The sequence below is a fragment of the Arachis stenosperma genome, chromosome 2 (assembly GCF_014773155.1).
Source record: "Arachis stenosperma cultivar V10309 chromosome 2, arast.V10309.gnm1.PFL2, whole genome shotgun sequence".
NCBI lineage: Eukaryota > Viridiplantae > Streptophyta > Magnoliopsida > Fabales > Fabaceae > Arachis > Arachis stenosperma.
This window is the reverse complement of record NC_080378.1, coordinates 116,065,194-116,137,282: the sequence shown is the minus strand read 5'-3', so window position 1 is coordinate 116,137,282 and position 72,089 is coordinate 116,065,194. Positions and strand designations below refer to the sequence as shown.

Sequence of the window (72,089 nt, the reverse complement as noted above, 5' to 3'; positions counted from 1 at the left end):
TAAATTTTGTTATTTTTAAAATAAAATACCATGGTTCTGAAAACCGAACCGGTCATCGAACCGCTCTAAGTACTGGTTCACTGGTTCATAGGTTCAACCGGTTTGACCGTGGTTGAACCGTAAAAACCATTTTATAATAAAATAATAATTAAAATGTAAATAAGCACATAAAAATATAATTATAGTCTAATCTAAACTTTAAAATATCATTCAAATTAAAAGTACTACATAAACCAAATGTTATAATCTCATTCAAATACAAATTCAAAGTTCAAAAGTCCTCAAACAACCAACCAAACCCAACATAGCATCATCAAAATGATCCAAGTTTGTCATCAATCATCAAAATCCTCCATAATTTGCTGCAGATTTCCCTCATTGATTTCATCACCTTCATTTCCACTACTTGGACCAGAAAAAGCAAGCGGTGCAGCATAAAATGTACTAGTACTACCACCACTACCACCTTGATCTAAATCAGCATCAATCTCATCTAAGAAAATATAACACATTATCAATAAATTAAAGATCAAATGTATTGTAATTTATTGTCTGATCAATAAACTATAATACTCACCAAGCAAGTCTTCAATATTACTTGGAAGATCAAGCTCTTTTTCAACAACCTCTTCCGTCACCCAAAAATCAACCTTATCAACAGTTCTTGGTTGATACTTTCATCCATACCTAAACATTACCAGCAATCTAACCCAATAATCTCAACTCTCAACTATCTCAAGTTCACAACAAACAAAATCCAAAATTCAAAGTCTAGCAGTTCACAGTGTCACAAAATCAGAACTCACAAAACTATGTCACAAAATCAGAGTTTACAAGATCAGACTTCACTAAATCATGTCACAAATTCAGAGTTAAGAAAATCAGATTTCACGAAATCATGTCACAAAATCAAAATTCAGTTCACAAAATGAGTTCAGAAAACCAGAGTTCACAGTTTCAGAATTCAGAGTTCATCATGTCACAAAATCAAAGAGCTACTCAATGAACAGAGTTCACAATATCAGATTTCATCACAGCATCAGAGACTCAAAGTTCATCACAGTATTTACAGTATTCAGAGTTCATCACAGTTTTCAGAGTTCATCAAAAAATCACAGTATCACAATATTCAGACTTCAGAGTTCATCACAGCTACTCAATGAATCATAACTAAAATTTCAATTACCTGGAACTCGAAGGCTTTCTCTCGGAGCTCGAAAGGAACCTTCAGGCTTCACCGCCGAGTCGAGTGGTGACGGAGAGTAGGAGAGTGGGAGACAGACAGCGACGCCGACTCCAGTGGTGACGAAGCTCACTGCGCGACGGAGCTCACTGCGCGACGGAGCTCACTGCGCGACGGAGCTCACTGTCGTGTGGCCGTGTGCGCCGGTGAGATCCTGATGGGTGATGGCGTTCTCTACTTCTCTCTGAAGTCTGAACCTTGATGAACGATGAGAATGGTGATTGGTGAAGCTGAATTGTGAAATGGGAAGGGCGAAGGCATTACCGATTTAGGGTTGCCGAAGAGAGAAGGGTCGAAGAGACGAAGACAACAACACTCAGGGTCAGGGAGTCAGGGTTGCCGTTCATCACAATGATTTAGGGTTCAATTCATCAATTGTTCCTGAGCTCCAAAACGGCAGCGTTTGCTGCTAAGCTCAAATACCGGCCGGGTCACGGTTCGGTTCAACCGACCGGTTACCGGCCGGTTCACCGGTTCAATTCCGGTTCTCTGATTTCACGGTTTTTCTTATTGCCCGATTCGTTTTACCTTTCGATTCACGGTTCGACCGGTTCGACCTGCCGGTTCGAACCGGTTTTCAGAACCTTGTAAAATACAATTAAGTTATTGTGAAATCTATGTTTTTCTTCTTAACGTCTTTCTTTTTTTTAATTGAAATTTTTTCAAAAAAAAAAATGTCATGATAAACAAGAAGAAAACAAGCACATTTGGAGAGGGCAGTATAACAAATAGTTGTATGTTGCGTTTGGAAAGGATTAATAGCTCCTGAAAAGGAATCTACTCAATCTAGTGATTTTTTTTCAATTGGTTGAATTAGACTGTAGATGCAATGATTTATATCATCGGATGAGATTTTTGGTTCAAAGTCCAAGATGACCCAGGTTCGCCAAAAAAAAGAATAAAAGACTGAGTCTTTTATGCATGTTTCACTTGGTTGGAGAAGATATAGCTTAGTTTGTAGAACTCCGCTCTTACAATTAGGTTATTGTGATTATGAGTTAGATGTCTAATTGTCTTGGTGGTAATGATAGTTTCTTGTACCTGAATCGGTGGCTTACTTTTTCTAAGTAATAGAAAAGAGAACCAAAACATGCATACTGAAAGATTCTACTGAGACAAAAATGGACCCTTAAGAACATACATGAGGTAGAATAGGTAGTTGATGACAATAGTTGGAGTCGGCGACTCTTCTAAGGTTTCCTCATTTGGGATCCTAGGGAAGAGGATCAAGTTGGCCCTTGCAAATAATTTGATTCACTATCTTCCTTCAACCTTTGAATGAAAAAGGTATGGATCATATGCTTCAATAACAATCAAATTGATCCACATGTACTTCAGGGCAGAAAATCTTAAGCGCGCAAACCAAATATTTGAAATATTGAAGGCTCAATGCTTCCAACCAAATGTAAAATAACGTGTGTTTTTCATAAGACTGAGATCAATAAAAAGATATAATCAAATCGAACCATCTATGTAATAAGTAAATGCACATGGAATCATATATATATATATATATATATATATATATATATATATATATATATATATATATATATATATATATATATATATTTGTAAAAAATAAAATGGTAGACTAATGATAGAAATATCAGTTAATAAAAAAGTCAAATACAAAAAAAACATGTTGAGTTTTTTAAATAATCAAAATTATTTTTTTTTAATAAGCAATTTGATTTGTTTTAATACTATTTTTATTTCTTCTTTGGGAGGTTAACAAATTAAAAAAAATATTTTTCTTAATCCTATGAATAAAGAGAAACTTAGAATGAATAAGTTTTTTTATTATTTTTGTGGGTAGAATGAAAGAAAAAAACTTTCGCATAGTATTTCATGAGATTGTTAAGGTCATTTTATTAATAAGATTTTGTTAATAATTATAAAATATTTTCCTTTTAAATTTTTAGATTTGAAGAATGACATTTAATTACTTTCAATCTTAATTATTAAAATTTATTGTTAATTAAATAAAATACAATTAAGTTATTGTTAAATATATATGTATTTCTCTTAATGTCTTCTTTTTTTTTCTCATCGAATTTTTTTCAAAGATTTGTCATCATAAGAAAAATGGAAGAACAAGCACATTTGGAGAGCGCAGTATAGCAAATAGTTGTATGCTACGTTTCAAAAGGATGAATAGCTCCCAAAAAAGAATCTATTGATTCTCTCCCAATTGATTGGATTGGATCGCAGGTGCGATGATTTATTTCACGAACGAGGTCTCTGGTTCAAGTCCATGATGGCCGAGCTGCACCAAGGGAAACAACAGAAGAGTGACTCCTTCATGCATGCTCCACTTGGTCCGCGAGGATATAGCTCTGTTGGTAGAATATCGCTCTTGCAATTGGGTCGTTGCTATTACGAGTTGGATGTCTAATTGTCCAGGCAGTAATGATAGTTTCGTGTACATGAATGTGACTCACTTTTTTCTAAGTAATGAAAAAAAGGACCGAAAAATGCCATTAAAAAACTCTACTCGGACAAAGATGGACTGTCAATAACATAGAAGAGGTAGGATAGATAGTTGGTCAAATCTAGTAGATATCGTACATGAACAATAGTTGGAGTCGGCGGCTCTTCTTGGGTTTTCTAATCTGGGATCCTGGGGAAGAGGATCAAGTTGGCCCTTGCGAATAGTTTAATTCACTATCTCCCTTCAACCGTTTGAATGAAAAAGGAATGGAAGCATATGCTTCAGCAGCAACCAAATTGCTCCACATGTACTGCAAGGCGGGAAATTTTGAACGCGCAAACCAAACATTTGAAATTTTGAAGGCCCAATGCTTTCAACCAAACGTAAAATAATGTGTCTTTTTCATGAAATTGAAATTGGTAAAAAAATATAATCAAATCGTATCATTTCTGTAAAAAGTAAAAGCACAGGAAATCATCCTCTTATTCTTTTTGCCAAGAAAAAATATGATAGACAAACTTATCGAAATATTATTTATTGAAAAAGTCCAATGCAATGAAAAATTGCATATTGAGTTTTAAACAGTTCAAAATATTATTTTCATTTCTTCTTTGGGTGTTTAAAAACTAAAAATAAAATATTTTTCTTAATCCAACATGAAAGAGAACCTTAGAATGAATGATTTTTTATTTTTATTTTTTCAGTAGAATGAAACAAAGAACATTTGGAAAAGTATTTCATGAGATTGTTAAGGCTCACTACCACATATTTGACTTTTATTAACATTTAAAAAATGTTACTAAATCATCGTATTAAAATGTTACTTATGTATATTAGTAACATTTTTACAAATGTTAAATACACTCTATGTTATTAAAGAATTTTACTAACATTTTTCTAAAGATTAAATAACATTTATAAAAATGTTACAAAAGATATTCTATAGCAATATTACAAGAAATGTTACAATAGATCATTCATAGTAACACTTAAAAAAATGTTACCATAGATATTTTTGGTAACACTTAAAAAAATGTTACTATAAGTATTCTTTGTAACACTTAAAAAATATTACAATAAATCTTTTATAACAACACTCTAATAAGCAGTTTGATATTTTTTAATATTATTTTCATTTCTTCTTTGGAAATTTAAAAAATAAAAATAAAATATTTTTCTTTATCCCACAAGGAAAGAGAACCTTAGAATGAATGATTTTTTATTTTTATTTTTTTCAGTAGAATAAAACAAAGAACATTTGGCAAAGCATTTCATGAGATTGTTAAGGCTATTTTATGATAAGGTTGTGTTAATAATCATAAAATACTTTTCTTTTAAATTTTAATATTTGAAAAATGACATTTAGTTACTTTCAATTTTAATTATTAAATTTTGTTGTTAATTAAATAAAATACATTTAAGTTATTATTAAATACATGTTTTTCTATTAACATCTTCATTTTTCTTCACATCAAAATAATTTTACAAAAATCTGTCATGGAAAAAAAATTGGCAGAACAAGCACATTTGGACAGTGCAGTACAACAGATGATTGTATGCTGCGTTCGGAAAGGATTAATAGCTCCTAAAAAGAAATTTATTGATTCTCTCCCAATTGATTAGATTGGACCGTAGTTGCACTGATTTACTTCATCAGCGAGGTCTCTAGTTCAAGTCTAGGATGGCCCAGCTGCGCCAAGAAAAAGAACAAAAGACTGACTCTTTCATGCATGCTCCACGTGGCTCGGGAGGATATAACTCATTTGGTAGAGTTTTGCTCTTGCAATTGGATCGTTGTGATTAAGAGTTAGATGTCTAATTGTCCCAGCGATAATCATAGTTTCTTGTATATGAAATTGTGGCTCACTTTGTCTGAGTGATAGAAAAAAGCACCGAAAGATGCCACTAAAAGACTAGAAGTTAGTCAAATCTAGTAGTGATCGTTCATGGATGATAGTTGGAGTCGGCAGCTCGTCTAGGGTTTCCTCATCTATGATACTGGAAAAGAGGATCAAATTGGCCCTTGGGAATAATTTGATTCACTATCTTCCTTCAACCCTTTAAACGAAAAAGGTATGGAACCAGATGCTTCAACAACACCCGAATTGTTCCACATGTACTGCAAGGTGGAAAAAATTTAGCATACAAACCAAACATTTGAAATCTTGAAATCCCAATGCTTCCAACCAAACATAAAATAATGTTTCTTTTACATAAAATTGAGATTGATAAAGAGATATAATCAAATCGCACCTTTTTTGTAATAAGTAAATGCACAGGAAATCATCTTTTTGTTATCAGTTAATGGAAAAGTCTAATGCAAAAAAAAAATGTATGTTGAATTTTTTAAACTATTCAAATTATTTTTTAAATAAGTAGTTTGATTTATTTTAATACTATTTGCATTTCTTCTTTGGCAGACTAAACAATAAAAATGAAATGTTTTTCTTAATCCCATGTGGAGAGAGAAACTTAGAATGACTCAGTTTTTTTATTATTGTTATTTTTTTCGATAGAATGAAACAAAGAAAGTTTGGTAAAATATTTCATAAGATTATTAAGACTATTTTATCGATAAGGTTGTATTAATAATTATAAAAAAAATTTCCTTTTAAACTTTTATATTTGAAGAATGACATTTAAATTACTTTAAATTTTAATTATTAAATTTTGTTGTTAATTAAAAAAAACACAATTAAATTATTGTTAAATCTATGTTTTTCTCTTAACGACTTCTTTTTTCTTTTTATTAAAATTTTTTTACAAAGATTTGTCATAGTAAGGAAAAAGGAAAACAAGTACACTTGGAGAGAGCAGTACAGCTAATAGTTGTATGCTGCGTTCGAAAAGGATGAATAGCTCTCGAAAAGGAATCTATTGATTCTCTCTCAATTGGTTGGATTGGATCGTAGGTGCGATAATTTACTTCACTAGCGAGGTCTCTGGTTCAAGTCCAAGATAGCCCAGCTGCTCTATGAAAAAGACCAGAAGACTGACTCCTTCATGCATACTCCACTTAGCTCGGGAGGATATAGCTCAGTTGGTAGAGCTCCGCTCTTGCAATTGGGTCGTTCTTATTACGAATCAGATGTCAGCCTCACGTTTTCTAAGTAATAGAAAAGAAGACCAAAACATACCACCTAAAGGCTCTACTGAGACAAAGATGGGCTGTCAAGAACGTAGAGGTGGTAGGATATGTAGTTGGTTAGATCTAACAAAGATCGTACATAGACGATAGTTGAAGTTGGCGGCTCTTCTAGGGTTTCCTCATCTAGGATCCTAGGGAAAAGGATCAAGTTGGTCCTTGCGAATAGTTTAATTCACTATCTCCCTTCAACCTTTTAAGCGAAAAAGGTATGGTATCAAATGCTTCAGCAGCAACCGAATCGCTCTGCATGTATTGCAAGGTGGGAAATCTTGAGCATGCAAACCAAGCATTTAATGATAAGGTTGTGTTAAAAATTATAAAATATATTTTTTAAATATTTATATTTGAAGAATAATATTTAATTATTTTAATTATTATTATTAAATTGTGTTAGTTTTAAAATAAAATACAATTAAGTTATTGTGAAATCTATGTTTTTCTTCTTAACATATTTCTTTTTTTTTAATTGAAATTTTTTCAAAAAAAATTTATCATTATAAAAAAGAAGAAAACAAGCACATTTGGAGAGTGCAGTATAACAAATAGTTGTATGTTACGTTTGGAAAGGATTACTAGCTCCTGAAAAGGAATCTACTCAATCTAGTGATTTTTTTTCAATTGGTTGAATTAGACTGTAGATGCAATGATTTATATCATCAGATGAGATTTTTGGTTCAAAGTCCAAGATGACCCAGGTTCACCAAAAAAAAGAATAAAAGACTGACTCTTTTATGCATGTTTCACTTGGTTGGAGAAGATATAGCTTAGTTGGTAGAACTCCGCTCTTACAATTAGGTCATTGCGATTACGAGTTAGATGTCTAATTGTCTTGGTGGTAATGATAGTTTCTTGTACCTGAATCGGTGGCTTACTTTTTCTAAGTAATAGAAAAGAGAACCAAAACATGCATACTGAAAGATTCTACTGAGACAAAAATGGACTCTTAAGAACGTACATGAGGTAGAATAGGTAGTTGATGACAATAGTTGGAGTCGGCGACTCTTCTAAGGCTTTCTCATTTGGAATCCTGGGGAAGAGGATCAAGTTGGCCCTTACAAATAATTTGATTCACTATCTTCTTTCAACCTTTGAATGAAAAAGGTATGGATCATATGCTTCAATAGCAATCAAATTGCTCCACATGTACTTCAGGGCAGAAAATCTTAAGCGCGCAAACCAAATATTTGAAATATTGAAGGCTCAATGCTTCCAACCAAATGTAAAATAACGTGTGTTTTTTATAAGACTGAGATCAATAAAAAGATATAATCAAATCGAACCATCTATGTAATAAGTAAATGCACATGGAATCATCTTTTTTTTTAAAAATAAAATGGTAGACTAATGATAGAAATATCAGTTAATAAAAAAGTCAAATACAAAAAAAACATGTTGAGTTTTTTAAATAATCAAAATTATTTTTTTTTAATAAGCAATTTGATTTGTTTTAATACTATTTTCATTTCTTCTTTGGGAGGTTAACAAATAAAAAAAATATTTTTCTTAATCCTATGAATAAAGAGAAACTTAGAATGAATGAGTTTTTTTTATTATTTTTGTGGGTAGAATGAAAGAAAAAAACTTTTGCATAGTATTTCATGAGATTGTTAAGGTCATTTTATTAATAAGATTATGTTAATAATTATAAAATATTTTCCTTTTAAATTTTTAGATTTGAAGAATGACATTTAATTACTTTCAATCTTAATTATAAAATTTTATTGTTAATTAAATAAAATACAATTAAGTTATTGTTAAATATATATGTATTTCTCTTAATGTCTTCTTTTTTTTCTCATCGAATTTTTTTTACAAAGATTTGTCATGGTAAAAAAAATGGAAGAACAAGCACATTTGGAGAGCGCATTATAGCAAATAGTTGTATGCTACGTTTCAAAAGGATGAATAGCTCCCAAAAAAGAATATATTGATTCTCTCCCAATTTATTGGGTTGGATCGTAGGTGCGATGATTTATTTCACGAGTGAGGTCTCTGGTTCAAGTCTATGATGGCTGAGCTGCACCAAGAAAAACAACAGAAGAGTGACTCCTTCATGCATGCTCCACTTGGTCCGGGAGGATATAGTTCTGTTGGTAGAATATCGCTCTTGCAATTGGGTCGTTGCTATTACGAGTTGGATCTCTAGTTGTCCAGGCGGTAATGATAGTTTCGTGTACATAAACGTGACTCACTTTTTCTAAGTAATGGAAAAAAGGACCAAAAAATGCCATTAAAAAACTCTACTCAGACAAAGATGGACTGTGAATAACATAGAAGATGTAGGATAGATAGCTGGTCAAATCTAGAAGATATCATACATGAACAATAATTGGAGTCAGCGGCTCTTCTAGGATTTTCTTATCTGGGATCCTGGGGAAGAGAATCAAGCTGGCCCTTGCAAATAGTTTGATTCACTATCTCCCTTCGATCGTTTGAATGATAAAGGAATGGAAGCATATGCTTCAGCAGCAACCAAATTGCTCCACATGTACTGTAAGGCGAGAAATTTTGAACATGCAAACCAAACATTTGAAATTTCGAAGGTCCAATGCTTTCAACCAAACGTAAAATAATGTGACTTTTTCAAAAAATTGAAATTGGTAAAAAAAATATAATCAAATTGAATCATTTCTGTAAAAAGTAAAAGTACAGGAAATCATCCTCTTATTCTTTTTGTCAAGAAAAAAATGATATACTAACTTATCGAAATATTATTTATTGAAAAAGTCCAATGCAATGAAAAATTGCATTTTGAGTTTTAAACAATTCAAATTATTTATCTAATAAGCAGTTTTGTAACACCCTACCTCATAGGGCCTTACGCTTAAGTCGTAAAGTAGAGGTGGCAAGGTATTACGACTTCTAAAAGAAAAGGATATGTACATAGATATAGTTAAATGAAGTCATATCTAGGAGCCTTGAAGAACAAGCTAAAAAAATCGATAAACAGAAAATCGTGACACACTCGCATGGATATTCGTAAAACGGACAGGTAAAATCGAAAGATAACTGAACACATATATATACATATCAGAGTTCCAAAACTCAGATAGCAAGCTCCAGACTCGACCTGCGAAGCTAAGGCCGACCAGAGTATATAATTATGTATATATACAACCCAAAATAAAACTCAAACCACAAAATAAACCCCTGTATCTCCAAGTCGACCTCTAGGAGGGACAAAACACAAAATATACATGCGGAGATTCTATAAACATATATACATAGCCTAAAACAAAATATGACAGTCCAAAAGACAGTTCTTCGCTCGTAAGGAGGATACCCAAATGCTCAACGAGGTGTCTCTCGACCTGCATCTGAAAAACAACAACATAGTATGGGATGAGAACCGGAGGTTCTCAGTATGGTAAAGGTGCCCGCATAGTTAATATAAAAGGTCTCAGGAAAGCCAGAGGCATTCCTAGAACTTCGACACTCAGATTTCAGCTTAAGAATTCAACTAAACCAGAAATTTGGTAAGTTGTCTAAGGTATTCTAATTCGGAATCTAACTTTAACCTAATAATTCACGTTCTGTCTCCTCTACTCCTCCGAATCATTGGTGGAACAATCCTCTCTCCTCACACCTTCGCCAAGAAGGATTTCTCAGAAAACATACACATATAGTTCAAGCAAGAAAAGCACAGGTAGAGAAGCATTTACAGCAAGTTGAAAAAGTAGCGGATAAGCAGAATTAAACAGTTAAGCAAACCAAAACAATGCACACTCAAGCAAACAAACAAATGCATATGATGTATGCCTGTCCTATGGCTGATGAGTCTCATCTGCCGGTTATATAGCCAACCCGACAAGTCCTGGTAGTTAACCATTGGACAGTCCCTCTGTGCGCGCATCCCCAAGCTCAATAATATTCCATGGAGTCAAACTCCAAGCTCAAATATAATATTCCATGGAGTCACACTCCAAGCTCAATAGTATAGTATTCCATGGAGTTAAACTCCAAGCTCAATAATATAGTATTCCATGGAGTTAAACTCCAAGCTCAATAATATTCAATATTCATATTTATATGCATGCCCATGGGGGAATCCAGGGAGTTAAAGTGCCCGGTCACATCTTGCGACAGAGGGTCAATAAATAGTCTCAAATACACAAGCCACATAATAATCTCTTTCTTTTTAAAATACCACCTCAAATCAAACTCCAATTCTTAAAGAAATTTTGGCATTATCTCCTCTAAGACTCAAATTTCTGCCACCCTTAAAGGGTCCCAACTATCAAACCAAACACCTCTTAGTCACTCAAATTATTTCCAGTAACAAATTATTTCATAATCAAACAAATACCAATATTAAATCTTTTTTCAAACTGACCAACTTCAACAGCAAATTATTGACAACAGCTAAACCTCACATTTTATACCATATACACAAACCATCAATTATTCACTCAGTTCATTCCTATCTTAAGGTCTTCTAGCCTAAGTTTTCACGTGACATTAAATATTAACTACGAGAAGCCAAAACCATACCTTCGTACGAAATCAAAATATTCAAAGCTCTGGAGAAACTTTCTGACCGAGCTATCGAAGAAGAAAACGTCCAGAATCGTCTTTGCCTCCTAAAACTCTCGTTGGCCAAATCCAAAGGAAAGAGGAACTACGTCATTGTCAACTTCCACTAATCAAAAATAGTGTCAACGTGTAGAGGAAGAGGTTACGAATACTCTTACCGGATTAGATTTTTTATTGGAGTTACGAATTTCAAGAAATTGAAGCCGGAAGTTCCGAAGGATTTACGTTCTCTCTCGGTCTTCTCTCTCCGTGTTCTTTCTTTTTTTCCTCTCGCATACGTTAATGATATATATATGATTAATACAAATACGCCGCCTTAGCTTTATTTATATTTTATATACACTTTATGAAAGGAAATTATAATAATAGGTTATACTTATATAGAAGGAAGCTAAGAACGAATTATAATAATATAATATTATATTACAAAACTTATATCTATGAAAGTGACCGAGTACTCTTTCTTTATATATATTAACGTAACTTGTAATGTTACAATATCTAATTGTGTAACTTATAATATTATAAAGTTTCCTTAGTAGAACTAGCAATGAATAACGCTAGCTATAATAATAATAATAATAATAATAATAATAATAATAATTTATATATAAGTTAATAATATATGCGTTATTAATCTAAATGACATTAGTAACTTAAGAGTGAAAGATATTTAGTGAAACATTAACAAAGCTAAGTTCGATAATAATATTATTAACTAAACTCTATTTTTAAATTAAAATATCAATTACTCAAATTAAAATATAGATATAAGTTTTATTTCTTATAAATAACTAGAATTATAGTTTTAATTATGTAAAATATTTCATCATAAAATATTTATATATATAAGAATATGAATTTGATTGAATTCAAATAGTTATAAAATTAGTTCAATTACTGATGATAAAATAATTTCTAAAGGTAAAAAAAACTCCAATTTATGAAATAAATTATAACTTATTTATATTTTATATTTTTAAAACTGAAGGTCGCTACAAGTTTGATATTTTTTAATATTATTTTCATTTTTTTTGGAGTTTAAAAAATAAAAATAAAATATTTTCTTAATCCCACGAGGAAAGAAAACCTTAGAATGAATGATTTTTTATTTTTATTTTTTCAGTAGAATGAAACAAAGAACACTTGAAAAAGTATTTGATGAGATTGTTAAGGCTCACTACTACATATTTGAATTTTACTAACATTTAAAAAATGTTACTAAATCATGTTAAAATGTTACCTATGTATATTAGTAACATTTTTACAAATGTTAAATATACTCTATATTACTAAAGAATTTCACTAACATTTTTCTAAAGATATAATAACATTTAATAAAAATGTTACAAAAGATATTCTATAGCAATATTACAAGAAATATTACAATAGATCATTCATAGTAACACTTAAAAAAATGTTACCATAATAGATATTCTTTATAACACTTAAAAAATATTACAATAAATCTTCTATAACAACACTCTAATAAGCAGTTTGATATTTTCTAATATTATTTTCATTTCTTCTTTGGATATTTAAAAAATAAAAATAAAATACTTTTCTTTATCCCACGAGAAAAGAGAACCTTAGAATGAATGTTTCTTTATTTTTATTTTTTTCAGTAGAATAAAACAATTTGGCAAAGTATTTCATGAGATTGTTAAGGCTATTTTATGATAAGGTTGTGTTAATAATTATAAAATACTTTTCTTTTAAATTTTAATATTTGAAAAATGACATTTAGTTACTTTCAGTTTTAATTATTAAATTTTGTTGTTAATTAAATAAAATACATGTAAGTTATTATTAAATACATGTTTTTCTATTAACATCTTCATTTTTCTTCACATTAGAAAATTTATACAAAAATCTGTCATGGAAAAAAAATTGGCAGAACAAGCACATTTGGACATTGCAGTACAACGAATGATTGTATGCTGCATTCGGAAAGGATTAATATCTCCTAAAAAGAAATTTATTGATTCTCTTCCAATTGGTTAGATTGGACCGTATTTGCAATGATTTACTTCACCAGCGAGGTATCTAGTTCAAGTCTAGAATGGCCTAGCTGCGCCAAGAAATAGAACAGAAGATTGACTCCTTCATGCATGCTCCACTTGGCTCGGGAGGATATAACTCAGTTGGTAGAGTTTCGCTCTTGGAATTGGATCGTTGTGATTAAGAGTTAGATGTCTAATTGTCCCAGTGATAATGATAGTTTCTTATATATGAACTGGTGGCTCACTTTGTCTTAGTGATAGAAAAAAGCACCAAAAGATGCCACTAAAAGACTAGTAGTTAGTCAAATCTAGTAGTGATCGTTCATGGACGATAGTTGGAGTCGGCAGCTCGTCTAGGGTTTCCTCATCTAGGACACTGGAAAAGAGGATCAAATTGGCCCTTGGAAATAATTTGATTCACTATCTTCCTTCAACCCTTTAAACGAAAAAGGTATGGAACCAGATGCTTCAACAACACCCGAATTGTTCCACATGTACTGCAAGGTCGAAAAAATTTAGCATACAAACCAAACATTTGAAGTCTTGAAATCCCAATGCTTCCAACCAAACATAAAATAATGTTTCTTTTTTTCATAAAATTGAGATTGATAAAGAGATATAATCAAATCGCACCATTTTTGTAATAAGTAAATGCACAGGAAATCATCTTTTTGTTATCAGTTAATGAAAAAGTCTAATGCAAAAAAAAATTCATGTTAAATTTTTTAAACAATTCAAATTATTTTTTAAATAAGTAGTTTGATTTGTTTTAATACTATTTGCATTTCTTCTTTGGCAGACTAAACAATAAAAATGAAATGTTTTTCTTAATCCCATGTGGAGAGAGAAACTTAGAATGACTCAGTTTTTTTATTATTATTTTTTTCCCGATAGAATGAAACAAAGAAAGTTTGGTAAAATATTTCATGAGATTATTAAGACTATTTTATCGATAAGGTTGTATTAATAATTATAAAAAATTTTCCTTTTAAACTTTTATATTTGAAGAGTGACATTTAAATTACTTTCAATTTTAATTATTAAATTTTGTTGTTAATTAAAAAAAACACAATTAAATTATTGTTAAATCTATGTTTTTCTCTTAACGTCTTCCTTTTTCTTTTTATTAAAATTTTCTTACAAAAATTTGTCATAGAAAGGAAAAAGGAAAACAAGTACACTTGGAGAGAGCAGTACAGTTAATAGTTGTATGCTGCGTTCGGAATGGATGAATAGCTCTTGAAAAGGAATCTATTGATTCTCTCCCAATTGGTTAGATTGGATCGTAGGTGCGATGATTTACTTCGCTAGCGAGGTTTCTGGTTCAAGTCCAGGATAGCCCAGCTGCACTAAGAAAAAGACTAGAAGACTGACTCCTTCATGCATACTCCTCTTAGCTCGGGAGGATATAGCTCAGTTGGTAGAGCTCCGCTCTTGCAATTGGGTCATTCCGATTACGAATTAGATGTCGACCTCATGTTTTCTAAGTAATAGAAAAAAAGACCGAAACATGCCACTGAAAGGCTCTACTGAGACAAAGATGGACTGTCAAGAACGTAGAAGTGGTAGGATAGGTTGTTAGTTAGATCTAACAGAGATCGTACATGGACGATAGTTGAAGTTGGCGGCTCTTCTAGGGTTTCCTCATCTAGGATCCTAGAGAAGAGGATCAAGTTGGTTCTTGCGAATAGTTTAATTCACTATCTCCCTTCAACCCTTTAAATGAAAAAGGTATGGTATCAGATGCTTTAGTAGGTACCAAATAGCTCTACATGTATTGCAAGGCGGGAAATCTTGAGCATGCAAATCAAGCATTTGAAATCTTGAAGGCCCAATGCTTCTAACTAAACGTAAAATAATGTGTCTTTTTCATAAGACTGAAATCGGTAAAAGGATATAATCAAATCATTCCATCTCTGTGATAAATAAATGTACACGGAATTGTCTTCTTATTTTTTGTCAAAAAAAATATAGTAGCCTAATTGATCGAAATATCTATTAATGAAAAAGTCCAATACAAACAAAAAAATATGTTGAATTTTTTAGACAATTTAAATTATTTTTCTAATAATCAATTTGATTTGTTTTAATGTTATTTTTTTCTTCTTTGGAAGGTTGAAAAATAAAAATAAAATGATTTTCTTAATCCCACGAAGAGAGAAACTTATAATGATTTTTTCAGTAGAATGAAAGAAAGAACGTTTGGCAAAGTATTTCTTGAGATTATTACGACCATTTTATCGATAAGATTGTGTTTATAATTATAAAATATTTTTCTTTTAAATTTTTATATTTAAAGAATGACATTTAATTACTTTCAATTTTAATTATTAAATTTTGTTGTTAATTAAATGAAATACAGTTAAGTTATTATTAAATATATATTTTTCTCTTAACTTAACCTTTCTTTTTTTTATTGGAATTTTTTCACAAAGATATGTCATGGTAAGATAAATGGCAGAACAAGCACAGTTGGAGAGCGCAGTATAGGAAATAGTTGTATACTGTATTCGGAAAGGATGAATAGCTCCCGAAAAGAAATCTATTGATTCTCTCCCAATTGGTTAGATTGGATCGTAGGTGCGATGATTTACTTCATGAGCGAGGTCTCTGGTTTAAGTCTAGGATGTACCAGCTACGCCAAGAAAAAAAAACTCCTTCATGCATGCTCCACTTGGTTCAAGAGGATATAGCTAAGTTGGTAGAGCTCCGCTCTTGCAATTGGATCGTTGCTATTACGAGTTGAATGTCTAATTGTCCAGGTGGTAATGATAATTTCCTGTACATGAATCGGTGGCTCACTTTTTCTAAGTAACAGAAAAGAGGATCGAAACATGTCACTGAAAGACTCTATTGAGACAAAGATGGACAACCAAAAACATAAAGGAGGTAGGATAGGTAGTTGGTCAAATCTAGTAGGGATCGTACATGGGTGATAGTTGCAGTCGGCGGCTTTTCTAGAGTTTCCTCATCTGGGATCCTAGGAGGAGGATCAAGTTGGCTGTTGCGAATAGTTTGATTCACTATCTCCCATCAACCCTTTAAACAAAAAAAGGTATGATATCAGATGCTTCAGCAGCAATCGAATTGCTCCACATGTACTGCAAGTTGGAAAATCTTGAGCACACATACCAAACATTTGAATTCTTGAAGGCCCAATGCTTCCAACCAAACGTGAAATAATGTGTCTTTTTCAAAAGATTGAGATCAGTAAGAAGATATAATCAAATCGAACCATCTCTATAATAAGTAAATGCAGAAGGAATCATCTTCTAATACTTTTTGTCAAGAAAAAAGATGGTAGACTAACTGATTGAAATATCAGTTAATGAAAAATTCCTTTGCAAAAAAAATAAATATGTTCAATTTTGTAAACAATTTAAATTATTTTTCTAATAAGTAGTTTAATTTGTTTTACTATTACTTTTATTTCTTCTTTAGGAGGTTCAAAAATAAAAATAAAATGTTTTTCTTAATCCCAAGAGGAAAGAGAAACTTAGAATGAATGAGTTTTTTATTATTTTTATTTCCTTTTTGGTAGAATGAAAGAAAGAAAGTTTGGCAAAATATTTTATGAGATTGTTAAAGCCATTTTATCGATAAGGTTGTGTTAATAATTATATAATATTTTCCTTTTTAATATTAATATTTGAAGAATGACATTTAATTACTTTCAATTTTACTTATTACATTTTGTTGTTAATTAAATAAAATACAATTAAGGTAATGTTAAATCTATGTTTTTCTCTCACGTCTATTATTTTTTTTATTGAAATTTTTTCACAAAAATTTGTCATGGTAAAGAAAATGGAAGAATAAGACAACAAGCACATTTGGAGAGCGTAGTACAACAGATAGTTGTATGCTGCATTTGGAAAGAATGAATAACTCGCAAAAAAAATCTATTGATTCTCTCCCAATTAGTTGGATTAGATTGTAGGTGCGATGATTTACTTCACGAGCGATGTCTCTGGTTTAAGTCCAGGATGGCCCAGCTGCGCCAAGGAAAAGAATAGAAGATTGACTCTTTGAGGCATGCTTCACTTGGCTCGGGAGGATATAACTCGGTTGGTAGAGCTCCGCTTTTTGAATTGGATCGTTGTGATTATGAATCGGATGTCTAATTTCCAGACAGTATTGATAGTTTCTTGTACGTGAATTGGGGACTCATTTTTTCTAAGTAGGAAAGGAAGTTAGCCAGATCTAGTAGGAATTGTACACGGATGATATTTGGAGTCGGTCATTTGAAATTCTGGGGAAGAGGATCAAGTTAGCCCTTGCTAATAGTTTGATTCACTATCTCCCTTCAACCCTTTGAACAAAAAAGATATGGTATCAGATGCTTCAGTAGCAATTGAATTGCTCCACATGTATTGCAAGGGGGGAATTCTTAAGCACGCAAACCAAACATTTAAAATCTTGAAGACTGGATGCTTCCAACTAAACAAAAAGTAATGTGTATTTTTCATAAGACTTAGATTCGTAAAAATATTTAAACAAATCGCGCCATTCCTGTAATAAGTAAATGCATAGGAAATTGTCCTCTTATTTTTTTTGTCAATAAAAAAGATGGTAGACGAACTAATCGAAATATTAGGTAATGAAAAAGTCCAATACAAAAAAAAATGCATGTTGAATTTTTTAAGGAATTTAAATTATGTTTTTAATAAGCAGTTTGAATTCTTTTAATATTATTTTTATTTTTTCTTTGGAAGGTTAAAAAATAAAAATAAAATGTTTTCCTTAATTCAATGAGGAGAGAAAAACTTACAATGAATTAATTTTTTTAATTATTTTTAGCTTTTTTCAGTAGAATGAAAGAATGAAAGTTTGTCAAAGCATTTCATGCAATTATTAAGGCCATTTTATAGATAAGGTTGTGTCAATTATTAAGAAATATTTTCCTTTTAATTTTTTATATTTAAAGAATGATATTGAATTACATTCAATTTTAATTATTAAATTTTATTGTTAATTAAATAAAATACAATCAAGATATTGTTAAATCTATGTTTTTTTCTTAACGTGATTCTATTTCTTCTCATCAGAATTTTCACAAAGATTATCATGGTAAGCAAAATTGCAGAACAAGTATATTTGGAAAGCGCAGTATAACAGATAGTTGTATGCTGCGTTCAGAAACGATGAATAACTCGAAAAGGAATCTATTAATTCTCTCTTAATTGGTTGAGTTATACCGTAGGTATAATGATTTACTTCACGAGTAAGGTATTATTGGTGGATCCCCAATTAAGTGGGACCCACAAGTTTTAAAAACTAAAACAAAAGAAAATAATAACAAAATAAAAGAAAGTACGGATAGGGGGAGAGAGATTTGGATCTTTTCATTTTTCAAAAAGAAAGAAAGAAAGAAACAGAGAGCTTCGACGAAGGAGAAGAGAAAATGGGGAAAAGGACAGTTACAATGTGCTCCGATTGAAATGGTGAACTTGCTCCATTTCTTATAAAATTTTAGTATGTTATTTCTGGTGTAGAGATGAACATTAGGATATAACTTGCTAGTTGTATTATTGCCTTCTCTCTTGTCTGATTTGAGATACCCACCTTGTGGAGAGTCTATGTTGATTCCATTAGTTTTGATGATGTATCTTATTGATTGTTGAGATGTCTTAGTACTACTAGGAAGACTGATTGTGTACCAATTATTTTGATAGTGGAAGATTTTACTGGACTAGGTCCCGTGGATTTTTTGTTCCTCTTTTTGGGGATTTTCCCATGTTAAAATTCTGGTATCTAATTATTTAATTTCTGCCATTATATTTGTTGCTTGGGTATCTTTGGTATTGCCTATTTAATCGCACAGGTTCTTATTTGAACTTTTGTTGAGTTTTTTCAACAAAGTAGTATCTAGAGCTTTGGTTGTTTATCTCTATGCTGATTAAATGGAGAAAAATACTCATGGGTCATATATGGTCAAATTAAATTCCCAAAATTACTCGATTTGGAAGACCCTCATGGAAGATATGTTGTATAGCAAGGACTTGTATGATTTTGTGGAGGGGGATAAATCCAAAGGTACCAAAGCTGATGCTGAATGGAAGAAGTTGAATCGCAAGGCAGTTGCTTTGATTAGGCAATGCCTTGAACTTAGCATGTATCCACATGTTGACACCAAAACGAATGCTAAAAAGATGTGGAATAAATTGAAGGAGTTATATAAGAGGAAAAATGTGCAAAATAAAGCATTCTTAATTAGGAAGCTTGTCAATATGAAGTATATTGAAGGTAAATCATTGTCGGAGCACTTGAGCACCTTTCAGGAGACGGTGAACCAACTGAAAAATAATGAAATCACTTTGAATGATGAGCTGCAAGCCTTGTTGTTGTTGAGCTCTTTGCCTGACAGTTGGGAAGTTCTGGTTGTGACACTGACTAACTCAGCTTCAAAAGGAAAGTTGACGTTAGTAATGGTTAAAGAGAGCATGTTGAATGAAGAAGTCAGAAGAAGAAAGTGAGGTTTGATTAATGCCTCCTCCCAATCAGAAGCACTTGTTTCAGAGTCACAGGGGAGAAGTCAAAGTAGAAAACCTCATAGTTCTAACAAGTCAGAGAGTCAAAGCAAGTCGAGAGAAAAGTACAAGCCAAGAAAGGAGTTCATTTGTCACCATTGTGGCAAATCAGGGCATATCAAGAGGTATTGTAGGTTCTTGAAAAGAGAACAATCAAGGGGAAAAAAATGAAGACAAAGGTAAAGATAGTGATAAAGAAACTGCTGCTATTGTTTATGCAGATGTTCTTATCACATATAATGAAAATTATGTGAATCTTGTCTGTGATGATTCCACTTGGATTATGCTGGTGCCTCATGTCATGTCACTCTGGGCGTGAATTTTTCACTTCTACACTGCTGAAAATTTAGGCAAGATCAAATTGGGAGATAAAAGAGTGTGTGATATCATTGGTATGGGTGATATGTGGCTTGAAACTAACATGGGATGCAAGTTGCAGTTGAACAATGTTAGGCATGCACCAGATATGCAATTCAATCTTATTTCAGTGAAGGCATTGGATAAAAAGAGGTATTGCACTTCCTTTGGTAGTGAAAAATGCAATATTACCAAAGGGGCTCTTATTGTTGCTAAAGAAGACAATAGTCTCGCTACTCTCTACCGGTTGCAAGCAAAGCTGTGCAAAGAAGATGTGAATGTAGCTGATGATTCCTCTTCTGATTTGTGGCATACATCTTGGTCACTTGAGCTAGAAAGGCCTAAGCGTCTTAGCTAAGGAGCACTCACTTCCCGTGAAAGGTACAACTTTAAATACTTGTACTCATTATTTTTTTGGAAAGCATGCTAGAGTATCATTTTATAGTTCTAGACCTCATATGAGATCACATGTTCTAGATTTAATTCACACTCATGTTTGCACTATGGATGCTAAGACATTAGGTGGTACATCATACTTTGTTACTTTTATTGATGATTATTCTCAAAAAGTGTGGGCTTTTGTTTTGAAATCTAAAGACCAGGTGCTCGGTATCTTCAAACACTTTCATGCAAGTGTTGAAAAAGAAATAGGAAGAAAATTGAAATGTGTTTGAGCAGATAATGGTGGTGAATACAGGGGTCCATTTGAAGAGTATTATAAAGGACATAAGATCAAGCTTGAGAAGACGATTTTTAAGGCTCCTCAACATAATGGAGTTGCAAAGAATGAATCGTACTATCAATGATAAAGTCATGTGTATGCTCTCTCATACAAAGTTGCCTAAATCCTTTTGGGGTGAAGCGATGAGGACTGCAGTGGATTTGATCAACCTTTCTCCTTCAGTTCCACTAAATGGTGATGTTCAGAGAAAGTTTGGAGAGGAAAAGATGTCTCCTATAATCACTTGCGAGTGTTCGGCTGTAGGGCTTTTGTTCACATTCCAAGAGATAAAAGGTGCAAACTTGATGGAAAGTCAAGCAGTATATCTTCATGGGTTATGGTCATAAAGACTTTGGTCACAGATTATGGGATCTGGTGAGCATGAAAATAATTAGAAGCCGAGATGTGATTTTTCTTGAAGACCAAACTATTAAAGATTTGGAGAAAACAGATAAGCTAACAATAACTGTTAAACGTTCTACTGATGATGAACTTGGTCCTTTCACTAGACCTCCTGTTGATGGGGGAGATGTATAAGTTGATAATGATGGTGATGATTTACATGATGAACATCCTAAGGTGCCAGATGTTGAAGTTCCACCTGAACTACCAGTTGAGCCTGGATTGAGAAGATCTATTAGAGAGCGTCATCCTTCTCAGAAATACTCTCCTCATGAGTATGTGATGAACACTGAGATTGGAGAACCAGATAGCTATCAGGAAGCTATGTCTGATGAGCATAAGGAAGATTGGTTGAAGGCTATGCAAGAATAAATGAAATTCTTGCATGAGAATCATACGTTTAAATTGGTGATGCTACCGAAGGGTAAGAGAGCATTCAAGAATAAATGGGTGTTCAAATTGAAAGCGGGATGAAAATGCCTCACGGCCAAGGTACAAAGCTTGATTAGTTGTGAAAGGTTTTGAACAAAAGAAAGGTATTGATTTTTGAGGAGATTTTCTCTCCAGTTGTGAAGACATCCTCTATTCGAGTTGTGCTTGGATTGGCAGCTAGCTTGAATATAGAGGTTGAGCAGCTTGATGTGAAGACTGCATTCCTTCATGGTGACATAGATAAAGAAATTTATATGGAGCAACCAGAGGATTTCGAGGTTAAATGAAAGGAGCATCTTGTATGCAAGTTGAAGAAGAGCTTATATGCGCTGAAGCAAGTACCAAGGTAGTGGTACACGAAGTTTGATTCCTTCATGCTAGAAGATCATGGGTATAGTAAGACTTCTTTTGATCATTGTGTGTATGTTAAGAAATTCTCTGATAGTGATTTTATCATTCTCTTGCTTTATGTTGATGACATGTTGATTATTGGTCATGACACTAAGAAGATTAAAAGTCTTAAGAAAGACTTGAACAGATCCTTTGCTATGAAGGATTTGTTGCTTTATGATTGATTGTTAGTCCTGCAAAGAAAATCCTTGGCAGGAGTATCACTCGTGACAGGAAGAATAGAAAATTGTGGTTGTCACAGCAGAAGTACATTGAGAAGGTTTTAGAGAGGTTTAGCATGAGTAATTCCAAACCTGTTAGTACTCCACTTGCTAGTCATTTCGAGCTGAGTTTGTGGCAATATCCTACAAGTGAGAAAGAGAAAGCAGAAATGAAGAAGATTCCATATGCATCTCCAGTTGGCAGTTTGATGTATGCTATGGTTTGCACCAGACCGGATATTGCTCATGTCGTTGGAGTTGTTAATCGGTTTCTCTCTAATCCTGGCAAAGAACACTGGCAAGTAGTGAAGTGGATTCTCAAATACCTTAATGGTACTTTCAGAGTTTGTTTATGCTTTAGGAGTGGTCAACCTGTGTTGGATGGTTACACAAATACATATATGGCTGTGGATCTTGATTCAAGGAAGTCTACTTCTGGTTATATGATGACTTTTGCAGGAGGAGATGTGTCGTGGCAATCTGGACTTAAAAAATGTATTGCTTTGTCTACTACAAAAGCAGAATACATTACTGTTGTTGAAGCTTCTATGGAACTCTTGTGGATGAAGAAATTTCTACAAGAATTAGGTATCAATCAAGAGAGGTTTGTGTTATTTTGTGACAGTCAGAGTGTTATCCATCTTAGCAAGAATTCAACGTTTCATTCCAGATTGAAGTACATAAAGGTGAGGTATCATTGGATACGTCAAGCGCTTGAGATGAAGTCATATGTACTTGAGAAGATCCATACTGATGATAATGGTTCAGATATGATGATTAAGAGTTTACCTGCAGTGAAGTTTGATTCCTGCAAAAAGAAGGTGGGCTTGGTGGAGCAATCTATCCCCACTTTAGTTGGTAAGGAGGAGATTTGTTGGTGGGTCCCTAACTAAGTAGGCCCACAAGTTTTAAAAACCAAAAAAATAATAACGAAATAAAAGAAAGTGGCTTTAAGCCACGGAGAGGGGGAGAGAGATTTGGATCTTTTCATTTTTCAAAAAGAAAGAAAGAAAGAATAGAGAACTTCGACGAAGGAGAAGAGAAAATGGAAAAAAGGGTAGTTACAATATGCTCCAATTGAACTGGTAAACTTGCTCCATTTCTTATGAAATTTTAGTATGTTATTTCTGGTGTAGAGATGAACATTAGGATATAACTTGCTAGTTGTATTTCCTTCTCTTTTATCTGATTTGAGATACCCACTTTGTTGAGGATTTATGTTAATTTCATCAGTTTTGATGATGTATCTTGTTAATTGTTGAGATGCCCTAGTGTTACTAGAAAGACTGATTGTGCACCCATTATTTTGATATAAAAGATTTTACTGGACTAGGTCCCGTAGATTTTTTGTCCCTCTTTTTGGGAGTTTTCCCATGTTAAAATTCTGGTGTCTCATTATTTAATTTCTACCATTATATTTGCTACTTGGAGTATCTTTGGTATTGCCTATTTAATCGCACAAGTTGTGGAAAAATTATTTTTGGTGCTTCCGCTGTTAGATGGGTTCTTATTTAAACTTTTGTTGAGTTTTTCCAGTTGGTTCAAGTCCATGATGACTCAGTTGCACCAAGGAAAAGAACAAAAACTCACTCCTGCATGCTCCACTTGGCTCGGGAGGATATAGCTCAATTGGTACAGCTCCGCTCTTGCAATTTGGTCGTTGTGATTATGAGTTGGATGTCTAATTATCCAGACGGTAATGATAGTTTCTTGTACATGAACCGGTGGCTCATTTTTTTTAAGTAATAGAAAAGAAGACTGAAACATGCCATTGAAAGACTCTACTGAGACAAAGATGGGCTGTCAAGAACGTAGAGGAGGTAGAATAGGTAGTTAGTCAAATCTAGTAGGTAGCGTTTATTTTCGGAGACAGGACACAGAGACATGTACAGCACATCTTTAAAAAGTATTTGGAAGTAGAGACATGGATACTAAACACATTGTCTTCGAGACAGTTTTTTATAATTTTGTGTCCACTCTTTCACGAATGACAATGATAGACACGGGATTTAGAAGGGGAACACGTACTTTTTTTATGATTTTTTTTTGTCCATAGATATTTTTTATTATTCCACTGTTACCCCTTCTTATTTTTTCTAATTTAAAAAAAATTAGTTTTTTGAAAAAAAATCAATTTAAAAAAAATAGTTTTCTAAATAAAAATAGATTTTTATGTGCAAAAGCTATTTTTTTCATGTAAAAACGGATTCTTTTTTAAAATTGATTTTTTATTTAAAATTAATTTAACTTATTAACCTAAACGAAACTTTTTATTAATCGAACTTAGATTTATTTTTTTGTTAATGTTAACCATATATATTCCTACATATTAATAATAAATTTAAAAATAAAATAATCATATTTATAAATTTTATTTTAATATAAAAATTATTATATAATTTTTTATTAAAATTTTTTGTCCTTTCAAATATTTTTTTTAAGTTCTACTCTCATTTTCTATTAAATTAATTTGTACTTGATATAGAAAATTTAGAATCACATGGCTATTTTAGTCATTTCATATAATATTTTAATCTTGTCTTGTACATCGTATCCAAACACAATATACAAACAATAATTTTTAATGTCTCCGTCCTATTGTCTCTGTCTTAGTGTCATGTTCTGTTCTGTCTTTAAAAACAAACACTACCGTAGAGATCGTATATGGACGATAGTTGGAGTCGGCATCTCTTCTAGGATTTTCTCACCTGGGATCCTAGTAAAGAGGATCAAGTTGGCCCTCGCGAATAATTTGATTCACTATCTCCCTTCAACCCTTTGAACGAAAAAGGTATGGTATCAGATGCTTCAGCAGCAACTGAATTGCTCCACATGTACTGCAAGGTAGAAATTTTTGAGTATGCAAATCAAACATTTAAAATCTTAAAGATCCAATGCTTCCAACCAAAAGTAAAATAGTGTCTTTTTTATAAGACTGAGATCAGTAAAAAGATATAATCAAATGGTTCTATCTCTGTAATAAGTAAATGCACATGGAATCGTCTTCTTATTTTTTTGTCGAAAAAAAATATGGTAGACTAACTGATATCAGTTAATGAAAAAGTCCAATGCCAAAAAAAAATATGTTTGAGTTTTTTAAACAATTCAAATTTTTTTTAATAAATAGTTTAATTTGTTTTAATACTATTTTTATTTTTTCTTCGGGAGGTTAAAAAACAGAAATAAAATGTTTTTCTCAATCCCATGAGGAAAGAGAAATTTAAAATGAATGACTTTTTTTATTTTTAAATTTTTTGGTAGAATGAAAGAAAGAATGTATGGCAAAGTATTTCATGAGACTGTTAACGCCATTTTATTGATAACGTTTTGTTAATAATTATAAAATATTTTTCTTTTAAATTTTTATGTTTGAAGAATAACATTTAATTACTTTCAATTTTAATTATTAAATTTTGTTATTAATTAAATGAAATACAATTAAATTATTATTAAATATATATTTTTTTAACGTCTTCTTTTTTTTTATCGAAATTTTTTTACAAAGATTTGTTATGGTAACGAAGAAATGAGAACAAGCACACTTGGAAAGCATGGATAGTTAAATATTGCGTTCGAAAAGAATGAATATCTCTCGAAATGGAATCCATTGATTCTATGCCAATTGGTTGGATTGAACTGTAGATGCAATGATTTACTTCAAGAGCGAGGTATCTGGTTTAAGTCCAGAATGGCTCAACTGTGCCAAGAAAAAGAACAAAAGACTAACACTTTCATGTATGCTCCACTTAACTCTGGAGGATATAGTTCAGTTGGTAGAGTCCACTCATGCAATTGGGTCATTGTGATTACGAGTTGGATATCTAATTGTCCAAACGATAATGATAGTTTATTGTACCTGAACTAGTGACTCATTTTTTCTAAATAATAGAAAATATGACCGAAATATGCTATTGAAAGACTCTATTGAGACAAAGATGGACTGTCAATAACGTAGAGGAGGTAGGATAGGTAGTTGGTCAAATCTAGTAAGGATCATACATGGACGATAACTGGAGTGGGTGATTCTTCTAGGGTTTGCTCATCTGGGATCCGTGGGAAGAGGATCAAGTTGGCGCTTGCGAATAATTTGATTCCCTATCTTCCTTCAGACCTTTGAATGAAAAAGGTATGGTATCAAATGCTTTAGCAGCAATTGAATTGCTCCACCTGTACTATACAAGGCGAAAAATCTTGAGCGCGTATACCAAGTATTTGAAATTTTGAAGGCCCAATGCTTCCAACCAAACATAAAATAATGTGTCTTTTTCATAAAAATAAGATCAAATCGAACCATCTTTGTAATAAATAAATGCACATGGAATCATCTTGTTATTCTTTTTGTCAAAAAAAAGATGACTGATTAACTAATCGAAATATCAATTAATGAAAACGTCGAATGCGGAAAAAAAAATTCATGTTGAGTTTTTTTAAGCAATTCAAATTATTTTTTTAATAAGCAGTTTAATTTATTTTACTATTATTTTCGTTTCTTCTTTGGAGGTTAATTTTTTTATTATTTTTATTTTTTTGATAGAATGGAAAAAAGAAAGTTTGGCTATAGAATGGGAAAAAAAGTTTGGCAAAGTATTTCATGAGATTAAGGCCATTTTATAGATAAGGTTGTGTTAGTAATTATGAAATATTTTTCTTTTAAATTTTTATATTTAAGGAAAGATATTTAATTACTTTCAATTTTAATTATTAAATTTTGTTGTTAATTAAATAAAATGTAATTATTTTAATACTAAATCTATGTTTTTCTCTTAACGTCTTTTTTTTTCATTGGAATTTTTTTACAAAGATTTGTTATGGTTAGGAAGAAGAGAGAACAAGTACACTTGAAAGTGCTTCCAACCAAACGTAAATTTTTTTTTTACCAAAGATAAGGAGACTCGAATTCGCGATCTCTTAGATGAGTATGGAAAGATTATGTCTTTTGAGCTATAATTCATTGGCATTTTCATTTCTACTTTGGGAGGTTAAAAAATAAAAATAGAATGTTTTTCTTAATCTTACAAGGAGAGAGAAATTTAGAATGAATGAGTTTTTATTATTATTTTTATTTTTTTCGGTAGAATGAAAGAAAGATAGTTTAGCAAAATATTTTATGAGATTATTAAGGCCATTTTATAGATAAGGTTGTGTTAATAATTATGAAATATTTTCTTAATTTTTTTATTTAAAGAATGATATTTAATTATTAAATTTTGTTGTTAATTAAATAAAATATAATTATATTATTACTAAATCTATATTTTTCCTCTTAAACATCTTTCTTTTTCTTCTCATCGAAAATTTTTCACAAAAATTTATTATGGTAAGAAAGAAAGGAGAACAAAAACACTTAAAGAGTACAGTACATCGAATACTTGTATGCTGCGTTCGAAAAGAATGAATATCCCCCAGAAAGAATATATTAATTCTTTGCCAATTAGTTGGATTGCATTGTAGGTGCAATCTGGTTCAAGTCTAGAATGGGCCAGCTTGGTAAGAAAAAGAACAGAAGACTAACTCCTTCATGCATGCTCTATATGACTCGGGAGGATATAACTCAGTTGGCATAGCTTTGTTTTTGAAATTGAGTCGTTGCGATTACGAGTTGGATGTCTAATTGTCCAAGCGGTAATGATAATTTTTTGTACATGAATTAGTGGCTTATTTTTTCTAAATAATAGAAAAGAGGACTAGAACATCCTACTGAAAGACTCTATTAAGATAAAGATGGATTGTCAAGAATGTAAATGAGGTAGGATAGGTAGTTGTTTAGATCTAGTAGGGATCGTACATGGACAATAGTTGGAGTTGGCGTCTCTTCTATGGTTTTCTCATTTGGGATCCTAGAGAAGATGATCAAGTTGGCCCTTGCGAATAGTTTGATTCACTAACTCCTGTCAACCCTTTGAATGAAAAATGTATGGTATCAGATGCTTCAGCTGCAACCGAATTGCTCCACATGTATTGCAAGGCAGGAATTTTTTAGCACAAAAACCAAACATTTGAAAATTTGAAAGCCTAATGCTTCCAACCAAACGTGAAATAATGTGTATTTTTCATAAGATGATCTTTGTAATAAATAAATTCACAAAGAATCATCTTATTATTCTTTTTGTTATGAAAAAAGATGGTAGGGGTGTGCATGTGTCGAGTGAAATCGGGTTTAATGTGACCCAGACTCGACCCAAAATATATACCAGACCTATTTATTAGACCCGAACCTGACCCTAGACCCAATGAAACCTATACACTTTCGGGCCACGATTATACCGGGTAAAAACTGGGTGAAAACCGAGCCGTTAACATTACATTACCTTGATACTTTCTTATAAGCTAGCATGTGAAAATATCCAAATTTTTAAGACTCCAACCATTATTTGACATGGTAAAATTCACTTAGAAAAATATAACAAAAACCAACTCTTCTCTAAAACTAAAGCATAACCATAATCAATACTAATATTGTCTAATAACACCAAATATTTAAATCAATACAAATAACACAATATTATTCATTAATTAGTCTAAAATCTTATACATTTTAAACATAAAATATTAAATTATAGTCTTATAATAACTAATAACACAAAATATTAAGGTTTACAATACTTAAATTCCACATAAGAATAGCCATCATCCATCACTAATAACACAAAATATTAATTGTGTATGATGACCGGACCATCGGACCGATTTCGGGTGACCCGAGTCATGGCCTGGACCCGACCCAAAATAATGACCGGATCTATTTTTGAGACCCTTACCCGATCCTAAACCCGATGAAATCACATCAAATTAGTCTCTAAAATATTTTGGGTCGGGTTGAATCTTCAGGCCGGATCGGGCCATACACACCCCTAAAAGATGGTAGACTAACTGATCGAAATATTAGGTAATGAAAAAGCCAAATGAAAAAAAAAATAGTGCATGTTGAATTTTTTAAATAATATAAATTATTTTTTTAATAAGTAGTTTAATTTGTTTTAATACTATTTGCATTTCTTCTTTGGCAAGTTAAACAATAAAAGAAAAATATTTTTCTTAATCTCATGAGGAGAGAGAAACTTAGAATGGATGAGCTTTTATTATTTTTATTTTTTTTAGGTAGAATGAAAGAAAGAAAGTTTCCGAAAATATTTCATGAGATTGTTAAGACCATTTTATCGATAAGGTTGTGTTAATAATTATAAAATATATTTTTTTTTAAATTTTATATTTAAAGAATGATATTTAACTACTTTTACTTTTAATTATTGAATTTTATTGTTAATTAAATAAAATACAATTAAGTTATTGCTAAATTTATGTTTTTCTCTTAACGTCTTTCTTTTTTTTGTCAGAATTTTTTCATAAAGATTTGTTATGGTAAAAAAGAAGAAAGAACAAGCACATTTGGAGAGTGCAGTATAGCAAATAGTTGTATGTTACGTTTAAAAAGGATGAATAGCTTTCGAAAAGGAATTTATTAATTCTTTGCCAATTGGCTGGATTAAAATGTAGGTGCGATAATTTACTTCACGAGCGGAGTTTCTGGTTCAAGTCCAGACCCAGCTATGCCAAGAAAAAAAACAAAAGATTGACTCTTTCATGTATGCTCCATTTTTTTCGGGAGGATATAGTTCAGTTAGTAGAGTTTTGCTCTTGTACCTGAACCAATGGCTTACTTTTTCTAAATAATAAAAAAGAAGTCTAAAATATCCCACTGCTCTATTGAGACAAAATAGACTGTCAAGAACATAGAGGAAGTAAGATAGGTAGTTTGTCAGATCTAGTAGGAATTATATATAGACGATAGTTAGAGTCGGCGGTTCTTTTAGGATTTTCTCATATGGGGAATAGGAATAGGATCAAGTTGACCCTTGCGAATAGTTTGATTCACTATCTCCCTTCAACTCTTTGAACGAAAAAGGTATGGTACCAAGCAGGGACGGATCTATATACATTGTAGTGGGGCAAGTGCCCCACTACAATTTGAAATTTTTTGAATAGTATATGATAATAATATTTATTTGCCCCTATTAAATTATTGAATTTGACTCCACAATAATTTTTTACTCAATTTTTGATACTTAACAATCAGTTTAAGAATTTCATATTAGATATTTATTAGAATGATCAATTCTCAATTTAAATAAGATTAGTGTTCTTTCTTAAAAATAAACTCAAAAGATATTATTTATCTTTTTTTTAAATTAGTTTTAATTTTTTCTGTAGCACATTGAAAGAATTTTTCAACTATTAATATCACTGAGAGTTGGCTTTTGATTGTACGAGAAGTGAATTTCTAAATAATTGTTTAGTGATATATATATATATATATATATATATATATATATATATATATATATATATATATATATATATATATAAGACATTTCGATTGTATTGTTTAAAAAATATGAATCAATTTCTTTTAAAAATATGAAACCTAAAAAATAGAATTATAAATTATATATTATTATTTAAAATTATTTTAGTGTTTTAATTTGTAAATTATATATTTTGAAGACTAATCATATTTTACAATAACAAAATATAATTATAACAATAATTATGCTATATGTACATAAAAAGTAACTACCCATATAGAATACATATTTAAATACAAAATACATATTGAAAATAATTTAGACAATAAATATATTACACAAATACATAATGATTAATGAACAATTTTATAGCTGATTTTTATGCAATATAATATTTTTATTATAAAAATTATTAGAGTTTATTTATCTTGTGTCCTAAAAGTACATATTAAGATTATAAATTGAGAATATTTTTGTTGGAAATACAAAAAACTTAAGTTTTTAATGTATTTATTTTGCAGTTTTTAAATTCTTCCATTAATATTAAGTTTGTCATGTGTCTTTAGGATACATATTAGCTAAACCCAAATTATTATTATGTTATATATATTTTATCTCCACTGTTAAAATTTTCTGGATCCGTTACGAATACCAAGATGCTTGAGTAGCAACCAAATTACTCCACATGTACTGCAAGCCGAAAATTTTGAGCGCGCAAACTAAGCATTTGAAATCTTGAAAGCACAATGCTTCCAATTAAACGTAAAATAATGTATCTTTTTCATAAGATTAAGATAGATAAAAAAAATATAATCAAATCGCCCTATCTTTGTAATAAGTAAATGCACAGGGAATCATCTTCTTATTCTTTTTGTAAAAAAAAAAAAGATAGTCAACTAACTTATCGAAATATCAATTAATGAAAAAGAATGAAAAAAATTCATGTTGAGTTTTTTAAACAATTCAAATTATTTTTTAATAAGCAGTTTGATTTGTTTTGCCAAGAAAGTTCTGTGGTTCGAGTCCGTATAGCCCTACTCTAAGATTATAATATATATTTATATTTCTATGTTTAGATTTCTATTATTGTTTATATTAGAATAATATTTTTTATTTATTATATTTTCTTTATTTTCATTTTATTTTTTGTGATTTGTTTTTTTTTTTCTAATAGCCTAAGTTTAACCGAGTTCGGGACTATTTCTAGAAATTTTAGATAGCTCTGATTTATTTAAATTACAAAAAAAAAAAAAAAACGAGATTTGCCCCCTTTTTTTTTTTAATTGTTTAGGGGGTTGGTTCTTTTACGACATACAGGAACATTCTAATTTGTAGAAACATATATTTTTATATATATAAATTCAGTTTTCGGTTCGACAAAAAGTTCAATTATATGTAATAATAGCATCTCTTCTATTTCGTTGAATTTCTTTGAATTCTTACTTTTTTTTGCAAAAAGATAAGAAGAGGTATCGTTTTTTGAAGATATCTTTTTTCGCTCTATTCTTGTCGTTTCTAAAATTCTTTCAACATCAAATTTGTGTTTTTTAATTTCATCGCCTTTTTTTTTACTTTTTCAACGTTTCTTTTTAATAACAAAGAACAAGGGTGTTCGACATAAATAATATAAACATGTAAAAAAAAAAAACACAAAAGTGTTGAGTCATAAAAGTTCAAAATTCTAATAAAATGAACTTCTTAAAACAGATACATTCATTAGATTTAACAACATTATTTTGTTATATCCAAACAAATACAAATTTAATCCATTTTATAAAAAAAATGTGACTAATTAACAAATTTTTAAAGGAGTATTGTATTTTTCGAAAATTAAACAAATCTTTACTTATTATTTATTATATTTTATATTAGTGGCTCGAATTTAGGAGTTTTAAATTTAAGATTTAAGATTTATAATTTATGATTTAAGGTTTAAAGTTTAGAATTTTAAAATTTAGAGTGAAGAAAATCTCATGCCCTAAGCTGTTCAAGCTGTGATGTTGATGGTTTGATGAATCAGAAGGGATTAAGAGATGGAGAGAGATAGGTTCTTCTCATTATTGGAGAGAATGAAAAATTCCCCTTTTGAAAATATTTGTTGAGTTATTACACCTTATATACTATGTACTTTTTTTTTATGTACTCTCACTGAAAAATAATTACAATGGTAAACCTATTATTGATAAAGAAATATTCTAGGTAACACCCTCCCGCAAGCTAGAATTGTGTAAATCTAACAATCCTAGCTTGGAAACATTGGCAAGAAAAGGACCCGGTGGCAGAGCTTTGGTAAGAAAATCAGCAAGTTGATCCTTGGAACGAACTGGCATAAGATGAATGAGACCAAACAAATGCTTTTCATGAACAATGTGGCAGTCCACTTCAATGTGTTTAGTTCTTTCATGAAAAATGGGATTATTGGCAATGTGAATGGCTGACTGGTTGTCACAGAATAGAGTGATAGACTTTTGAAGCGGCAAGCCAATGAAATCCATTAAGAAAGATAACCAACTAGCTTCACAAGTGGCAACAGCAAGTGACCTATATTCAGCTTCTGCAGAGGACTTGGCAACTGTGGTTTGCTTTTTACTCTTCCAGCTAATGAGCGAGTTCCCAAGCATGAAGCAATAACCGGAAATGGAGCGACGAGTATCGGCACAGGTAGCCCAGTCAGCATCGGCAAATCCAATGAGATGCAGATTAGAAGTAGAGGAGAAGAAGAGACCAGTTGCAGGTCGGCCTTTTAAATATCGGAGTACACGAAAAGCAGCCTGTAGGTGAGAAGTTGTTGCACAGTCCAAAAATTGGCTCAAACGTCCCACAGCATAAGAGATATCGGGTCTAGTATTTGTGAGGTAAAGGAGTCGGCCGATGAGCTGTCTGTAAACAGTGTTGTCTGTTAAAATGGTACCTGATTCCTTTGAAAGTTTCTGACTATAATCAAATGGAGTAGAGAGAGGCTTGCAATCTAGATAACCAAAATCTCTGAGAAGGTCCATGGTGTACTTCCGCTGATAAATGTGAATTCCAGAGTTAGAGCGTGCTACTTCCATTCCCAAGAAGTATTTGAGATCACCAAGATCCTTTATTTTGAATTTGTCATCCAAATCTTGCTTGATGGAATTGATTTCACCAATGTCATTCCCGGTTAAAACCAAGTCATCAACATATACTAGAATGGCAGTGAAGCTTTGAGATTGTTTCTTAATGAAGAGTGAATGATCATCAAAAAACTACTTATAACCAGCATCCACAAGAGTCTGAGTGAGCTTAATGTTTCATTGCCTGCTTGCTTGCTTAAGCCCATATAGAGATTTTTGCAATTTACAAACCAAACCTGGTTGTGACACAGCCAAACCGGGTGGTATCTTCATATAAACTTCTTTGTCCAAATCTCCATGAAGGAAGGCAGTGTTGACATCCAGCTGTTTCAAATGCCATTTCTTTGCCGCTGCTAATGCTAACATTACTCGTAGGGTAGTCATTTTGACAACAGGACTAAAAGTATCACCATAATCTACTCCTTGCACTTGAGTGAATCCTTTTGCAACTAGCCTCGCTTTGTGCCTTTCTATGGTGCCATCGGGATTGAATTTTACCCGAAAAACCCATTTGTAACCCACAGCCTTCTTGTCTTTTGGGAGTTCAGTGAGACACCAAGTTCTGTTCTGATCTAGAGCTGTCAATTCATCTTGTATTGCCTTTCTCCAACATTCATGTGCAGCCGCTTCCTCATAAGTGCTAGGTTCTTGATTTGAGGTGATGGCTAGAGAAAGTGACTTATATTTCGGGGTTAGTTTATCATATGACAAGTGTTGTGAGATAGGATACAAAGAGTTAGAGTTGGAAACATTGCTAGAGTGAGCTGTGTGGGTTGTCATACAATGATAGTCCTTCAAATAAGCAGGCGATTTCTTGACTCTTTCAGACTTTCTAGTAATGCAGTCATGTGTGATGTCAGAGTGTTGTGATGCAAGTGCATTATCAGTGTGTGGTGTGGTAATGGGTGCAATGGTGTGTGAGGAAATTGGTGAGTGCATTGAGCTTGAGAAATGTTCATTTGAATCTATGAGTGTGGTATGTGTGGGTGATTGCAAATGATGTGTGGATGGTGTATCATATTGAAAAAGATCAATGCATTGTGGAGTACGAATGGGAACTACAGAAATGTCAGTGCTAGTGGAATGTAAAAATGGAAAATGAGTTTCATAAAAAATTACATTTCTGGATATGAAAATTTCCTTTGATTTTAAATCAATAAGTCGAAAACCCTTTGTTCCTAATTTAAAACCAAGAAAAGCTGTTTTTCTGGCTCTTGGGTCAAATTTTGTTCTTGAATTTGTTAATGTGGAGGCATATGCAAGAGAACCAAATACTCTTAAATATGAAAGGTTAGGTAAGTTGCCATACAAAAGCTTATAAGGACTAGCATTATTCAGGTTAGTGCTGGGCAGCCTATTAATTAGGTGAATGGCGTGAGCAACTGCGTATTGCCAAAAACAATGTGGAATTCCTGATTGAAATAGCAGTGCTCTAGCAACACCTAAAATATGCTGGTGTTTTCTCTCTACAATCCTGTTTTGCTATGGTATTTCTACACAAGAAGTTTGGTGTAAAATTCCAGTTGATGCAAAAAAGGATTTTAGAGTGAATTCTGGCCCATTGTCGGTCCTTATACACTTAACTTGTTTTTCAAAATGTACTCTGACAAAATTCACAAAATTAATAACCAATTGTGATGCTTCAGATTTGGTTTTCATAAAAAAAATCCAAGTGAATTTGCTCTTACCATCCACCACAGTCAAAAAATATCTATGTCCTTCATTGGAAGGGACAGAAATAGGACCCCAGATATCCATATGAACTAAATCAAAACAATCTTTTATTTTAGTTGTACTAAGATTAAAAGATAATTTCTTGTTTTGCAAAATGACATGAATCACAAGGAAAATTTGAAGCAATACTATCTATAAAAGGATAATACTTCTTCAAAAAAATCAATTTATGCATGGGTATGTGTCCTAATCTAAGATGCCAAATGTTGTTGTGCTCACTGTGTGAAGGTGTGGTGGGATGAGTAGTAGTAGTAGTTACTGCCAATGAAACTTGCTTTGTTGGAAGAGGGGGAAAATGAGAGAATTCTGGTTCTCTACTCATTGTATATAACCCTTCTATACACTCAGTAATGCCAATCATTTTTGATGTGGATCTATCTTGTATCTCACAACACTTATCATTGATTAACAATTGACAATGTAAGTTTGAGGTTAACTTTGACACAGATATCAATTTAAAATCAAAAGAAGGAATGTATAAAACATTTTTGAGAAAAAATTTTTTAGAGAATGTGATTGTGCCAATGATGGTGCTAACAGTTTTGGTTCCATTTGGCAATATCACATTGATTGGATCAATATTTTGAAAACTTGCAAAATCTTTTAAGTCAAAAGTCACATGATCTGTTGCACCGGAATCAATGACCCATAGTGCAGATTTTGGAGTGATAATGCTCATAATTCTCGCATTAAAATGTAATGCAATGGTTTTACCTGGAGTGGAAGTGTGAATGGAATTAGTCAAAATTTGATTTGCATTATGAGGTTGTTGCTGCACACTTTTGTCTTTGATCAACTCTAACAAGGCAAATCTTTGCTCTGGAGTGAATCCAGATCTTGATATTCCAATGTTCTCTTGGAGACAATTGAGCTGGAATTGTTTGTCACTGAGTATATCATCATGCCCCTCAGTGATCACGTGATTGATGGTGGTGTTATGTTGCTGTCATTGGTAGAAGTGGGAGGAGTACCCATGCTTCTTATAGCATACATCTTCTGTGTGGCCTTGCTTGTTGCAATGAGAGCAAGCCAATGTAGCTCCACGACCTCTGCAATGGGAGGATCTTTTTGCCATGTTTGCCATTTTGAGAAATCAATGAATCACAGAGTAATAGGGATTCAGATCTTCTTCCTTCCAACTCGTTGATCGGAACAGCTATGTTCACCAAAAAAGAATCTTGCGAAATAGCCTCTCATCAAACTCTATTGGATGAGTTTGAAAGAAGAGGTAAGAATGGGGGAAAGAAAATGTCGAAAGAAAAATTAGGGATAGAAAGAGAATGGCAAAATTGGATTGATTTCAATTCACAACCTTTTTTTTTTTTTTGATTCACAGCTTGGTTGCTCTCCACGCTCACCGCACCATGAAGAAAATCTCATGCCCTAAGTTGTTCAAGCTGTGATGTTGATGGTTTGATGAATCAGAAGGGATTAAGAGATGGAGAGAGATAGGTTCTTCTCATTATTGGAGAGAATGAAAAATCCCCCTTTTGAAAATATTTGTTGAGTTATTACACCTTATATACTATGTATTTTTTTTATGTACTCTCACTAAAAAATAATTACAATGGTAAACCTATTATTGATAAAGAAATATTCTAGGTAACATAGAGTTTAAAATTTTTGAGAGTGCTACATTTTTTATTTTCTTCCGAGCATAGTAATATTTACTATTTTATCTGTAATGCCCCTAATAGTTTTAAAAATATTCATTTTGAAAGGGTGGTTCTTATGTTTGAGATGTGTTGTTTTAATTTGTTGTAATAAATGAATAAAGAGCTTTTTGAAATTAGTTTTTACTTAATTATCTTTATTTTAATTGACTTTTAGAATGATTTTAAACCTATTAAGAAAGTATTACCTATGAATATCTGGGGAAAAAAAAAAGAAAAGAAGAAGTTGATATTAATGTAAATACATAAATGTGCAGAAAATTTTGAACTTAGTTCTAAATTATAAAAAAAAAAATCATGAAGATCACCTGATAGAATTCTTTCCCAAGAAAGTTTAGTTGAAAAGGGAAAGTGAAAGGGAAAGAGAAATACCCCTTTGAAAGGGTTTTCTATTTTCTCTCTTTTCTCTCCGGTTTTTTTCTCTGTTTCGAATTACAACCTTCCTTATTTCAATTTCGGACGTTTCTTCGATGGGGAAAGTATTTTCTGGTCCTTAATGGACCAGGTAACGAAGTAAATTAATAAGAAATATGAGATCGGTTCACAAATAAGCAAAAGTAGCAATTAGGGATGAATTTCGAAAAAAAACAAAATGACAGGGAGGAAGCGAGAATCCATTAAATGTTTTATCCACGGTTCATACCCACAAGCACGCATCTCCTTCAGCATATTGATGGCTCCTGAAACATCCTTCCTTTTACACAGGCGGCGGAATTGAAGGAGAAGTTGAGGGGGCTGGTGAAGGCCATCGTGGAGGACGACGACTACACCACGCGCCACGCTGAAGACGCCATCGCCACTCTATCGACTCTTAGGGATTTGAAGAGAGCATCGCCCTCATTCTTCGATGATTTCAGCTTCCCCGTTCCTCCTGAATTTCGATGTCCCATTTCCACCGAGTTGATGACGGATCCTGTTATCTTGGCCACTGGACAGGTCACTCCTTCCTCCTTTTCCCTTCAATTTTGTTTACTTTTTTTTTTCTCTTCACGCTGTTTTATTTTTATTTTTTTTATGTTCTTCCTTTTTAGGCATCTAACCGCTTCCACATGTTCCTCGCCTCTCCGACAACCCAATTGTTCTGTTCATTATTGTTCTGTACTTTTTATTTTATTTGTTGGTAAAATTATTTATTTTTATCTGCTAATGGTAAATAGAACAGAGTGGTTCCAATTATTGATGTAATGCAGAATTATGGATTGTGCCTTGGAATCAAAATCATCCCTTTTCAACTCATTCCTTGAGTTTTGATCCATTAGTGAGATCAATTTCATTTTTTTTTGGGGTGCACTGGCTGCATGTTTAGTTCTTGTTTGGATTTGTTCATAGATTGAGACTAGGTTATTGTGTGCATTGGGAGAATAATGGCTCTGAGGCTGAGTTTTCTAATAGTTGTAACAAGAGAGTAGAAATCTGGGGTGGTGTTTTCATTCATTGATGTGTTGTTGCCAAATGCAGACTTATGATCGGGCATACATTCAGAGGTGGTTGAATGAAGGGCACAGAACATGCCCTCAAACCCAACAAGTCCTTTCTCAGGCACCACTGTTCATCGCTGTCTTACCATCAGCGCATGTCGCCACCACTGTTAGCACTCTCAGGCACTTTCCCGCCATGAAATTGATGGAGGCGGTGCTTTGCAATGTCTTCGAAACTGTCTTGAAAATTTTCGAACGGAAAAGCTCGGCTTTCGCTGACTGAGACATCGAAACCGAAGCCAAAAGTGACAAAATGGCACCATTAAGCTCCTCAGTTCCGTCGTTCAGAAGCTTCACGAGCTGCTACAATAATAAGCCTAGCATTTCTGCCTTCCACGCTTCCACCGCTTGGATTGAAAATTGCCGGCGAGAAACTCCAAAACTCTAACCGATGTGACCTTCGATTTCACAGATCCCTTCTCAAGAGTAAAAGCAATATCAAAAATGGAATTTTGATTTTAAAATAAAAAATTTGTCACTGGAACACTCAATCTTACCGCATATTATAATTATTAATTAGGAAGTTGAACCGGTTTGCAATTTTAACACTCAAATCAAACCAGACCAAGTTAAACCGGTTTGTAATTTTATCAAACTTTGAGTCAAATACATAATTTCTAATAAATGTCGTACGGATATCATCTTGACCATTGAAATAGCATCTTTTCATCTGGTCCACCAAGGTCTTAAAAATACTTTCCCCACCAAAGACAAAGCCTTCAATTTCATTCCTTTGTCCGAAAGATTATCACAATCACCTTATTTGCCCCTCTCGCGTGATTTTTTCACACGTGCAACTGTGCCCATGTCTATTTTTCACTTTTAACATTTTATTTTATTTTATTATAATGATTATTATTTTAAAAACAAAACATACAATTTGATAAGGTTGGAGAGTTGTAGCTAGTTGTTTCTAGAAGTTAGGTTATCTGGTTCCACGTGAAGCTAATATAACCCTTAGATTTAGTTTGATAAAATGTTTATTTTTTAAAAATAATTTATAAAAACTTTTTTTTTAAAGTATAGTTTTATATTTGATAAATTAAATTAAAAATAATTTTTGATAAATATAAATAATAACAATTATATTTGATAAACTAATTTTTAAGATTTAAAAACATTATAAAAGACATAAATTTAAACGTTAAATTAAAAAATTAGTTAATATGTGAAATTATATTATATTTTTAAATTTTAAAAAATACAAATTAATTTTTAAAAATTTCACTTTCTAAAAATATTGTGATCTTTTAAAAATTACAAATACAAAAATATAATTTTTTAATTTATCAAATATAAAATAAAAAATTTATACTTTTAAAAAATATAAATACTTTTTTAAAAAACTTTACTAAATTAAACCTTACTTTTATTGATATGCACTACTTTGCTAAATTAACATGTTAGCATAGTTTGTTACATAAATCTAAATATATATGGTGTATATTGAGATTTGAGGGCAATGGAACTGAAACTAAATTTAAAGCAGTCAAATTCAAACCTTAAGTACTTGACGCAAGTATATATTAGAACGTGGGTCAATGGAAAGTTCAAATGCTCTTTGGCTGAGCACTTTGGTTGAGTTGTGAGTTGTGACTCACTTATCTTCCAGCTAAGTACTAATAAGTAATAACAAACCCACTCAAACAAGTCAAATTAAATGAGTTTAATTTTGATTTTATTAGGTTTAAATATGGCGGTGTGAATATTACAAACCCTCTTTTAATTTGTAGTTATTCAGAAATTACAAAATGCAATTATGTTATACAATTTAAAACGATCTACTATAGATATTTAATTTATCTCAAGGATTTTGTACAAAAATAAAAAACATTTTTTGTAAAACATGTTAATTAAGGATATTATTCGTAGATTTTATTTTCTGATGGATATTTGATTAATTAATTCAAACAATGAGATATATTCATTAAATGTTAAATTTTTTTATAATTTAAAAAAATTAAAATATTCTAAAAATAGATAAATATATATACTAACATTAAAATACACTACATCAATATTTTTTGTATCAGTAGAATACTATTACTACCTGTGTCCTGTAATATAATATAATATAATAATATTATTTGTAAGTTTTATTCTTTAATAAATATTTAACTAATTAATTTAAACAATAAAATGTATATATTTTATTTGTAAATCATGCTAATTAAAATTGATACAAAATAAAAATTAGATTTATTAGAATAATTTATAATGAGTAGAATTTTGGTTAGCAAATATTAATTTTCATTTACTTTCAAATAAAATACTTTCTTAAAATATTTTGAAAAAAGTAAAATATGCATATTCATACCAAAACGCATTACATCAGTATTTTTAGTGTTAAAATACTACCTGTTGCAAGATAATATAATGATATAAGGATTTTGTATAAAAAAAAAATAAATATAAAAATAAAGCTTTTTTTGGTAAAACAAAACAGAATATAATAACCAAAGTCAAGCTTGTTTAAACTATCAACTATTAACCTGAAGTTCATCCAATAGATAGGAATTTTTATACTGAAGCCATAACTCAAAGGAGGTATGTTTTCACTGAACCTTGTGATTTGACCCTAACGCAGCAGGCTTCATATTTAGCTGTTTTAAAGTCGAAGAAGTGTCTCCTAAATCTACCAAACAATTTCCCGAGTTCTTCTCTCGATCTTTCCGGGTGATCTTGGAGAATTACTAGGTTCTCAATGTGTTCATATTTTTATCAAATACTATAACAAAATTAGATATAAATATATATATTTATGATATTCTAATTAAAAATAGCAACACTATTCGAATTCAAAAGTACCCATTATGCTTCTTCCGTTAGGGGCGGATTTTCAGCGGGAACGTAATAGGACGGCTTAAATTTGGATAATATCCGTCTTGGTATATATATATATATAAATTAAATTGGATTGGATATGATTAAAATTTTGATAATCTGTATTAAAATTATCGAATCGAATTAAATATGTGCAATTTTTTAGTTCGGATATGATCGGCACATTTGCGGATCGGATCAGATCAGATCAGATCTCGGATATATTCGCAAAACATATCAATATTTTAAAAAACTTATTTTTATTAAAAATTATCAATAAAATACTATTTTTTTACTTTTTAAAGATATTTACTTTTAAAATATTATTAAATATATTTTTCTTAAATAATAAAAAATATAATATATATATAATAATTATTAGTTAAAATAAATATAAAAAATATTTATTTATTTATTTATTTTTGTGAATCTGTGGATATACAGATACTTACATGAAATCTGCAATCCGATCTTATTTGTATGCAGATCCGATAATCTTGTGGATCGGAATCAGATAAATATCGCGGATATGTGAATCAGATCTGATCCATGAACACCTCTATATATAATATATGTAAATTAATTAGTAAAATAATTAATAATATTATATTATTTTTAAAATTTTATTTTAATTTATGTTATTTATGTGATAATGATTATATAAATTTTAAAATTTTATTTTATTTGTTAGATTTTAATAATTATAGGAACAAATAAGAGTGAGGCGAGTACTAATGAAAACAACTTAGAGTTTAATTTTTTATTATTTATAAGTAGGAGCCGAACAAATTTTATACAAATTATTGTAACATAAGACAGAATTGAATAAGACAAAAATCCGTCCATACTTAATTGGCACTCCTAATTCTAGTTATAAAAAAAATTTATTTACCAATAACACTTAAAAAGTCTTCTTTCTCACTCAAATACTTCTGTAAAAATTAAAATTAAAAAATAAACCATAATAATAAATTTGAGATTGGCTTAAATGGTAAGTCTAAAAGATAACCTATATACCAACTTTCTCTCATATAGTCATATGTCCATTATAGATAATTATAGATTAAAAACCACGACTCCACTGGGGATCGAACCCAGAATCTCTGGTTCCGTAGACCAGCGCCTTATCCATTGGGCCATGGAGTCACTGTTTCCCGTTTACTCATTTTTACTATGAGTAACTATTATTTAATTGAAGTGTAAAGTACAGCGAAAGCGTAAGCATAAGATACAATTCGAGCATATCCTATTTTCATATAAACACAATGATAGTGTATTGCTAAACTCTAAAGTCTAAAGCATACGCGAAAGTGCAAAACCATGTCTAAATTAAGAATTAAGATACATTGTTCCCTACCAACCAAAAAAAAAAAAGATACATTGTTCCCTTAATGATTCCTGCAACGAACACATATATGATATATCAATCCATAAACAGTGATAAAAGAAATTAAAAAATTATCCACAAGAAAAATAGGAAACAATCATGCCATGCATTGATACACACTATACATTATGTCGTACTAATATATTTAGGGATATATATTACACATTATTATACTATACTAGTCATGAAACTGAGTGACGCCTTCTCCTAGGGAAAGGGAATCTGCTTTCTGAACTAGCACCATTTGGCTTAATGCTAGATATCCTAAATAGAATATTAATTTTGCTAAGTTTTCTTGACAATGATTTGAATAGCCTGCTTGCAGAGCGTGTCTTTACAAGCCCCTGCTTCATTGAAACGTGATCTTTCTCCAAATCAGTTAGCCTCATTCGCATTCTCGCAACCTCCAGCTTCAGCTCCCGGTTCTCTCTTCGCACGGAAGCGTAGTTGTCTCGCGGAGAAATGGCTCCGCTTCCTGCTCCGCTCCCGGAGCGTTGAGGGAACTGGCCGTTGAATCCTCCGCCGAAGAAGATCTGGTTGTGTCCTCCGTTCATTGCGTTTCGCAGCCGGATTTGCTCGAAGTAAAGAACTTGAACCGCCATTTGTACCGGCAGCCTTTCGTTTTGCGCTGCATGGCTGCATGCTTCTTGAGTCAGTTTCTGACAATCAATGGCCTTGCAAAGACGGTATCGATCTGAGTCCTTTATGTTTGGATGAACCTGCACAAGAAAAAAGCAAACAAATCAAAGACAATAGTCTAGTTTTAAAAATATAATTATTTATTCATACAGCTTCTCCTATCAACTTAAATTTTTGAAACTAGTAGTTTCATGACATAATATCAGAACTTCCATAAAATTTAGCTTAAGATCCTATTTGCTTAAATTTTTTGGGAGAAGTAGTTTCATGATAGTTTCGAGCAATTCTTAGTTATTGTCTACCTAAGAATTTATCTTACCATAAAAACAAAATCGAGAAAGAATTCTTACCTTAAGGAAGATATCAACAGCTCTATAGAGACCATCACTAACTACTCTGGCATGATCCGGAAGTAGCTCTGTAAGCAATATAAACTTGGATGGTGACAAGTTCGGATCCAATGCTACTTCAGTTAGAAAATTGTCCAACAATTTTGAGACCTTAATAATTGAGCTTTGTTTTGGAGATCCAGGACTGTCATAGTCATAAACCATTTCGCTTTCGTCTCGCATTCGATTATCTTCCTCCTCCTCCTCATCCAAGTTCAAGAAAATGGAAAATATCCTCACAATTGAATCCATGTCATAAATTATTGCTGTGTTCTGCAAATTTTGCTGCGAATTTGTTGGAATTAGTATGTCTTCAAGGATTGCCTGGTCAAGCTGTAGGCCAATCCTTCTCTCCAGATCGGATCTGCACGACGAAGAAGCGAACACAGCAATTGCAGCCTTCAACAAGCTGGATAGAAACGCCATTGGAACGGGACTTTTCCTTGATTGCGTAGGCAGCAAGCTAACAATGGCTTCCACAATTATCCTCTGTCTCTTTTGCAACTCCAAGTCAGATGAACTTCCCTTGAAAAATTGAGGATCCTTGCTAATACTAACAATCCCCTGAAGCGAATTGTGCGCGTAATTTATCAAGATCTTGCTGATCATTTCTTGTTTTAGTCCCTTCGACTTCACGGCCGTCAGAACTCTCTGGAAGAATTCAAGGCTAAGAATATTGAGAGACTTTCCCCACCAATCCGACGGCGTCTCCGGTTCCATGCTAGAAATAGTCTTGGAAGGGAAGTTATGATCCAATTTCAACAATCCAGAGGTAAGCTGCTCTTTACATGCATTATTCGCAATTGCATTGATTAGCCTGCTAACAAGGTTGATCTCTTCTGAGTATGGAAGAAGATTTTCGCAGCGATGAAGCACGGTTATGGTGCTTGATGTGTTAGGTAGAACGGTATCCTTTAAATATGATTCAACTCTTGTTTCCAAGTTCTTCTCTGCATACTCCTCTGTCATTTCAAGAAAGTGTGATACACATTTTAGAATAGCAACATTAGAGAGTGTTAATTCAAGATTGATTCCATAGCAGAATTTCGCAGCTAGCTCGAACGATTCTAGGCCGCCCGGCACGTTCGCCAGACTTATGCGCGAAACCTTCGAGTCTTTAGCCTCTAACAGCAGTTTCCTTATTCTTCCACTCTTAGAAACCAGAGGAAACTGTGGAAAAAAAATGCACATAACTTAGATATATGCTGAATAATGCAGAAACCTAAAAGAAAAATGGTGTTACCTTGTGAAGTGCAAAGCTAGAAGATCCAACTTCAATTGTAAAATCACTAGATACATCAGAAATTGGCCTGGAACAAACAAATCTAGCTGAATAATTGAATGACTTAGACATGGTATTTAAAGCAAGAATTGCAGCAACACATTGTATTATAAATTATAGTTCTTAATCAAAAATGAAAAATTATGTGTTTTCTTGGTGCAGCATGTACTTACAATCAATTAAATGCACAAAAATGGAGTCTCAATCTTTTTCTGTATGTGTTGTGTTGTGTACACTCCACAAAACCAAAAGACAATATGTGTATCTTTCCATGATCTAGTGCTGCAGTTGAAGGATGGACCCAACTAAATAAAAACAACTTTTTTAGTGGGACTATATGTTTTGTCAGTTACTTCAGACAGTATGGTTACACAAGGTTAAGTCCAAATTTAATAATGGAGTATTGGTTGTGACACTTTATATGGTGTGGAACTGTGGATGGAACCCCCTTAAAATTTAATCCATAATATCACCAGTGAAAAAATGAGAAGTGGAAACTACACAAATATTTTCACATATCAATTGCAATTTCTGTAAAATTTTAGAGTAGAACTATTGTCAAAATTTGGTGCCTCCCAACTCATTTTGCACTTCCAAAATTACTTACATGTGGCTTGACAATGAAAGAATAGAAAAATTCAGATGTGACTTGAGACAAAAGACTTTTTCATATAGATGGTGAGGCATTTATCACACCAATTCTGCACTTATTTCATAGTTTTACTAACTATGATGTGTAGTAATCCACATTTTTATTTATTAAATATAATAATATAAGATTAGTTAAAATAGTATAAATATTTTATATTTTAAATAAAAAATCTTAGTTCAACTCTTAAAAAATAGAAATATAGATAGTAGATAAATACCTACTACCAATTACACAACTTTAAGCAGGAAAAAAAGAAAAAAGAAAAAAGAAAAAAGAAACACAGAAGAATACAAGGATTACATCAAGATTTGGTCAAGGGTTATTGGTTAAAATAGAAGATAAGACAAAAAAATAAAGTGTGATGAATTTTGTAACTAAAATTGAAAACAATAAACAATTAAAAAAAAAAGTTATTAAAAGAAAAACTAAATAAAACAGGTGTATTTTAGCTGTATTCCTTCTGAAAGAACTGAACATTGAAGCATAAAAAGAACAAGAGACTAAGAAGTGCAACAAATAAGATTGAGAGACCAGAAAACTAAAATCAAAATTTTAAAATTTTATTCATAACATGTCATGAAGTTATCTTTTCTAAATAGTTAAGCAGTTAATTATAGGCAGATAAACAAGTATATCTGACTAACATATAAAATAAAATAGAACAATAAATAAATAAAATGGAATTAAGCATATATGTTTCAAGAGCAAGAAAACTAATTAATTACCATTCAGTGGCATGCCTTATGCTTGAACTTGGACGGAAGGTTCTTTTTCCTGAAATGCTAGGCTTCAATTCACCAACAGTTACCACTCCCATCTCCAAGAAGAAAATAAAGAAAAAGGAAAAAAAAATGAACCTTGAAATTATTATGAATGAAACCTTAGCTTATGCACACCCCAGTAGATTAAAAAGAAAGAACTATATTTGCATCATTCTTCTGAAGAAGTGAAGGCAACATTGAACTTATTATGCAATTGCTAAAGGGTAGTGTGGTGTGTGGTGATGACTTTGAAAATTTATATTATTTATTATTGTTATTATTGTAAGAGTTTATAATGATTAAAAAAAAAAAACTTGAAGTAAAGTCAAGAGGGAAAACGCAGGTGTGGTTGCACTTTTCGGTGAAAGGTGATGAATAAAGTGTGACTTTTAATTTCTTTTGTTTTTGTTACAATGTTTTTTGTCTTAAGAAATTGCAGGAATCCGGAGGAATTGCAGTGCTTTTAGGGGGTTTGTAATAATGACTAGGGAAAGCTATTCACATAAACATTATTATCATCATAAACTAGCTCTATTATGTGTAAAGCAAAGTAGAAATTAATAGGATGAGTTGGATTACATGATTATAATGAGAAGTTGAGAACCATGCTATATTATATTATAGATTAGATTATTTACTAGTTATTAATTAATTTAAGTATTAAAATATTCAATTTAATTTTATATATATATATTTTTTTTGGTGACTATATTTTTATTTTATTTATTTAGTTAATAGATTATATTTTATATTAATAGATTTGGAGTTTTTTTTATCTTTAATAATAAAATTGTGGTAGTAAAATGAAATTAAATAATTTTAATAGTAACCATAATATAATTTTATACCATTTTTAGAATAGTGCAATAGAAAATTCATAAAAAATTGTATAGATGTTTAGAGATTTATATTTTTAAAATGGATATGATTGTCTTTTTAAAAAGATATAAAAATAACTTTACAATCTTAATATTTTCATAAATTTGAGCTCACTTAATGAGTTGATGTTAATTATGGCCTAGCAATTGAAGTTTAGTGCAGTGTATGTATCTTCCTCCATAAATAATTAAGGGAAGTGCTAGGTAACTAATAATTTTCTTGCATAATATGAATAATTATTAATTAAATTAAAATACACTATATTTTTAAATTATTAATCTAAATCTTAATATTAGAATAATTATCCGTACACCTAATTAAAAAAATATTCGATATATCTATTGTTCACATTGTTTAGTATTTTTATTACCTACGTATTCTTTTCCAATAATTAAATTCACACATTCTTTTTAATAAATAAATATCAGGCACATATGATGGCATGGTTCTGACATAATAACTTAAATGAAATGTGACAACTGTTGGAATAATAATAATGGTCATAATGAGGCCATCAAAATCTTTTCTTGTAGTAGGTAACCAGGATTTCGTTATTTTTTTAAGGAAAAAAATATTTTTATACCTTTTGTATTAACTATTATAGATACAACTTTTTGTTTCTTAAAAGAAATTAAAGCTTATTCTTTCTCTACTGAATTCATACTTGTGTAAATATTGTAATATATGTTCATAATTATACCAATATTCTCATTAATCTTGTCAAAAAGCCTATCATTAATAATAATATTATGTATATTATATAATTAATAGAAATAGAGTAATATTAATATTATAATTTTACTATTAGAATAATATTTCAATTAATATTTGAATTAGATTTATCTAAATTAAAAGTAATAGTTAACATAGCATTTTTTATTAATTTATACTGATACTTTATTATAAAATATAAAAATATTATTTTAAGAACGCGTGTCGTCTCTGTAAAATTATTTATTTCTAGATGGGAAGACAATATTCTCTTTAGTTGTCATTTATTGTGTACTATTCTTGATTGGCAGATAACATTATTATTATGCATGTGAAAATTATGTGATTCATAATTAGAAAACATCAATCACTAATAAATTCTTTTGATATATATATGTTCAGGAAATTTTCTTCACTGTTATCACTTTTTGTTTGTTAATTCTGTTTCTGGGAAGCATCAATTTATATAAAGCAAAGTCACAGGCTTTTACAGCTTCACCTTCCAGGGAATTACACATGTCCACATTGCAGGTGGCCCTATTGCTCTGAAATTTATTTTTTTTGAACAAAAGAGGCTCAACACAGTAAAGTGGAGCAAAGAAACTAGGATAGCTAGATAAGCACAGACATAATTGGAAAGCTGGTATCCGTTGTCATCTTCGGCATTGCTCTAAAATTTATTACTACAGTCAAATAGTAATAATTAATAGAAACTAAAAAGTTCATTGAAAAATCAACTTCTAAGGATTAGCCAATTAATTTGTATAAATAAATGTTAAAAATTTAAATTTGTTGGCGATAAATTTTTAAATAAAGTTTAGACCGTGATAAATTAATTTTTAATTTGTTACAAAATGAAACAAAAGACTTCTAAAAGTATTTCACATATATATCTTCATTGTGTAAAATTTTTTTACTCTTTGTATTAAAAATAATTGATAAAAATAAAAAGAACATGTACTTAATACTTGATAATAATTTTTCAAAAAATTATACTTGATAATTCGTCTCTTAAATCTTAATTGTTATAAGTCTAAATTTGAGTTTGGAGAACTAAAATTAAAGAATGCTATTATTTTTTATGTTATTTCATTTAGGTCAACCAGATTAATTAAATTCTTAATAATAAAATTTGATTAAAAAAAAATCTTAAAAACAATGCTTTTAGTATTTTTCTTTTTCTTTTTTTTTTCCTTTAAATACAGCTTGTCTGACTTCAAAGTTCAAAGTGGACCAAATGCATCCAAGCTGAAGAATGAGATCCCAAGACAACATGATGCTTTTGTTAGGCCCAAAAACATTTATGTGTGATGAAAAAATGAAAATTCTATCATAGTGTTTCTTTGTCTAATGATGCCATATTGAAAAATATTTGTTTGATTAAGGCACAACATATTATTCTTGTATGTAGTTTGGAGACACAGGAATCTCAACTCTATTAATTTGTGAGATTTTGTCTAAATTGATAACACAAGAATTCATATAAACAAATAATGTCCAAGCTAATTAAGTAAACATAATAACTTTCTTTAATAAGAAAAAAAATAAAGTGATTTGTTTTGGTCCTGGCTAATTATTAAGTTACACTAATACTTTATAGTTATAGCCCTATCATCGCTATCATAAAGATCAATTATAAAACGGATGTATGAAGAATCAATCATGGGCCTTGCTGCATCATTTGGGAAAAAAAAATTGTTTCTCCTTTGCAAGAAAATTTTCATACTTGAATGTTAAATTAGATAGTGTTCTGAACATTTATAATAAAATAACACTTTATGAATAATATTGGATTGTAATTTTATTTTGAATAATATATAAATAAAAAAATTATTTGTATGCTAAAATCAACTACTAAAATCGGTTAATAATATATTTATATATAAATATATATGTAGTTTAATTTATTTTTAATGTGTATTTTAATATATATTTTATACTAATGACTAGTTATGGTGATTGATTTTAATGTATTCGTGAATGTTATCCAATTTTCTTTAAATTAAAGAATAAGTGGTGAAAATAATAAAGCTCATAGTTTATGTTGATATTTTGTAATGAAATATGTAAAAAAAGTAGACATGTGATAGTTGTTGGAATTAATTCATGTATTAGGAGTTTATGACTTTATGGATAGTTGGGTTTTCTTTACATACAATTTGTTTAATTTGTGACCCATCACAATATAATTCAATAACAATAACCATATACGAAATTATAAGGGATAAGTATTATTTTGGTCTCTCACGTTGAGGGTCGGAATCGAACTCGTTTTTGGTGTATATTTTGATTTAAAATCATCTTTAACGTGTTTTTTTGTATTAAACTCGTCCTTTTAATTTTTTTGGACAAAAATGTCCTCCACTACTATCAGCATCTTTACCTCCATCACCACCAGCACCTTTACTCCCACCACCACCACCACCACCACCAGCACCTTTACCTCCACCGCCAAGAAAAATAACATCAATAAAATCAACACAAATTCAACAAATCCACAAATCAGAAATTCAACAAATCAACACAAATTCAACAAATCCAGAAATAAAAAATTCAACAAATGAACCCAAATTCAACAAATCAACCCAAATTCAACAACCAAATCAAAATCAGAAGCAGAGGCAATCACAAATGCAGAAGCAGAAGCAGTCATAGAATCAGAAACAGAAACTCAAGCAGAAGCATATGCATAAGAAGAAGATACTGATGCAGAAGCCGAAGCTGCAGAAGCAGATGCAGCAGAAGAAGAAACAGAAAAAGCAGATGCAAAACCACCGGCGCTTGGCCACCCATCCCCAGCGGCGGCGACAGAGCGTCCAGGGACCGGCGACGCACTCCACCCTCAGATCCCTCTCTCTCCTCGACCACCCATCACCCGTGGACCAGCTCAGCCTCGGATCCCTCTCTCTCTTCTTCGTGCGCCGCCCTCCTCGCGTCGTTCTCCTCTTCCCGGTGACGGTCCTCCCTTCCACCGGCGCTCCCTCTCTCTTTCCCCTCTTCTCTTCTCCCCCGTTGCAGCCCTCTCCTTTCTTCTTTCTTCCGGCGACGACGACGACAGCTCCAAGCTTCGCCGGTGCCGTCCCCTCCCCCTTCCCCTTCCCCTTCCCCCTCCCCCTTCCCCTTCCCCTTCCCTCCCCCTTCGCATTTTCTTTCGGCCCCCCACCCCCAAAAACACGTTTTCTCCCCCTCCCCCTTCCAACTTCCAAAACGTGTTTTCTTTTATTTTATAATTTTTTTATTAAAGTAGGGATATTTTTGGAATAAAATTATTTTTTTTAAAAAATGACGATTTTAATACAAAAAAATACGTTAAGGATGATTTTAAATCAAAATATGCACTAGGGACGGATTATTCCGATCCTCAACGTGAGAGACCAAAACAGTACTTATCCCAAATTATAATGACACCATTGCCTTTTCATATTTATTTTTTTAAATGATGGTATCAACTATCAAACAACCATATTATTCATACATGCATACAAATTAAACTCTTTTAATTTTAATTTATAAATCCTAAACTCCTATTAATTAAACTTTTTATTGAATTAAACAATATAATGTATCAATTTCCTTATTAACTGTAGTCCATCATTATTAGTCACGCACGAAGTTAATTTTTCAGTGAAACACGCAGCATCTTATTAAGTTAAAAATAAAATTAAATACTTAATTCACAGGATGGTGACAAAGATTTTCAATTAATTTTCTTGTTCTCTTCTGAATCTTGATCCACAATTTGCCTGAAATCATGCAAAGACGTATTCAATGGGGGCAACCATGTCTCCACTAGTGCAAGACAAGCATGCATTTGCAGGCAAGAATTACGGCTAAATTTGCATTCTTCATGGACCCACCACCCTATTTATATTTAATTTTCATATATAATTATAAATATAAGCATTTAATTTTCAAATAGTGCAAATAGTTTTATACAAACGATATCACATCAATAAAAATTATTGATTTTGAAATAAACATAATACTTTATAATAATGTAATCGTGTTATCATTACATTAAACTAAACTTTAATTATAATGATTTATATATTATTTGTTTCATATTTTCCGATTTGATGGAAAACTCCTCTGACCAATGAGTTATATTGTAACATTACGTAAATCATAAATGTTAAAGAGAAAAAAAAGTCTAAACTTTAGCAACAATAATAAATATTAAATAAAATAAATTCAAATATTTTTGATTAATTTTTTTTGAATAAACTACTACAAATATATTCGAATAATTTTGTTATTAATAAAAATATATTCAAATTTTGTTATCAAATTTTTAGTAATTTATCATTTTTTTATTATCAAATATATTCGTAGGTAAATCATACATGAAACACTAACTCTATGATTGCTATAGTTACATTACTACATATCTTAATGTAATTATTGGCCATATATTAAATTCTTATCATGAATTGTATACGTGCATCACCTCTCTTATGTCCAAGTATTTTCTTCACTTTGGCTTGATGGATTAAGCTTAAGATTTGGTGTGTTATTCAACTTAGCTAAATTAATCACATACATATTTTTTTTATTCCTTTGATAGGTTAAAAATTAATCTATCACATATAATTAAGCTCTATTTAAAATTTATTATTAGTCAATAAATTATTACATATATACATAAGACGAAATTTAAATCTTGACACTTTCTTAAACAGACTAGTAAAATAACTATTAGATTAATCTGAGATTCAACACATTAGAAAAATTAAACATCTTTTTTTTTTTTATCTTGTTAACCAAGATATTTTTGTATAACTTTTAGTTTGATCTTTTTTAAATATTCAAATTATAATTTATTCCATTTCAAAAAAAAAAAAAATCGTTATGAAATCAAAAGAAGGTTATCTAACAACTACTGCATATCATTTGAATTTTCTTTTATTAAACATATCACTCTTTTATCCGAAGTTGTAAGTGTGTTTAGTTCCCCAAAATAACAAGTACTTATTTATCTTTATGTGCTTTTTAATTCCTTTTAGAATATACGTGACAATGACATAGTTTATTGCCTTTTCTTGTTAGAGGAAAAGAAAAAAGGAAAAGGGAAACAACGTAAGTTAATCGAATTTTTAAGCCTCCCAATATAAAGGTTTATGAAATTCCCGCCTTTACTTTTACTCAAACTTCACGTTCAATAAATAATGAACGTAAATATTATGAAATATTAACATAGCCATTACAAAAATAAAACAGTGATGATATTAAAGAAAATTAAAGAAAAATTACTAAACATTTGGTGTTGCCGTTGTACATGTTTTTTTTTGTTTTTTTGGTCAAGTTTTTTTTTTTGGTCGGACAACTCCCCATTTTAGGTTACACAACACACACCCACCCACACACACTAAAGGTTTTATCACTACCCAGCTATAGCTGGGATTCGAACCTGAGATGTGACTTCTATGAGGCCAACATATTGGCCATTAGTGCAATGCCTCGGCCACAGGTTTTTTTTTTCTATTCAAAAGTTTAGGTAAACTAGACATGGATCAACGCATCAAGGTCATGGTTCCGAACCTACGACCCTGGAAGTAGGCCCAAATAAATTTGCGAAAGTAATTAAAAATCATCAATTTTTGAACAAAAAAAATTTTCATCAATTAAAAGAATCTACCGTTCATGATAAAAAAATAAATCTACAGTTCTGTATATAGTTGTCAGAATTGAACTGAAAATTAAACCGATCAAACTATTGAATTAGTGGTTCAACCAATAAATCACTAGTTAAACAGGTTAACCCGGTCTCATGCATGATCAATTTTTTTTCTATTATTATTTTTTTGGATTACAATTGTTGCATTAGAAGTTAATCCTTGTTTTTGAAAATTTGGTGTTTCCAATGGTGTATTTGATGAAGATATCCTAATCAACTAGGAACAATATACAATAATAATCCACCAGGAATAATATACATCTGCAACAACATATAACAACAATATATTACACTATTAAAACAAAAAATTGAACAATCTAGCAGGAATTAACAAGTTATAAATTATAATCAACCAAATATAATCAACACATTTAGATGATCAATATCGTTAATCAATTAATTCTAACTAAAATACTGAAATACTAAATAACTTAAAAAAATAAAAAACACATACCTAATGCACGGCGGGCAGATCAAAGAAAAGGGAGACTGGAGACCAAGCACAGCGTCAACAACGACGACAAGGACGACCAAAGACACGACGGCGACAACAACATAGACGACGAGCCAGGATGCACAAGGGCCACCGAGACGAGTTAGAGTAGCCGACGATATCGCAGCAATTGTGTGGTGGCAGTGGTGCTGGCCGGTGGTAGGGCGATGCGAGCTTCTCTGAGTCACATAGAGTTAGGTCTCACTGTTTCAGGTGGGTTTAGGAATTTGGAAAAATGGACATTCGAGTAAGTTAGTCGTTTTAGCCTTTTAGTTTTTTTTTTAAACTTGAAAACGACGCAGTTTCAGATTGAGGACGAAAAAAAAAAGTCTGAATCGGTCCGAGTTTTTCAAATATTCAACTTATAATAGCTTATAAACAAAACATAGTGGGTGATAAAGAAATAAAAAATAGTTTTATTTTCACATTGCACAAATTGAATCATTCAATTTGTGATGAAATAAAAAAATTTTCAGTGTAAAATAAATTGAAGGATTCTGTTTACATGCATGTTTGAAAATATCTAATTCCAATATTCAAACTTTTATTTTTTCTTAACATTATGTTCTAATAAACACATTTTTTTAAATATCTAAATAACACCAGTCTTCATTCCTTTTTTTCACAATTGTGGTAGGAATTTCTATTCAATCCTTTCCACTCATGTAATTAAAGATGAAGATAGATGGATGCAATTTTATTCTATCACACCCTTGAATTATATATATATATATATATATCTTTAGTAGAATTTTATCTTTTAAGTGGATATTATCAATGAGCTATAATTTAAATATTCAAATAGTATAATTTTTTTTGTTTAAAAATTTTAAATATAAGTCTCACTCCTAACTTAAAAAAAAACATTACCTACATGCTATCATGCTAATCTCTTTGATGAACAAGCTAATACCACAACTTAAATAAAGTTATCTTAAATCCAATGAATATGAACAAGTAAAAATTATTTTTTACCTTTTATTTTTTACTTTTTTACTTTTTAGTACTATCATTACACATCACATAAGAGACTAAAATGATGTAGATATATAACTAACATGATGACTATCATTCAAAAATAAAAAATTTAACATTTGGTCTCCTCAATTGACCATACCATTTACAATTAAGAATAACCTAGGGAATTTTTTTGATATTTTTCTTTCTTTTTTTTCCCCTTTTTTTCGCACGAATCACAAGCCTACCTGTAGTATGCTTTTTCACAGACTTATGGATATATAAATCATTATAACTTTTGTACATACGAATTACCGGCGGATTAATAGAGTATGCAGATATAAATTACAACAAATATTTTATATATATTAATTTATACATTTTTTAATTAAATAATTAACTACTAAAATAATTAAATATATCATAATAAAATAATTGATCAAATAATATATAATAAATATATAATCAAACTTGTTTATTCTAATATAATAAATTATTGTATGAGATAGATGTCAAATATTCATTAATAGCATGATTAAATAAATTATTATATTTTATACTCCTTCAGTAAGTATTGACTATATTGGCCAAAAAATTATTGGTCATCTAACATAACTCAATAATCCATGGACATTAGATGAATTCAGCTACCAAATCAGCTGGTTACCACGTTTTTTTTTTTTCTTACGTTTATAATTCACACATTATTTTACACATCTTTTCAATAAGGCGATCAACTATTAGATAAAATAACCAAAGTTTCATAAAAAAAAATAATCAAAGTGTTTTAGATTTGAATAGTCAAGTTTTTCAAACACACCAAATAACAAATGTTACTGTATTTCTATACTTTTATTTGCATTATGTTTATAAATATAAATCTAGTTTAATTGTATTATTTATGAAGTTTGATTATAACTATGATCAAGTTTGATTATATCACTTATAAAGTTTGATTATAAGCGTAAATATGCAACTAATTAGTGATTATGTTTTTATTTATATGATATGATTAACAAAAATAAAAACAAGTTTTGCTAGTATAAGTCATCGTGTTTTTATGATATTTCTTAAGGTTATCACTAGTGAAATAAATTTTAAATTTTAATATTATAAAAATAAAGTATTAATCTAAAGTTAGCTAATCTCAATAAAAAATATTGATTTTTTAAATGTTTTTCTTTAATAAAATTTTAAATATAAGTATTATAATTACTATTTTATTGTGGGTCATGAATAGTGAATTAGTGATAGACGGTGGTCCCAGAGGGAGTTCAATATAAGCAAATGAGCTAATAATGATTTTTTATTTTTTATTTTTATTGTTGTATAATCAATCTAAGCTTTAATTGGCATAATTTGAATATCCCACATTAAGTAATTCGAATATCAGGATGTCTAAGGGTGTGTTTGGCAAACACGTTGGTGAAGAAAGAAGTGCGTTTGAGCTTCTTGAAAGTTTCACTTTTATGTTTGGCAATTTTTTCTTTTTAAACGCAGAAACGATTCTGCCTCTAAACCCACGTTGAGAAGAAGCTAAAATTTGTAGCTTCTGCGTTTCACGTTCATGGTTGTTGATTACCTTTAAAAAATTAAGTGAGAAAATTTTTTCTTTTTTACCAACCTTACCCTTTATTTTCTTCTATAAGAAGGATACCAATAACTATAAGTTTCACTGTGTAATTCTTTCTACTTTTTCATAGTTCTTTCTTCCATTTTTTTTTCATTAAAATCATTCAGATTTATTTCAATCACTAGTAAATTGAATATTTTAATTTTTTATTATTTTTAGTACTCATTTTCATATTTTAATTTTTAGTGTTATGATTTATGATGTTATGTTTTTATATGAGTTTTTTTTATCATTTTCTATACTATTTTTTATATGTATATTTTTTATGAATTTTTTATTTTTGTTTGATTTTATTTATATGATTTTTTATTTATTTTATTGTATTTTTTTATTCATATGACAAATATTGTTAATTTTTTTATTTGTTATAGTGCTATAATTTTTCAGATATTTTATTAATTTTTATGATTTTTTATTATTTTTTGTTCATATGAATTTTTTTTCTATCTTTTACTACATTGTATTTATATTATGTATGAAATTTTTTATTTATTTTATTCATATGTATTTTATTTAGTTTTTATTGTATTTTTTGTTCATATGATATATGTGGTTGATTTTATGAAATTTTTATTATTTTTTTATCTGTATGATTTTTTTCTATTTTTTGATGTACTCTATCTTTGTTTTATATTAATTTTTTATTTTTATTTTAACTTTGTAAAATTTGTAATTGTAATTAATATATATTACGTTTATTATCCAAATTTTGTATAATATAAACTATGATCCTATAAAAAAAGATAAAATAAATAAAAAATTAATTATAAGTAACAATAGAGCCATAAATAATGAAAATTTATAGTTCAAAATAATACTAAATTAAAGAGTACGGGTAATATTAGAAAAAGTATAGAATATTTTTTTTGTTTAACATTATAAAATTTATAGTACTCTCTTTCATATTTTTTTATTATATTTATTTATTTATATAATAAATATTTTTTATATTATTTTTGTTAGATTCTGTTTTTGCATGTATATAAAAAAATAAATTGATGTCTCTTTTAGTAATTTTTCATCTAAAAGTGATTTTGAGTAGTATAATCCAAACAACATTTATTTTGCTATAATCAATTTTGATACAAATATTGCCAAACATAAATCACGTTAACACAAACTTAATTTTCATCAAAATCAATTTTGTAAAATCAATTTTATAAAAATTCACTTTTGCAAACTGAAATCCAAACACACACTAAATAGGTAAGACTCAAGAGCGAAGGTTGCCTTGTTTTAACTTTAGCGTGTTTTGTGATTGAAAATGCATGTTATCATACTTGACAATTAAACTTATAATTTGGCATCAATTTTGCAATAGTAGTATTCATAATCAGCAAAAAAAAAGGTTAAATGTCGCATTATCAGTTTCTGAACTTTTGTCCTCACCATTAATTAAACGTTTTTCATTTTTTGTGTTGTAGTGTAATAGTATTTTTTAACAATATAAAAATTTGGTGTATTTTTATTTTGTATGGATATTACAAATATGAGGATTAAATTTGTGGTTTTTATTTTATTTTTTTAAGTTTATAAATATGAGGGTCAAATTTTTCAGATTTGTTATTTTTGAATTTAAAATTTTTTAAATATATAAATTTGAAGGTTAGATTTATATTTTAACACTGAAATTTTTTTCAAATATGCAAACAGGACCTTCTGATTTGTTTTACATTACTGAAAAAATTTTTATTTCATCATAAATCAGATCATTGAATTTATGTAATGTGAAAATCTGAGAGTCCAATTTATTATTTAAAATAATAAAATAAAATAAAATTCATATAAAAAAAACACATCATTTAACCATGATACTGAATTGCACACAATTTTTTTTCATTACTGAAAGAATTAGCCTTAATTAAAGCACTTGTAATTGATATTCATTCATGATTGAATTAATAGGCAACCTGATATGATACCGTGATGTTACTTGTGTGCCTATAATTAAACACATATTTTTAAATATTTAAATAACATCAGTCCTCATTCCTTTTTTTTCTACAATTGTAGGAACTTGTTAATATTTATTTGCTTTGTAATTCCTTTTAGAATATACGTGACATAATTTATTGCATTTTCCTGTTAGAGAAAAAGAAAAAGGAAAGGGAAAAGGAGAACATAATATAAGTTAATCGAATTTTTAAGCCTCGCTCCCAATATAAAGGTTTATGAAATTAAAATAATCCCGCCCTTAGTTTTACTCAAACTTGACATTCAATTAATAAATAATGAACGTAAATATTACGAACAAGCTTCATTTCAAAAATAAAAGTATAAAACAGAAGAGATGATATTAAATAAAAATTACTAAACATTTAGTGTTGCCGTTGTACAAGCTTTTCTGTTTTTGGTCAAGCTTTTTGTACAATCTCGTTTTTTTTTTACTCAAAAGTTTAGGTAACTGTAAGCTAGCTAGACTTGGATCAACGAATTAAGGCCATGGTTCCAACCCTACCATCTAAAATAGGGGCATAGAAAACACACTATTTCTCTGCCTCACAAATAAAAAATATTCTTGCTAGATAAGAACCACAATAATCCTTTGCATACTGAAAGACTCATATTTAATATGGCACATTAGATGTTGGACTTTGGCCACTGTAGCTTTTATTTTTACCACTGTTATTCTATGAATTTAATGAGAGTAGCAAAGTTAGAATAGTGGAGAGAAAAATTGAATGGAATTGGATTAAAAGCCTAATTTGATATCCACATGCATCATCAAGCCTATTTATAATTAATAATAAAAGCTTTTATTGATTGTTGTATGACTAATCTAAGCTTTAATTAGCATGTTACATACATTTCCTTGACTATACACTTATATAGTGGAGGTAAGACATTGATAATAAATTTTGGATGTTAAACATTAAATAATTCCAAGATTAAGATACCTAAATAGCTAATAAAAAGTTATCTTAGCTTGTTTTAATTTTAGTGTTTGGTGATTGGAAATGTCATGTCATCATACTTCATGTTAATACGGTACAATATTTTTTAATCCATGTTAATTAATTTAAATATCTGCACTATTGTTTTCTGATTAATTTTGCAATAATAGTATTCAAGAATTAGCAAAAAATTGGTTAAATGTCAAATCAATTTCTAATTTCCATCCTCACCACCATTAATAGTAAAGTCATCATGTAAAACTAAGGAATAGAAACAGAATATTTTCTTTGTCTCACACAAGTTTTCACTCTCTTCTCCTACATATATATATATATATATATATATATATATATATATATATGTGTAGTGTGGTTATTATAAACGCAGAACAATACACACATTTGATCATGGCACCGTTAGTGAAGATGATGATCTTGACCTTCTTCCTTATAGCTTTGTCGTCAAAGTTATCACCCCTCCAACGCCACAACCTTCCTCCTCCAAGTGATGGCTTGTCCCTCGAGCTCATCCCACCCCATTCCCCAAAATCTCCATTTTACAACAAGACCCATCATTCCTCCCTAGGCATAGTAAATCCCCTCATCTCCCCTTCCAAACAAGACGGCATGTTAATTAGCGTTGGTATTGGCACCGGGGACGATGGTACTGCCCCTTACAAATCTTACCTTTTGAGGCTGGACACTGGAACCGACCTAACATGGATCCAGTGTGAGGAGTGTAACATTGAAGATGAAAACCACAGGTGCTATAGCCAAAGAGGTGAACCATTCCCAAACAGCAAGTCAAGAAGCTACCGACCTGTGCCTAAAAGCCATCCCTTCTGCCTTCCGGGAGACTACGACGAGGAAAGAGGCCGTTGCACATATTCGATCCAGAACTTTGAATATGGCCTCAACAGCTCAGGCGTGCTTGCCGCTGATACGTTCACATTCCCCTCACCATCGGGTACTGCGCGGGTGAACAATATTGGCTTTGGGTGTGGCTATAAGAACTATAACCCAAGCGCCAGTGATGATTATGAAGTAACAGGGGTTTTTGGCATGAGCCGTGGGTTTCGTTCTTTTCTAAGGCAATATCAATATGAGAGGTTTTCTTATTGCCTGGCTCCCTATGTGAAAAACGAAAACCCTCCCCAAACCTACCTGAGGTTTGGCTCAGAAGTGAGGCCGCCGCCAACATACTTCCAGACGCTGGATCTTCTCATGCTTGGGTCAAACAAATATTACTATTATGTGGAGTTGGAAGATCTCGGGGTAAACAGCCAGAGGCTTCGGATTGATCGGACCAAGTTTGGAAATCAGCCGTTACTTCTTGACACTGGCTTTCCCGGTTCATATTTTCTGAACGCTGTCCATGAAGAACTTGTGGGTAAACTAGATAGCATTTTGATTACTGCAGCTGGGGAGTTCAGTAAGATTATCCGTGATGACAGCAGCATTTGCTATAAGAGAATGAGGAAGCCACCACAAGGATTTACTCCCAACATACCAAGTGTCAATTACTTTTTCAAGGGAGGTGCTCATCTCGATTTGCCTCCTCAGAATGTTTTTGAAAGGTTGGAAGTAACTGAAAGTTCGACAGAGAGAGTCAGAGAATGGTTCTGTTTGAACATTTTCTCAAGCCAGATCAAACACATCTTAGGTGCCTACCAACAAGCTGACTTCAAGTTTATTTTTAGTATCAGAACAAACAAGGTGCGGTTTGGTCCAGAGAATTGTGCTCTTAACAGTTAGCGCCCACTTGTGTCAACAAAATAAATGGTTTCTATAAACCCAATCACAGCATTGCATTATGTAGGATATTCATATAAACCTTTAGTCAACTCCTGATTTACTTCTTAAGTTTGTCTAGTTTTCATCATCAAAAAGACTATATCAGTGTGTTATCAACTCAAGTAATTAATTGCTTCTTGTGGTTACATTATTTAAAATGGTTTTTGTTTGTTTGTCTTTAATGTTCAATTAAAAAAAAATCCAATTTAGATACACTTTTATTTTTTATTAACCTCAACATATGATCTTTCGATCTTTTCTTTGAACATTATGACTTAATCTTTTATGCTACAAAAAATTAAGGTATAATTTTCAATAAGTACACTATATTATTACATACTATCAGTATTTTGTTATAGAGATTTAACAAAATTAATATTAAGATTAAAACTATATAAACCATCAATTAAAGTACAATGTTCATATTTATTAATCGCTAAATGGACTTGTCAATAATATCTTATTGAAAATATTAGTAACTTTAGCCATAAAATTCTTTGTATTGTCTATCGGCATCAATCATCATCACGTTCCTACTAAGGTTGAGCACGAGTCGAATTGGTTTGGATTTATGGTAAAATTAGAATCGAACCAATTGAATTATAATTAGTTCAATTTGATTCGAATTTACGTTTTTTTATATATGTATCCGAATCGAACCAAATCGATTAAGAATGGATTGATTCGATTCGGGTAATTGGATACCCGATCAAACAAAAATTCATAAAAAAAAAAACAAAATTTTTATCTTAAAAATTTTCAAGTACAATAAACATGTAAAATCAATAAAAATAATCCAAACATATTAAATATCAAATACATTAAAACCTAAACACATTAAATACAGTGGAAGTGGTTGCACTTAAAGAAAAAGTACTTCCAACAACAGAATTACTTACAGATAAGGTGAGGTTTGAGAAAGTTCTATTAGGGTTTACTTAGGGTGAGAAAACTGCTACTAGTGTTAGAGTTACTGGGTGAGAAACTCAAAATCATTAAGAGGCATATATATATATTTTAAATTTTTATTTTTTACTTAATTAATATATGATCGGATTCACGGGTTGGTTTGAATTTTGCACCCCCAAAATCGTTATCCGAATTAATTACTAGAGAAAGACATAAGTTTAGTTCAGATCGGATTTGATTATCCATTAGTTCCAAGATCAACTTAATTGGTTCGCTTCGAATTTAAATGAATAATTGAAATATCGAATATCCGCTACCCATACTCACCCCTAGTTCCTATTTTTTCAACACTCTCATAAAGAGATTTTGAGGTCTTTCGTGTTTTTGTTTTTCTTTTCACAATTATATGTTAAGTAAGATAATTCATCAATTAGAAAGTTCAATCATATATCCCTATACGCACAAAAAAATTATTACTAAATCAATCATATATATTTATAAATAAGTATATGTATTATTTAATTCAATTATCGATCAATTTTTCATAGATATAATATTAATTTTTTTTTCGTTGATAAATTTATTAGCATTATAAACATTTGTGATACAAATAATAATTTATTCTTAAGCTTAATCCGTTACGCATTTTATTTTATTAGTTATGATTTAAATATTACAATTCCTATCATATATGAGTTATTTATCTGATACTTTAAGTAATTCAAAGTCCTTCTCTTTATAAAAAATATGTTGCTTTGTGTTTCTTTATCTAAAAAATATGCCCTTTCGTTTATGCTTAGTAAAACATGGATTTTTCATATTCTATCTGAACCAATTACTTTTAACTTAGTAAATAATCAAATTTAATAGGATTAGATTTCATTTGACTTGTTTTATTTAGTGGTTGGATAAAGTTTCAAATAATTTTAAATTTGAAGCAGTTGGAGATAGAAATAAAAATTGTTATTATTTGTATTTAATTTTCGGGTTTGTTATATTTAGTGATAGATTTAGTGGTTTTTGATAAAAAAAAATTCATTAATAAAATAAAACAAAAATTGAGTTTCAACAATATGCTATTTGAAATAACAATGCATAGTGTTTTTTCATAAACCAAAAATTGGTTCTTGGAAAATGATACTTTGAATAAATTAAATTTAGCCATTATTCAATTAAACAAGTATATGTATTTAGTGGTTGATTCACTTGATTGGATTCTTTTTTATCATTTGAAATATTTAATTGAAAAGGAGCCATCTAATATTTTAGAACAAAACGATAGAAGTAGTAGAAATTATTGGCAGATCTTTCAAGTGCTACAAAAAGTAGAATGATATTGATCTCTTTAGTTGTGTGGATCACTACAAGAGAGGCAGAGAATTGCGGCGGTTTTTGGCGTGATTAGCAGTGATTTTAAACTGTCGCAAAAACCAATTCCGACGGTTAAGTAAACCGTCCTGGATAGTGGTGCGGACAATTGTTTTAGTGGCGATTTCCAGCAACCGTTTCTATAACCGCCACTGTTTCACTATTTTGCGGCAGATAATTTGGAGGCGGCTTAATTAAAACCGCCGCTATATATGACTAATATCATTAACTCTCTGTTTAGCAGCGGATGAATAACTGCCGCTATTTGAAGTGTTTTTCCAGCGATTTTTAATATGCCGCAACGATGGGCAGCAGTGGCGCACGGTGGAGCAGCGACGTCAGGGTTTTACACACTACCATTTGAATTCATGGGTTTCTGTAGCTGTGGGGGAATTGTTGGTTATAAGATAAAAAAATAGATTATTAGCGGTTCTTCATGCAGTAGCCGCTAATCAATCAGATGTTGCGGCACATGGATGTCAATTGATGTTATCTCTGATATCTGCGGCAGTTGGATTAGCGGCCGATAATTTTTTGCCGGTATCCTTCGTGTCCCTTGTAGTGGATGATAATGCTAATATAATTAAGATTAATTTTGTCTCTAATATTTGATTTTCTTTTATGTTTTCTGTCTTTTCTTTTCTAGTTGCTCTAGTTAGTTCTTCACTTCAAACGGTTGTATTGAGCTCCTTTTGTTAAAAAACAAAAAGTACATGTATTTAGTGTAGTGTTTGTTATTTCTATGTTTGAAGAATAGACCAAAAACCACCTTATAATTATTACTAGGGTATGAACACGAAAATGCGATACGTAAAATACTTAATGTAATCGTAACAACTAATAGGAAGGGCTAAGATTAATATGGCTTATTTGTACAATGTGTACAATGGGCTATATGAGTTACAAAATGAACATCACTCATAATATTCAGAATAATCATCCGTGTAGTAGGGATAATAAACGTCTCATGTCATAAAATCAATCATCCCAAAAGCTTAAACTGATTTTGGGAAAAGGATCTAGAGCTCTGATACCATGTCATGATATCACTCATCCTAGAAACTTACGCTGATGGAAAAAGGTAACACTAATGATTATATCTCTAATACTCCCTAAATCTCTATTGTACGCATTGTACAAATATTCCATTAGCTCCCTATACTACATAAGGGAATTGATTGCATAAGGGCATTTGAAACACATCAGTTAAACCATACTAACAACATATGGGAAGAAATACATTACCTGATAATATAGTATTAACATATATTTCTGAAACAGTAATAATGTGTATTAAGCAAATAACAACTTTGGCATTTAAACAAAAAAAATTACATCGCAATGTACTAACTATACAAAAAATCCTTTCCCGATTAGCATCAGCAAAATGACAAAAAAATTCACTAAAAGTCCACCACCTACCCTTTGTATGTCAACCTGAATTTCAAATGGAAAGGTTGATAAATAATTAGAATAATCAGAATAATTTTCACAGATGAAACTTACTGTTCACACATGAAAATAATTAGAATAATTTTCACATTAAAAAATAGTTGACATATCAATATATATTATGTCATTTGGCCAATTGTACGATACTATTTAACAGGATTTCAACTAATATATATTAAAATGATGCGAATTACCTTTAACTAATAATATAAATACTAAAATGATATGCAAAGAAGATAATTAAGATATTTATATATTATTATATATGTTCAAAAATTTAGTCAAATACATAAAAAAAATGTTAACTAAATCTTATTTTATACTATTAGCATTTTAACTTCGATAAATCAAGTTTAATCCCAATCAATTGTGATCAGCAGTGGACTGATAACATGTGCAGTTTATTGGGATGTAAAGAGGCGAACTTTTCAGTTAGATATCTTAGCATTTTTCTAGGAGCGAACCCAAGGCTGGTCAAGACATGAAAACCGATAATTGACAAGGTTGAGGAAAAGCTCAGTTTGTGGAAGGTAAAGGTGCTAAATAAAGCGGGTAAGTTAGTCCTTATAAAGTCTGTACTGAATAGCTTGCCAGTGTACTACCTGAATTTGTACAAGATGCCGAGGACTGTGGCAGAAAAGTTGATATCGCTACAGAGAATATTCCTATGGAGTAAGGAGAAAGGTAGGAATGGTATAGCTCTAGTTAAGTGGGAAGTGGTTCAGGCCCCTAAAAAGGAGGGTGGATTGGGGGTAGGTGATGTAGTTATTAGAAACGCTGCTCTACTCTTCAAGTGGTGGTGGCATTTTTCAAAGGAGGAGTATCCATTATGGAAGAATGTTATATGCTCCTATTATAACTTGAATCCCAATATGATGTTATCAGCTCAGCCACTACCTACTAGTGGGAAACCATGGAAGGATATATGTCAGTTGCAGCTGAAGGATAACAATATAAGAGACAAGATGATTGCAGGTTTGTATATGGAGGTGGGTGATGGTAGGAGGACTCGATTCTGAAAAGATGTCTGGTTACAAGGTGGGTCGCTCAAGATGAGATTTTCGAGACTTTTCTCTGTTTCAAATCAGAAAGGATCTGTAATAGGGGATTGTGGACTTTGGGATGGGTCAGAGTGGATTTGGAACTTCTAGTGGAGGTGAGACTTATATCAATGGGAGTTAGAATTAGTCGAGACTTTGCATGAGTGCTTAAGACCTGTTAAATTAGCATGTACTAAGCAAGACATAGTAGTTTGGAAGTTTGACAAGGAAGGGATTTTTTCAACTAACTCTTTTGTACAGGTGGTGCAGTCAGATACTCTTCCGGAGGATATCACCAGCTATAGCTTCACCAAAACTATATGGAAAGGTTTGGTGCCACCACGAGTGGAGTTATTTATTTGGTTTGTTTTGATAGGAAGAGTGAACACTAAAGAAAGACTACTTAGATTTGGAATAATTAGTCACGGAGATAACATATGTGTGTTATGTAAAAGAGATGTTGAATATATTCACCACTTGTTTCTAGGTTGTGAGTTTACTTGGCAGGTGTGGTGTCGATGACTGTCTGATTTCGGGAGAGCGTGGTCTATTCCAGGCTCACTAAAAGAACATTTTGAGAGTTGGACAGGCATTGTAAACAGAAAAGAGGAGCAGAACAAGTGGATGATATGCTTCTTTGCGGTTATTTGGCATGTCTGCCTAGAGAGGAACATTCGGATTTTTAACTCCAAAGAAGGTGGTCCAGAAGAGGTGTTTCAAAGTTCTTTGACGAGTTATAGAGAGTGGAGTAGTGTTGATCCCTTTTGTTGTTGATGGCACTGTCGGAGATGACATCAGGAATAGTTTAATTGCTTTAGTTTTTCTTCCATTTTGATCATGACTACATTTCGCTGTCTAACGCTCCACTATACTGTGTTGAGCCCTCTTGTTAAAAAAAAAGTTCTCGCTTGGACTTTTAGTCGCCAGAACGCCGCCTCGCTACTATTACATTGCGCCACGAACGTTGCCACTGAAGAGAGCTCTCGTGCGAATGCCGTAGAATTAATTTAATACTTGAAATATAATCAAATTTCTTTTAAATTCTTAAAAATTGTATGGTTTATAAACCAGAAATTATACTTAACATTTTAACATAATTAATTAAATAAAAAATTAACGGTTAATTAAATTAAAAAAATTGAATTACTAAAAAATTAAAATTTAATTACCTAGAATTTGGCATCATGAATGGAGTAATTGCTGTGCATCTCGTAATCCCGGTGAAAGCGAAACGTATCAAGCATTAACTAATGATAATCATGGTATGCATGATTTGGGGGGAAGAGCCGTTATGCTCTATGCGGAAGGTTCGGAAAAAATAGCCACTTGTGAACTAATTGGGCTGAGAAGGGAGCCCACAAATGCAACACCAAAGAGGCCATGCGGAGAAATGAATTGGGCCATATGCAACAACATACAGCATGGGGGCAAGCAGGAAATATTGGGCCTAGCAACTAAGGAAAAATCGGGTACGGGTCAGCGGGCCGTGGGGGATCAATCAAGTCGGACACCACTGGGAGCTGTGGATCGTGATTCTCCAGATCTGGCTGGCATGGGAGAAAAATACGGCACCCTTGGAGATGTTCCAATCGCTGGAAGGCGGGAAGTGATCGAAGGGGAAGGCCGTGGAGGGGTTGGACTCGGCATGAACTGGGGGGGCAGATGCTGTGTGCAGGGAACGTCTGCCTCCAAACAAGCGTGACCAGTGCTGTTGAGGATGCGGGGAGTGACGTCGGCGGTGGGGAGGAGATTCCTTCAGCGGCGGTCAACCACAGTCTGTGTGGTGCTTCAGCTCATCAGGTGGCAGGGGGAGAACGCAGTGACAAACTCCCTAAGGTCAGCAGGGGTGGAGGTGCGATATTGGTTGGTGAAACCGAAGGGATGCACGGGAAGCATGGCGCCAGAGCAAGGAACGTTCCCTGGAGTGAACGAAGGCCGGGTACACCTCAATCCTGTGTGCAAACCGGTAGAATGCTCTGCAGTTAGATTGAAGACGGCATTGGAGAGATTGAACCGGGCCAAGAGGAAAAGGGGAATGATGAGGAAGCAAGCGACAATGAGCAAACCGATGTGGAAGAGCAACTAGTAGAAAATAAAAAGACGTGGGAGCTGGCACACGAATTAGGAGCGAGATTATACAACGAAGAAGATGACATTATGGCAATTCTACAAGCACAGAACGAAGAAAGAGCTCGCAAAAGAAAAATGGCAAAGTAGAGAGCGAAAATGAGACGGTGCAGACCCAACATGCAAAACAGGTATGTAAAATAATTTTAAAATGATATTCAGTTCATGGAATGTTAGGGGGTTGAAGGGAGATGGGAAGTTAAGAATGGTGAAGGACCTAAGGAATAAACATAGGGTACAAATGTTAGGTCTGATTGAAACTAAAAGGCAGATAGTGACAAGATTTGACGTTGCAAGAATATGGGGACAAGGTAGTCCAGGTTGGGAATATGTAGGCTCTGATGGGGCATCTGGTGGACTATTGTTAATTTGGGACGAGGTGATGTTTAACTTAAATAACTGCTATAAGGGAGAGAGGTGGTTGTGTGTGGAAGGCGTGATATTAAAAAATAGTTTCAACTGTGCGTTTGTCTTGGTATATGGTGCACATGATAGAGATGAGAAGATTCATGTATGGGAGGAGTTGAGCTATATAGCGGGGTTATGTCAGGTTCCGTTCTGCTTTATGGGAGACTTTAATGAAATAGTACATGCAGGGGAACGGAGAGGTACTACTGGTTTGACACGGTCTGCGGAAGATTTTAAGTTTTGGATACAGGAGATGAAATTAGTGGATCTGCCGCTCACTGACTAGAAGTTTACATGGTTTCGCGGGCGTTCTTGCAGCTGCATAGATAGAGTTTTGGTTAGTTTGGAATGACTAGAAGAGTTCCCAGAGGCACATTTGCGAGGTGGACCAAGGGGTTTGTCAGATCACTGCCCACTAATAGTGGAGGGTAGGAAGCTGCGAGGTGGTCCGAGGCCATTCCGGAGCCTTGATTCGTGGTTTACACACGAGGGCTTTCTCAGGATGGTAAAGGAGGAATGGAGAGGTTTGGGGGAGCTACAATTCACAGATAAATTGAAGGCACTGACAAAACCACTGGGAAGATGGCATAAGGCAAATTTCGGTGAGATGGATAAGAAGATTATAAAGTTTGAGGAAGAGATCAAGAGGATTGATGATATGGTCAATAATGAGTGTATGATGAAACACTGGAGGCTAGAGGAAAGGCGTTGGTTGTGAGCGATGGTATGTGAGAAAAGAAGTACATTGGAAGCAGATGTCGCGGTCTCGGCATGTGAACGATATGGACAGAAATACAAGATACTTTCACAATATAGCCTCAGCAAGAAGACGGAACAATAGGATTGATACTCTGGTTATCAACGGCAGGCTGGTTCAGAATCAGGCTAGAATAAAGGTTGCTATCAGAGAGTTTTATAAGGATTTATATCATCAGAAGGACTCTCCTAGTATGGGATTCAGAGATGGATTGGTGGTTCAAATAGATGAGGAGGATGCAACGGCTCTAGAAGTGATGCCGTCGGCCGAGGAGATCAGAGAGGCTGTGTGGGACTGTGAGTCCTCCAAGGCGCTAGGGTGTGACAGATACAACATAAACTTCATCAAGAGATGTTGGGAGGAGATTGGTTCTGAATTCACGGCTGCAGTGATGGGGTTCTTCTAGACGGCCAGGTTACCGGCAGATGCCAATGTCACTTGGGTGGCGCTGGCACCTAAATTCATAGGTGCGAAGGAGATTAAAGACTTACGACCTATCAGTATAGTGGGGTGTGTGTATAAGGTTATTTCGAAGGTGCTGATTAGGAGGATGAGATCAGTGATGCCAGCATTAGTAGGAGAGACCCAGAGTGCATTTTTACAGGGAAGGAAAATCCATGATGGGGGGCTTATTGCATGTAAAACAGTTAACTGGCTTAAACTGAGGAGAAAAGAGGCTGCCCTAAGCAAGCTTGACTTCCAAAAAGCATACGACAGGGTCAAGTGGAGCTTTGTGAACATGGTGCTGCAAAAGATGGGATTTGGGCATAAATGGAGAGCATGGGTTATGGAGTGTGTAGCTACTGCGTCTATGTCGGTATTGATAAACGGCTCGCCGTCTAAACCGTTCAACATGGAAAGAGGCTTGAGACAAGATGACCCACTATCCCCGTTCTTGTTTGTACTGGTTGTGGATGTGCTGCATCGAATGATTGGAGAGGCAGTGAGGAACGGTCGTATATCACCGTTGCTGGTTGGTAGAGATAGTGTAGCATTGTCACACCTTCAGTTCGCTGATGACACTATCCTCTTTTGCCCACAAGAAGAGGAGACTATTAAGAATTACAAGAGGCTTCTGCGATGCTTCGAGTTGATGTCAGGCCTGAGTATCAATTTTGATAAGTCCAGCCTGATCCCAATTAATTGTGAGGAACAATGGGTCGAGCGTATGTGTAACTTGCTGGGTTGTAAGGGGGATGCCCTTCCAGTTAAATACCTTGGAATCTCTCTAGGAGCTAATCCGAGGTTGGTGAAGACATGGAAGCCTATAATAGACAAGGTGGAGGAGAAACTCAGTTTGTGGAAAGCCAAGGTGCTAAACAAAGTTGGAAAGTTAGTGCTTATCAAATCAGTGTTGAATAGCTTGCCAGTATATTATTTAAGCTTGTTCAAGATGCCGAAAGCTATGGCTGAGAAATTGATTTTGCTGCAGAGACGATTTCTGTGGAGTTCAGAAGAAGGGAGGACTGGTATGGCATTAGTAAGGTGGGACGTGGTGCAGGCGCCGAAGAAATTAGGTGGGCTAGGAGTTGGGGATGCTATGGTTCGCAACACAACGCTGTTGTTTAAGTGGTGGTGGCGATTTGCAAAGGAAGAATGCACACTATGGAATAAGGTAGTATGTTCTTGTCATAATCTAAATCCCAATGAGCCACTGTCGACTCAAGAACTACCTATTAGAGGGGGACCATGGAAGGATATCTGCCAGTTACAAATCATGAATCAACATTTAAGGGATAAGATGGTCGCAGGCCTGTCCATGGAGGTTGGTAATGGGTGCCGGACTCGATTTTGGGAGGATGTATGGTTACTTGGTAGATCTCTGAAGGATCGCTTCCCGAGGCTTTTCTCTGTTTCAAACCAATGTGGATCCGTTATAGGGGAGTGCGGGTTTTGGGATGGGTTTGAGTGGATTTGGAACTTCCAATGGAGGAGAGAGCTCTTCCAATGGGAGTTGGAACTCCTGAGTGCACTGCATGAGGTTTTGAGACCTGTGACATTAGTTTCAAACAGAGAGGACAGAGTGGTGTGGAAATATGATAGGCGAGGTGTTTTTACAACTAACTCATTTGTGCAAGTGATGCAGGAGGAACTGATCCCAGAGGAGGTAACTAGCTACAGCTTCATCAGGACTGTTTGGAAGGGGTTGGTTCCGCCTAGAGTAGAGCTTTTTGTATGGTTTGCTCTGATAGGAAGAGTAAATACAAAGGACAGGTTGAGCCGGTTTGGAACCATCAGTCAGGAAGATGTTACTTGTGTTCTTTGTAACAACGAGGTGGAAGATGTATATCACTTGTTTTTAGGATGTGTATTTGCTTGGCAGGTGTGGAGTGCTTGGATTTCAGCCTTTGGCCGAC

At 31.9% G+C, this 72,089-nt stretch overlaps 4 protein-coding genes and 1 non-coding gene across 6 annotated transcripts; 3 read left to right on the top strand and 2 right to left on the bottom strand.

Moving 5' to 3' along the window:
- Positions 1-37,766: 37,766 nt before the first annotated feature.
- Positions 37,767-39,502, top strand: LOC130961913 (U-box domain-containing protein 8-like). Its single transcript, XM_057887954.1, has 2 exons — positions 37,767-38,161; positions 38,684-39,502. Exons 1-2 carry the CDS (start codon positions 38,129-38,131, stop codon positions 38,924-38,926), a joined length of 276 nt encoding a protein of 91 aa, XP_057743937.1. The 5' UTR covers positions 37,767-38,128; the 3' UTR covers positions 38,927-39,502.
- Positions 39,503-42,599: 3,097 nt separating this feature from the next.
- Positions 42,600-42,672, bottom strand: TRNAR-ACG (transfer RNA arginine (anticodon ACG)). Its single transcript has one exon. It is a non-coding gene; the product is annotated as a tRNA-Arg (tRNA).
- Positions 42,673-42,908: 236 nt separating this feature from the next.
- LOC130960429 (BTB/POZ domain-containing protein At1g03010-like) lies at positions 42,909-46,847 on the bottom strand. Of its 2 annotated transcripts, none has more exons than XM_057885823.1 (4): positions 46,601-46,847; positions 45,185-45,251; positions 43,903-45,111; positions 42,909-43,632 (listed from the first exon to the last, which is right to left on the bottom strand). In XM_057885823.1, the coding sequence occupies exons 1-4, from the start codon at positions 46,690-46,692 to the stop codon at positions 43,096-43,098; spliced, it is 1,905 nt and encodes a 634-aa protein (XP_057741806.1). In that variant the 5' UTR covers positions 46,693-46,847; the 3' UTR covers positions 42,909-43,095. The 2 variants fall into 2 exon arrangements, with proteins under 2 accessions (XP_057741806.1, XP_057741807.1); XM_057885824.1 differs by lacking the exon at positions 46,601-46,847 and adding an exon at positions 45,397-45,717 and having other exon boundaries at positions 42,910-43,632.
- A 13,438-nt stretch (positions 46,848-60,285) lies between these two features.
- LOC130963535 (aspartic proteinase nepenthesin-2-like) lies at positions 60,286-61,632 on the top strand. Its single transcript, XM_057889637.1, has one exon. The coding sequence runs from the start codon at positions 60,286-60,288 to the stop codon at positions 61,630-61,632; it is 1,347 nt and encodes a 448-aa protein (XP_057745620.1).
- A 7,086-nt stretch (positions 61,633-68,718) lies between these two features.
- Positions 68,719-69,693, top strand: LOC130963534 (uncharacterized). The gene is made up of 2 exons (XM_057889636.1): positions 68,719-69,175; positions 69,332-69,693. The coding sequence occupies exons 1-2, from the start codon at positions 68,719-68,721 to the stop codon at positions 69,691-69,693; spliced, it is 819 nt and encodes a 272-aa protein (XP_057745619.1).
- Positions 69,694-72,089: the final 2,396 nt, after the last annotated feature.

What these genes read in the sequence shown, in the direction of transcription:
- LOC130961913 (XM_057887954.1), top strand. Translation starts at nt 38,129, where the DNA reads ATGACGGATCCTGTTATCTTGGCCACTGGACAG. An exon ending in TTATCTTGGCCACTGGACAG is followed by an intron (nt 38,162 to 38,683) that starts GTCACTCCTTCC and finishes TGCCAAATGCAG; the next exon opens with ACTTATGATCGGGCATACAT.
- LOC130960429 (XM_057885823.1), bottom strand. Translation starts at nt 46,692, where the DNA reads ATGGGAGTGGTAACTGTTGGTGAATTGAAGCCTAGCATTTCAGGAAAA. An exon ending in ATAAGGCATGCCACTGAATG is followed by an intron (nt 45,252 to 46,600) that starts GTAATTAATTAG and finishes TGTTTGTTCCAG; the next exon opens with GCCAATTTCTGATGTATCTA. An exon ending in CTAGCTTTGCACTTCACAAG is followed by an intron (nt 45,112 to 45,184) that starts GTAACACCATTT and finishes TTTTTTCCACAG; the next exon opens with TTTCCTCTGGTTTCTAAGAG.
- LOC130963535 (XM_057889637.1), top strand. Translation starts at nt 60,286, where the DNA reads ATGGCACCGTTAGTGAAGATGATGATCTTGACCTTCTTCCTTATAGCT.
- LOC130963534 (XM_057889636.1), top strand. Translation starts at nt 68,719, where the DNA reads ATGATATTCAGTTCATGGAATGTTAGGGGGTTGAAGGGAGATGGGAAG. An exon ending in ACATGCAGGGGAACGGAGAG is followed by an intron (nt 69,176 to 69,331) that starts GTACTACTGGTT and finishes TGGAATGACTAG; the next exon opens with AAGAGTTCCCAGAGGCACAT.